At 36.3% G+C, this 69360-nt stretch overlaps 7 protein-coding genes across 13 annotated transcripts in view; 3 read left to right on the forward strand and 4 right to left on the reverse strand.

Annotated features, from left to right (window-relative positions):
* Nucleotides 1-10385: 10385 nt before the first annotated feature.
* LOC116131635 (caffeic acid 3-O-methyltransferase 1-like) lies at nt 10386-10829 on the reverse strand. The gene is made up of 2 exons (XM_031417299.1): nt 10438-10829; nt 10386-10389 (listed from the first exon to the last, which is right to left on the reverse strand). Exons 1-2 carry the CDS (start codon nt 10827-10829, stop codon nt 10386-10388), a joined length of 396 nt encoding a protein of 131 aa, XP_031273159.1.
* Nucleotides 10830-22244: 11415 nt separating this feature from the next.
* On the forward strand, nt 22245-27613 carry LOC116131600 (IAA-amino acid hydrolase ILR1-like 6). Of its 3 annotated transcripts, XR_004128265.1 has the most exons (6): nt 22245-22804; nt 23466-23591; nt 26273-26578; nt 26674-26802; nt 26893-27386; nt 27448-27613. XR_004128265.1 is itself a non-coding variant. In XM_031417255.1 (5 exons), the coding sequence occupies exons 1-5, from the start codon at nt 22313-22315 to the stop codon at nt 27295-27297; spliced, it is 1458 nt and encodes a 485-aa protein (XP_031273115.1). In that variant the 5' UTR covers nt 22245-22312; the 3' UTR covers nt 27298-27422. The 3 variants fall into 3 exon arrangements, 2 of the variants coding, with proteins under 2 accessions (XP_031273115.1, XP_031273116.1); XM_031417255.1 differs by lacking the exon at nt 27448-27613 and having other exon boundaries at nt 26893-27422; XM_031417256.1 differs by lacking the exons at nt 23466-23591; nt 27448-27613 and having other exon boundaries at nt 22246-22804; nt 26893-27422.
* A 307-nt stretch (nt 27614-27920) lies between these two features.
* On the reverse strand, nt 27921-33248 carry LOC116131601 (delta-aminolevulinic acid dehydratase, chloroplastic-like). Of its 3 annotated transcripts, none has more exons than XR_004128267.1 (14): nt 33107-33248; nt 32651-33025; nt 32413-32524; nt 32233-32306; nt 31899-31967; nt 31743-31826; nt 31582-31651; nt 31020-31075; nt 30446-30567; nt 29609-29680; nt 29435-29516; nt 29272-29349; nt 28475-28876; nt 27921-27983 (listed from the first exon to the last, which is right to left on the reverse strand). XR_004128267.1 is itself a non-coding variant. In XM_031417257.1 (13 exons), exons 2-13 carry the CDS (start codon nt 32969-32971, stop codon nt 28709-28711), a joined length of 1308 nt encoding a protein of 435 aa, XP_031273117.1. In that variant the 5' UTR covers nt 32972-33031; nt 33107-33248; the 3' UTR covers nt 28472-28708. The 3 variants fall into 3 exon arrangements, 1 of the variants encoding a protein (XP_031273117.1); XR_004128266.1 differs by having other exon boundaries at nt 27922-27983; nt 32651-33031; XM_031417257.1 differs by lacking the exon at nt 27921-27983 and having other exon boundaries at nt 28472-28876; nt 32651-33031.
* A 10038-nt stretch (nt 33249-43286) lies between these two features.
* LOC116131618 (two-component response regulator ORR9-like) lies at nt 43287-45622 on the forward strand. Its single transcript, XM_031417280.1, has 5 exons — nt 43287-43650; nt 43742-43857; nt 44709-44786; nt 45087-45154; nt 45309-45622. Exons 1-5 carry the CDS (start codon nt 43449-43451, stop codon nt 45589-45591), a joined length of 747 nt encoding a protein of 248 aa, XP_031273140.1. The 5' UTR covers nt 43287-43448; the 3' UTR covers nt 45592-45622.
* A 1385-nt stretch (nt 45623-47007) lies between these two features.
* On the reverse strand, nt 47008-51800 carry LOC116131594 (protein disulfide-isomerase-like). Its single transcript, XM_031417246.1, has 11 exons — nt 51552-51800; nt 51138-51168; nt 50748-51035; nt 50472-50660; nt 50223-50348; nt 49270-49407; nt 49056-49175; nt 48734-48851; nt 48158-48270; nt 47411-47628; nt 47008-47317 (listed from the first exon to the last, which is right to left on the reverse strand). Exons 1-10 carry the CDS (start codon nt 51731-51733, stop codon nt 47416-47418), a joined length of 1518 nt encoding a protein of 505 aa, XP_031273106.1. The 5' UTR covers nt 51734-51800; the 3' UTR covers nt 47008-47317; nt 47411-47415.
* A 1361-nt stretch (nt 51801-53161) lies between these two features.
* LOC116131593 (nitrate regulatory gene2 protein-like) lies at nt 53162-59174 on the reverse strand. 2 transcript variants are annotated; one of them, XM_031417245.1, is made up of 5 exons: nt 58874-59174; nt 56968-58670; nt 55613-55827; nt 54821-55044; nt 53162-54636 (listed from the first exon to the last, which is right to left on the reverse strand). In XM_031417245.1, the coding sequence occupies exons 2-5, from the start codon at nt 58571-58573 to the stop codon at nt 53844-53846; spliced, it is 2838 nt and encodes a 945-aa protein (XP_031273105.1). In that variant the 5' UTR covers nt 58574-58670; nt 58874-59174; the 3' UTR covers nt 53162-53843. The 2 variants fall into 2 exon arrangements, with proteins under 2 accessions (XP_031273105.1, XP_031273104.1); XM_031417244.1 differs by having other exon boundaries at nt 56968-59174.
* A 7807-nt stretch (nt 59175-66981) lies between these two features.
* Nucleotides 66982-69360, forward strand: part of LOC116131606 (metal transporter Nramp5-like) — a 2984-nt gene continuing 605 nt past the window's right edge. For both annotated transcript variants that reach the window (XM_031417263.1, XM_031417264.1), the window contains exons 1-12: nt 66982-67151; nt 67250-67328; nt 67412-67452; nt 67575-67653; nt 67736-67840; nt 67919-68028; nt 68134-68315; nt 68413-68482; nt 68558-68731; nt 68823-68927; nt 69026-69157; nt 69256-69351. In XM_031417263.1, coding sequence (XP_031273123.1) covers nt 67053-67151; nt 67250-67328; nt 67412-67452; nt 67575-67653; nt 67736-67840; nt 67919-68028; nt 68134-68315; nt 68413-68482; nt 68558-68731; nt 68823-68927; nt 69026-69157; nt 69256-69351 — 1272 coding nt within the window. In that variant the 5' untranslated portion in view covers nt 66982-67052. The remainder of the gene's footprint in view (nt 67152-67249; nt 67329-67411; nt 67453-67574; nt 67654-67735; nt 67841-67918; nt 68029-68133; nt 68316-68412; nt 68483-68557; nt 68732-68822; nt 68928-69025; nt 69158-69255; nt 69352-69360) is intronic.

Genomic DNA, 69360 nt, shown 5'->3' on the forward strand with positions numbered 1-69360 from the left:
TACGCTGATTAGCTTGCTCTGGCTCAGATTGACGAGCCATTTGTTGCTGTAGGAACAGCAGGTCAAAGATTCTCCTGATGAAGGGTAGACACTAAATCATAGCCCTCCTTCTAGCGCCAAACTATTGATGCGTGATTTAGGCACCAACCAATCGACACGTGCGCAACGTTGATTGGGCAAAGAACACACGTGCATATGAAATAAATGCTATGAGAGTTTTAAAGTGGTTCGGATGCTAAGGTAGCATATCCTACTTCCACTTATGTGTATTGATATGGTGGGTCAGGTCGCTAAAGCGGACTGACTTGTAAATGATTGAATAGTCTATACAATGCTTTGTTTAGAGAGAGAGAATACAAATGTAAAATTGTCGAATCCCCTTAATGAAGGGGTCTTCCTCTTCTTATACCCAGTTGAATGTGCGTAATCATCACTAAATCCTTGGGTTGGTGTGATTGTCAGGACCTAATCTGATTTTACGTCCCATTACTCATTTTCCAAGCCGATTTCATGCGATTTGGAGCAGGCTAGCAGACACGTGGAAGCACCAGGACATTTGGCAGGCCTGACGTGCACTTACCATTCTGACGGGAGCAGGCCACGTTTCGTCACGCGTCTCCACGTCAGCCTTTGATTTCTTAGCCATAACTGAAGCCCCCTAGTTTGTAAGGTTTGAGGGTCGAACCTTGGAAACTAAGTCATGCCGTGGTTGGAGGTTTTGGTCGTTCCGACCTGAATAGAAGAAGCTCAGGACACGATCTCGCACAATTCTCGCCCAAACGACTTGACAATCATCATTTTCACGACATGGATTCGTCGGGTGCTTTCTTACGTGCCTTGGAGAGATTCAATAAACCTGCATCCACGCTGTCAGGCACTCTGCACGGGCTGCAATGTCTGACAGAAGCATTAAATGCGTGTACTGACCAGACGTTGTTTTGACAGCCTTAACTGCGCGACGCATATGAAATAACGACCCCCATTACGGCATTTAATGCGAAGTGGGCGCATTAAATGCGGGGAGAGAGAGAAGGCTGTCATTTCGGTTCCGAGAAGTGGTAACCGTCGATTCGCAATCCATATAAAACCTCGCATTTTTCAGATGAGGCCACCAAAACCTCTTTCGTTTCCAATGACAAACATTAGCAAACCATAAATTATTCTTTTCCGATCGGCGCTTCTCAGGCAACTAAAACGAGTTTCGGCCTCGGTTACGCATCCCAGGAGGTTAGATTCTCTTCTTTTTCTTATTATTTTTTGCATTTGTATGGTTGGTGGGCAACGGCGTTGGATCTCCAGGTGTTCCACCAGAGACGCGCCACTGTTGCCGGACTCGAGCCGTGGGTGGCGGTTCGAGTTACTTTTAGGGTTTTAGGAATTTGTCCCCTGCCGCCACACAGGACAAAACACGAGGGCCTAAATGACCGTGTCTGTCGGTGTTGCAGACTCCGAAATGGAACCGTCAACATCCAGACCTGAGAAAGGAGCCAGCTCATCCTCGCGGGAAGTTCCCGAGGATCCATCCCTTGACATCTTCTCGGTTCTCACCCGAGAAGAGCTAGATAGGATTAAGAAACAGTTCAATGTCCGAGTAGAGGTGTTCCTCGACCACACCCGGTCATCACGGCATCCTGCTGACGGTCTTGCTGCGATCTCCGAGGAGATCTTCAAGGGTGGAGGGATGATTCCCTTCCATCCTTTCATCAGGTCGGTCCTGGATCACTTCAGGATCGCACCGATGTAGCTCACACCAAACGCGTATGTCATCACCGTTGCGATGTACGTCGCGTGCTACGAAAGTGGTTTGGGCGAGCCAACGGCGGTGGAGCTCGGCGTCGCCTATTACCTGAAAAAGAGTAGGGACAAGGATTCATATTACTTGTCCCGACGACCTACTATCGCCGAGGGGATACATAGCTATCCCAGCAACGCGGGGGCTTACGAGACGAAATTCTTCTTTTTCTGCTATGACGGCTACTGCCGCTTCCAGATACCAAGTAGGTTCTTCCTCGTTGGGTATATAACCTGCTCGCACGCTTTATGATAACGACCTGTATTCTTTTGCAGTTAACAAAACGACCAGCCAGGACTTACTTAAAGACCCGGACAGGCTCGTATCTTTTCGAGTGCTAGACGAAGAAAGCCGGGATGCGAGGAAGCTCGTGACAACCGCGAACTTGCGAAAGTATGGTTTTATCAACGACAAAGCGTCTTTAGAACCCTTGGAAGGTATGTTACATTGATTTCTGTCCTGGTCGCAAAGCAGTTTTGTTTACTAACGCACTTGCATGCAGAAACTGTGCCCCCGAAGGAATCCGAGCAGCCCCGTCAAGCACCGTTCGTCTTCCCTCGATCAAGGAGGAAGAGAGTGGCCGAAGCTGCTTGTCCCATTCCCGCACAACCAGTGCGAGCTGCTGCACCTTCGTAGCCCCCTGTGCATGAAGCGACCAGGGCAGAACAGGTTGCTCAAGCACCACCGGCACGCCCAAGGCGTAAGGCTCCGGCCCAAAGGTCGAAGAAGAGGAAACAGGTTCAGGCTGAAGAGTCTGAGACCGAATCCGAGGAAGAGCCCTTGAGGTCGCGAAGGGACTCAAGGAGGTCGGGCAAGGAACCTGCAAGCGAGGCGATCACCGTCGACAAGGCGAAGGACATACCAGTGCTGGACTCACTGGGGAGCCTGCCCGAGTACCTGTAGTCGATAGTCTATTCTCTGCTCGAGTGTGGACTATCGGAGTCTTACGATGAGTTCGCTGACATGGGCGACGACCTTATGACCACGTCATTCCAGTATCTGAGCAAGATAAACGAGCTGCTCTTAGAACTTTGTTCTGGTTCATTTCTAACCATTTCTTGCTCGCAGGCTTTACTTGCGATGAGAATGTCCATGGAGAGGACTCGGCTGGGAGCCGCGAAGGGATCCAGCGACCTAAAAGAGGAGGTCGCGAAGCTCAAGAAAAGCCTGGAGTCTGTCGAAGCTGAAAGAACGCAAGCATTCGAAGCGGCGAACAGGTATCTGAGCCAAAAGGATGCTGCTTTACGAACTGTGGACTTCCAGAAGGCAGAGCTTGAGCGGCGTGCAGAGGAAATGAAAGAACTCCAAAGGACAACCGCCAGGCTCTCCAAAGTGGTCGGGGAGAAGGACCAGGAGATCCAAGCGACCTCCGTATGGGCCCAGCGGGTCGAACAGGAAAGGGAGGTCTCCGAACAAGAGAAGCGAGCTCTTGAGGCTGAACTCCAGGAGAGTCGTGAAAGGATCGCTTCACTAACTGAAGAAATGCGGAATCAGTCAGAGGAGCTGGAGGAAAAGGCCGCCGACTGGGCGATCGAGTCCATTTATTCCCTCCGACTAAGGAACCCAAATATGGACATTTTCGATCTCCCAGAGGGGTGGCGAGAGACTTTGCGGATCATGACTGAGGAAGACGATCAGGCAGCCGCGGACACCCAACGACCCGACCAGGCAGGGGGTTCTGGTTCGAAGGATCCCCCCGACCAGCCGTAGTGTACTAAGTTGACTCCATTGTAATTAGGTCAAACTTTTGTTTGTATATAAATGAAGATACATTTTCTTTTCAATTGCAATTCGCTTTGTCATACATAAGCTCAATTTACAATTTACATAAGCAATATTTCATGCGAATTCTTACACGCGAACAGAACACATACGAACTGTTTTCAGCGAACAAAATTAAGCTTTACATTAAAAATGAAATTAACATAAACTGATTGAGAGCTGAGTTCGGGATTACTGATAGTATGGCCGTAGGTGTTTGGCATTCCAAGCTCGGGGAACCTTGGAACCGTTCAGTCTTTTGAGATGGTAAGTCCCCGGTCTGATCACCCTGTCGACCCGGTACGGCCCTTCCCAGTTATGTCCTAGTACCCCCGCACTCGACTCTCTGGTCCCAAGGAGAACTTCCTTTAGCACAAGGTCCCCAACCTGGAAGTCTCTTCGCTTGACCTTTGAATCGAAAAATCTCTTTGCTCACTGCTGATAGGCTGCTATCCTTAGCGAAGCCTTGCTGCGATGCTCTTCAACGAGATCCAAACTTGCCCTCATAAGTGCTTTGTTTTCAACCTCGTCGTACAAGTCCCTCCGAAGAGAACCAGTTCCCACTTCTACAGGGATCATTGCTTCGCAGCCATAGGCTAGCGAAAAAGGGGTCTCTGAGGTGGAAGTTCTTGGAGTTGTCCTGTACGCCCATAAGACTTCGGGGAGGTCGTCAGCCCAATTCCCCTTGGCTGCCCCAAGTTTGGCCTTTAGAGTGTGCTTGATGGTCTTGTTGACTGCCTCAACTTGGCCATTCGCTTGCGGTCTGGTGACCGAGGCAATTTTTTTTATGGATACCTAGCTCGTCGTAGAACTGCTTGAATTCCTCGTTATCGAATTGCTTTCCATTATCCGAGATGAGGGTGTGAGGAATTCCGTAGCAGCATACTATGTTCTTGAAAATGAAGTCTTTCAGCTTTCTGGTCGTGATTGCAGCTAGTGGTTCGACCTCCACCCATTTCGTGAAATAATCTACCGTGACCACGGCATACTTGACCCCTCCCTTTCTGACTGGCATGGGGCCGATAAGATCGATCCCCCAAATGGAAAACGGCCAGGGGCTACCCTAAACCCTAAACCGCTGGCATTTATCACATTTCTTGACAAAGTTGTGCGCATCTTCTTGAATCTGGGGCCAATAACATCCCTAACGAACAACCTTGTTCGCAAGAGATCGAGCAGCTGTGTGGTTACCACAGATCCCTTCATGGATTTCCCTTATGACGTAGTCTGCTTCTTCACTGGTTACACATCGGAGGAGAGGGGCACTGAATCCTCTCCTGTACAGCTGGTCCCCGATGAGTGTGAAGCGAGCAGATCTTACTCGTAGGACCCTTGCCTCGACCTTGTCGCTTGGCAAGGTCCCATCCTTGAGGTACTGGAAAATGGGAGTCATCCAGGAATCCGGTTGAGCCACATTTACGGCCTGTTCGATCGAGCTGATAGTTGGAGCACCGACGAAACGAACAGGAATGTTGCCTGGAGCCTCTGAATCCAACGAAGAGGCTATCTTTGCCAAGGCGTCCGCTATAGAATTGCTCTCTATGGGGATCTGAGCGATTTCAAAGTGCTTAAACGACCCCAGTGCGGTCTTAGCCTCTTTCAGGTAGCGGACCATGTTCTCTTCCTTGGCTTGGTATTCCCCTAGAATTTCGTTGACGACCAGCATAGAGTCGTTATAAATGCTGATCGCGGTTGCACCCATTTCTTTGGCAAGTCGCAACCCGGCGAGCAGAGCTTCGTACTCAGCCTCATTGTTGGTCGCTTTAAACCTGAACCGGAGAATACCATGAATTCGAGCCCCCTCGGGGCTCACAAGGAGAAGACCCACACCGGCTCTTTTCCTGTTTGATGACCCGTCGACGTAGAGGTTCCAAGTCGACAGGTTCTGAATACCTTCTTGCATGGCTTCTCTAGGCTGTTGCTCGCTTGAGAGATAGGAAAATTCCAAGATGAAGTAGACAACAGCCTACCCTTTAATGGTCGACCTGGGCTTGTACTTTAGGTCGAACTAGCTCAATTCTATGGCCCATTTGAGCAGTTTATCCGAGGCTTCTGGCTTCTGAAGGACCTATCTGAGGGGGTAATTTGTCATTACATTGATTGTATGGGCATGGATGTAAGGTCGCAGCTTTCTGGACGCGACCAGCAGAGCAAAAGCTAGTCGCTTCATTTTCGGATACCGCATCTCGACATCCGATAGCCGCTTACTTGCATAATATACTGGCCACTGAGCCTTTTCCTCTTCCCGTATTAAAGCTGCACTGACCGCGAACTGGGAGACGGACAGGTAGATGAGCAGGATTTCCTGTGGAAGAGGCTTAGAGAGGAGAGGTGGTTTCCCAATGTGTTCTTTTATACTCTGGAACGCCTGCTCGCATTCGGGAGTCCATTCGAATTTCTTATTGGCCTTCAGAACATTGAAGAATGGTAAACAGCGGTCTGTTAGCCTTGATATGAAGCGACTAAGTGCCGCTACCCGCCCGTTCAGACTCATGACCTGCTTTTTGCTGGTCGGGCTCTCTATATCGAGCAGAGCTTGAATCTTCTCGGGGTTTATTTCTATGCCTCGCTGATTGACCATATATCCCAGGAACTTTCCTGATGATACCCCGAATGAACATTTGAGAGGGTTCAGCTTCATTCTGTAGAGTCGGAGTATGTCAAACATCTCTATGAGGTGCGCAATATGTTCTGAGGCGACCTGGGATTTGACCAGCATGTCGTCCATATAGACCTCCATCGTCCTTCCAATCTGGTCAGAGAACATTCGATTGACCAACCTCTGATAGGTCGCACCCGCATTCTTGAGGCCGAAGGGCATGACTTTGTAACAGTATAGCCCCCGGTCCATAACGAAGGTCGTATGCTCCTCATCTGGTCTATACATCGGGATTTGATTGTATCCCGAGTATGCATCCATGAAGCTCAACAGCTTGTGCCCCGAGGTGGCATCAACGAGCTGGTCGATTCTCAGCAGGGGGAAGCTATCTTTCGGACAAGCTTTGTTGAGGTCGCTGAAGTCTACGCAGGTCCGCCACTTGCCATTCGGCTTCTTTACTAGGACCGGGTTGGCAACCCAGGTCAGGTAGAGAGCCTCATGAATGGATCCATTTCGGAGAAGGTTCTCCACTTCTGATTTTAGTGCGGCGTACCGCTCCGGATCCATCGCCCTTCTTTTTTGGCGAACTGGTTTGGCTTCACTACTGACGTTCAATGAATGGCAAATAATGTCCGGGCTGATCCCGACCATATCGGCGTGCGACCAGGCAAACACGTCAATGTTTTCCTTTAAGAAGCTTGTCAGTTCGGCAGCGAGCTGAGGGTTGAGACAGCTTCCAATCTTTAACACTCAGCTCGGCTCTTTCGGATCAACCGAAACTTCGGACAGATCCTCAGCCGGGCCGCTGCGGGGGATTTCCTGAATTTGCAGATCTATGTTATCCTCCACTGGGCCAGGCTGTGGCTCAATCCGGCTGATCGCCATAGCCTGGCAGGGCATGCATCGCGAGATGCCCTTTCCCTTGTCGGCCATTTGGACCGCTTTTACATAGCATTCGCGAGATGCGCTCTACGATCCGCTTACTTCGCCCATCCCCGTTGGAGTGGGGAACTTCATCTTGAGATGATAAATGGAAGTGACCGCCCTGAAGGTTCTCAGCAGAGGTCGCCCCAAGATTCCATTAAAGGCCGATGGGCATTCCACGACCAAAAATTTAGTAACCCTAGTCACCTCGTCGTAGTCACCGAGTGTGACTTGTAGCTGGATCGTTCCTTTGGGGATTAGGTGATCCCCTGTAAAACCGTACAGAGGCATTGAGGCTGGCTTCAAGTCGGCCTCGGCTAGGTTCACTCTATTGAAAGAGGACTTGAACAGGATGTTTATAGCACTTCCGTTGTCTACAAGCATTTTGCAGACATTATGACACCCTATCAGGGGCGTGATCACCAGAGCATCCTCATGAGGATGGTGCAAGCGAGCTGCCTCCTTCTCGCAGAAGGTAATCGGTTCCTCCTTTCTGGTTTTTTGAGGTCGCTGCGAAGTGTTCATTATCCTGATCGGGTCGTGATGCGCTTTGCGAGCATACCTTTCCTGCGCTCCTCGCGTGTTTCCTGCGAGGTGCGGACCTCCGAAAATTATGTTCACACTGCTGTACCCGTTGCGATTGTTCCTTTGGGGATCAGGTGATCCCCTGTACTCCTTGAAGTGCCCCTTCTTGATGAGCTATTCGATAGCCTGCTTTAGAGCTTGGCATTCATCAGTGTGATGCCCGTTATCCCGATGGTAACGGCAGTATTTTTTGTTGTTTCTGGCCGTAGCAGGGGTTTTCATGGGTTCGGGCTCACCGAGCAAGCTGGCCTCCTCGGATTTGTCGAGGATTGCAGATATGGACACATTCAGCGGAGTGTATTGAGTCATGTCGCGGTCGCGACGAGGAACAGGGGCATAGGACTTTTTCTGTTCATAGCGGGGTTTCTTCCCTTTTCGCTGATAGTCAATGTCTCCTTTGCGATCAGCTCTCCTATTATCTCCCCGACCATACATACTGCTGGAAGTGCCGTGATCGCGACGGCGGAGTGCCGCCAATGAATTCTCTATTCGGAGATACTTTTCTGCCAGGTTGTAGAATCTGGTGAGGGAAATATCGTCCTCAGCCTGCAGTTCTTTCCACAGGTCGGTTTGCGGGCGAACTCCAGCTATTATAAGTGTTCGGATGGACTCTTCTGGAGCGTGGGCCACCTTGTTGAGTTCCCTGTGGAAACGGTCAATGTAAGATTGCAGGGATTCGTCTCTTTCTTGCCTTATGTTGCTGAGGTAGCTCAAAGGCATCGAAAACTTCCGATTGGCTTGGAAATGCCGCAGGAACGTCGTGCTCATCTGAGGCCACGAACTAATCGATCCCGCCGGGAGCGACCTTAACCACCGCTTGGCGTGAGAAGTCAGCGTCACGGTCAAACAACGGCATTTTGCAAGGTCCGAAACCTGGTGGAGCTTCATCAGGTCGTTGAACTCATATAAGTGATCCTGTGGATCATAGTTCCCATCAAACGGCCGCATATCTGGCATTATGAACCCTGGTGGAAGTGGAGCAGCTAGCACTTCGGGAGAAAAAGGGGATGCAGAGGCGACCTGCGCCTGTTCATTTTGCTGCTCCCTTAACCTGTCCAGAGCTCGCTGTAGCTCCTCAATTTGTGGTAACGGAGCCAACTGGGGATTGCTTTCACCCGTGCGAGTCCGGCCTTCTCGATTTCGTTTTAGGAAGGTCCTGAGGTCGGATTCCTCCTCTCCTCGGCCTTTATTTTCGGCCGCACTCGACACACGCTGACTAGAGGCGTGTGAAGGCGGTGGATTGTGCGGGGCATTTTCACGACCCTCGCGGTGGTACGAACCGCCGTGCTAGGTGTGGGGGCCACCCGCATGATAACGATCGGGGTCGTTCTGCTGGTGGTGATAGGAATCATCGCGCCCAGCATTTTCGCTTGGGTTTGCCTGCGACGTGGCATGCGACAGCTCGGGATTCACTTTTTCGCCGAGTCTCAGCTTTGCCGATACCCTGCTCGGGGCACCTTTTGTGTTCGCTGGTCCTTGGGAGCCCGTATGCTTACTTTTTGCCACTTGCTTACCCTTGCGCCTATGCGCTGCAGTGCTCGCGGCACGGGCTATTGCCCTTTGTCTCGCTTTCGTGCGACCTGCAGGCGTCTTTGGCGGTTGTACCGCCCCGGCTGTCGTAGAAGACATGCCTTGGTCCAAACGGTCCAGCCTCTGGTTGACCGTCTGGAGAGTATTGTCGAACCTCTCCAGGTAGCTTCTGATGGCAGGGTCGAGTTGCGGAGCCGCCGGGATATCCCCCGCAGCATTTTGCGAAACTGGAGGTACGTTGGAAGGGGCATCCCTCTAGGCTTGGGGGACTCCTTCAGCACGCTGGTTGACTTGCTCAGGTTCAGATTGGCAGGCCATTTGTAGTTGTGGGACCAGTGGGTCGAAGATTCTCCTGATGAAGGGTAGACACTAAATCAGCCCTCCTTCTAGCGCCAAACTGTTGATGCTAGATTTTGGCACCAACTAATTATCACGTGCGCAGCGTTGATTGGTCAAAAAGCACACGCGATAATGAATATAGAAAGCGAAATAAATGCTATGAGAGCTTTTAAAGTGGTTCGGATGCTAAGGTAGCAAATCCTACGTCTACTGATTTGTATTGATATTGATAGTGTGGGTCAGGTCGCAACAGCGGACTGACTTACCAAAGATTTAGAAAAAAGTAAATGTGTTGTTTACAAGAGAGAGAGAGTTTTTTTGTGTAAAAATGGCCGAATCCCCTTAATGAAGGGGTCTTCTTCATTTTATATCAAGCTGAAGTGTGTAATCATCATTAAATCCATGGGTTGGTGTGATTGTCAGGATCTAATCTGATTTTACGTCCCATTACCCATTTTCCAAGCCGATTTCACGTGATTTGGAGCAGGTTAGCGGACACGTGGGAGCACCAGGGCGTTTGACAAGCCTGACGTGCGCTTACCGTTCTGACGGGAGCAGGCCACGTTTCGTCACGCAACTCCACGTCAGCCTTTGATTTCTTAGTCATAACAATATGCATAAATGCTAAAGCTTCATCCAAATGTGTAACTCTAGTTGGAATTGGTGACCACTTCATCAATAAGGAGTTAGTCTATAAGGGGCGGCACACATGAGGTCATAAACACATTATTCTTGTATGATTGATATAAGAATTCGTAGCATACATTCATTGTACCCGGAGATGTGAGAAAATATTGCAATAAAATTGACTTTGGACATAAACCCATTTTTTTTCCAAATACTTTCTAGATTGTTTCAGCTTTAACAATTTTGAACAAATAAATAATAATTTGAAAAAAGAATGTACCAGCTCTCATTGAAGATCTTGTCATGGTGTAACAAGAACAAAGGAGCAACAGAGCCTCCCTCTTGATTTTTAACAAGGAATTTGCAAATGGGTGCGGCACCGTAGACTCTCTCAACTTCTCCGTCCTCTCCCGTTCTGACGGAGCACTTTAGTATATCGTAGCTCGCCAAGAGCCGTAGCACACGGTCGACCAAGACGGGCGCGTCAGGGTTCTTGGTGACAATCCTGGTGGCGATCTCCGAAGTTGAGAGGAAGGCGTCGTCCGCAGAGGCAGAGATGATGTCTATGAGGTTGAGCTCGAGGGCTGATTTGAGGACCATCGGAAGAATCACGGCGTTGGCTAACCTGATGGCTAGCTTGCCCACTTCTTCTTCCTCTCGAGGTTGCGACATGTCGTTTTAGTGATAAGAGCGGAAGGGAATTTTATGAGTGAATAGTGATCATCAGTGAGCGAGCGAGCGAGCGCGAGTTTAGTAAAGGAATCGTGTCCTCGTTGGCAGTCTGCAGTCTGCACCAAAGAGTCTTTAGAAAATCACAAGCACACACACACGTAACAAGGTCAACATAATAGTACATTCCAATGCATTTTATTTTGTTTCCAACTTTAATATCCTTTTCTTATATACTACACTTCCATATAAATTTTACAAAGATATCTATATAAAGTAATATGACACACTTACATATAAATTTTACAAAGATATCTATATAAAGTAATATGACCAAAAAAAAAAGAGTAAATTTAATAAGTTTAACTTTTTGTTTCATTTTTTTATTCATTTTTTATTATCTCACTTTATATAAAAATCTTTATAAAATTTCTTTATAAGTATAGTATTATTGTTTCTTATTATATACCCCTCTCCTATTTTATCATTTAGTGAAAGACCTTGGGGTTGGGGAGGATCATGTTTGTTTTTACTTTTTACTCTTCTGAACTTGGAGTTACTGCTGTTACAAATTTCAGCTTCCAAATTCCAATGCATTTTATTTAGGCCGCTATGATACACTATTTTTTTTTTTAAAGTAGTAGGATTAGTAAAAGAGTAAACCACATCTACAACTTCTTCTTATAAATTTTTTCTTACAATATAACGTGATGGTTCATAATTAGTTTATTACAGTTTATCAAGTAGGATTCATTACAAATTAATTACAATCTATCACATCATGATTATAAAAAGAAATTTGTAAGAAGAAGTTATAGATGTAACATTTTTCTTTGTAAAATCATATTCTTAATATATTTTAGGATAAGATTCTAATAATGTGTTCGGTACATTATTAGAAAATATTTTCTGAAAATATGTAGATTATATTTTAACCTCTTATATTTATTAATTTAATTAAACAACCGCCTATAATAAAAGTTCACAATTAAATGATGTCAAACTTAGTTTCCATATAACTTTAATATCTTCTCACTAAGTTTAATATGGGCTTAAAGTTAAAGTATCTCAAAAATATGTTGGGCATAAATTTCTGAAGGCCTTAAAAATTGGACCGATCCTTGTAATGATACAACCACTCCCTTTAAGTATCGAAACTACCATCAATTACGTTATTGCATTTATTTGCAATATGTTTATTTATCGAAACTACCATCTCTATAATCCCAAGCGATTGGCATGATTGTAGACATCAAAATCTATCTATACGGAAAGAGGGACTGATCCCGTGAGGTTGAGGCCACTAGCGATCTGCTGTACCTGCACACATAGAGAAACAAACATGAAACGACGGAAAAAACCGGGGTGGTGTTTTCCGTAGGCACTCCGACGCTCAAGTCAATAAGACTGGAAGAGGTTGATTTAGTGAGGGCTAGGGAGTAGAGAGATTATCAGAAGTCTAGTCGGGAACTGTGACTACGGCTGTAATGTGAAGTTCTCAAGTTAGAACTCCAAGGTCTGAAGGTGTAATGTAATGTGCCTTGTGAGAGGGCTGACCTCTATTTAAATAGTGATTGTCTGGTCTCCCAATCCTGGGGGGATTGGGAGTTCTCGTAGCAATCTGTTTCCTCTAGGGATATATCCTTTGGCCCCCCTTATCCTGGCGTGAGAGGGAGTTCAAGTATGACTCTGACACAGACCTTGGAGGAGTTGGGATGGTAGTGGATTACTTTCAGTGTTTGAGTAGGAGTGTGATCCGTAGGTGACCGTGGGCTCTGAACTTTTCCATAGGCCCAGGAGATGTACTGGGGTTGGGAGGCTTGGGTCCAGATGGTTTGGGCCGACTGTACTTCGTGGGGCATGGGTCTCATCTGGGGAATTCTGGCTCGGGCCGCATCGGGACTAGGCCTAGGTTTTCCTCTTTGACTGAAGTGTTATCTTATTTGGGTCGAGAACAATTTTTGGCCCTAACAATGACGATCAAGAAGGTTTGCTCACTTCAATTCATTGAAGGCTTATAGGATGTTTAATAAACTCCGAAGATTAGTCAAAATGTATACAAACTGACCCAGCCATCCAAAAAAAAAGAAAAAAAAGACTATCATCTCCATTACTCTATGTCGGGTAGAAAATGGGCAAACTTTGCACCTATTTGGGGCCGTTTGGATGAGGTTAATATTAGATAACTGAGGTAATATTTTTTAAATTGAGTAGATAAAGATGTTTGGTTAGTTTGTAAAAAAATATTCTCAGAATATTTTTTGACAAACAGTAGAATTTGGGGGGTATATTATCAGGAATCTTAATACCTAGGGGGGAGGGGGGGTTGCTGTTATTAAAACTTATCCCTGGGAATACAATTTTGTTTCCCATGTTGCCCCTAGACAGTTGAGCATTTGGTCCAAATTAGCTTTATATTTGTTAACAGTTACAAAACACCAAATTCACTTATGCAGAAACTTTTGTCCTCGTTTTTTAAATTTTTCAAACAACATTGCCCTTATTATTGTCATTATTTACAAAAATGTCATTATACTTAGAACTAGTCACCACTGCCAGCCACCATAGACCGCCGCCGGAGGTCGCCACAAATGGCCATAATGGCATACGACAAGCCATGCACCGGTGAGGCTTTTCCCAACCATGGATCACAAATCCAAGGTCAAAAGAGGCCAGATTTGGCTGTTTCACGACCAAAGATGTAGCTGTGAAACAGCCATAGATCTGGCCATGAAAAATTGGGGGTTAAAAAAATATTCATAACAATAATAATAAAAAATATTGTCATATTAATATTAAAAATGTGGGCAATTTAGTAATCTATATAGTATATCAACGTATTTATCCTCCAATCAAACATATTATTCACTAATTTATTCGAACCAACCAAGTACATTTTCTAAATATTCTTAATAATCTTCAAGTTGATCTTTTATTCTGTTAATATAATATTTTTCTATAATAAAATATTATATGATCCATCTGTTCCTTTCAAGTAAATAATATAATATAGAGTGTCCACTAAGTTGTTGTTCTACTGAAGTCCATGTGCAATGTGTCCAGTGTCCTTGAATTATTGGTCAATAGTGGGCCAATGGCCCAATTTTGTTAAGAAAGTAAGAATCCACTTTCAAATCATCACCATCCTTTCTGTAAACATGTGGGATTCCCAAATGAAAAAGAGTAGTATTTCATTACTTTTTAATTCTTAATGGATATATCTTCACAATAACAAAGTCAAACACTAAACCAAGGTAAATAAACAGTCGAATGATGAGAGTTTGAGAGATAAAGATAACGCTTCATAGATACTGTTTTGGCAGTTGGATGTCAGGTTTTTAATAGTGAGAGTTGATGTGATGATACATAAATGAAATTCACATGTTTTCTAAATGGAGCCTTTGAATTTTCACGCTTTGGGATCCCTTTTCTCATCTTTATAACCTTCACCTTTGACCTTAGCATTAGATGTGAATATATTATATCATGATTAAAAATAATTTCAATATTTAGATTTAGAATCTTGACTTGACAATGTTTTCAATATCTATAACTATAAATAAAATTAAAAAAAAAATAAGTGATGAGGACTAAAATGAAATCAATGATTGATATTCCCACTTCACAATAATTAATAAGAAAGGAAAAATTTATCTGCCCGTCAGTATCAAAATCTTTAAGCAAATACTGTTTATTAGGACACCTTCCAGTTGTTACAGATATGGGCCAGGAACAGAATTGTTCAATCATTAATGTTGTGTCTAATTTCTTGTCGAGCAGATTTGTACCACGCGTCCTCAAGGTGTGTCAAAACTGATGGCTTGGATCCTCTCACGTATTGTCTCATCAATGCTTGTCTTCTATCAAGGTTATTACTGTAAAAGGGTGGGTTAAGTTACCATTCGCATGACCTGGCCTTCACAAATACGAAGATTACTTACTCAATGTACTAATTATGGCATAATACTCACTCCCAAATACTGCCAGTGGAGCCAAGTATAAAAGAATCTCACGACCTCTGTTTGAGGATTCCAATATTAGTAAAGTCCAGGAGAAAAATACAATGGTATGTTCTAGTGAGAGTTTAAAGAGAATAAGTCATGAGAGTTGAGTGCCCTTCATTTATCTCACGAGCTTGTTGGATATGATTCATATTTTGCATGGGCTTAAAGTCTCTTACGTAGACGCATTCAGATTAGATTCAGGTAAGTCTAAATGGGATAGGGTTTTTTATCGTATGATGTAATAGTGAGAAACTAACTGCATGTTTGGCTTAATATTTTTATCCCTATTCTGGATCCTATTCTCCAAATAATGTTTGGCACATTATTCCAGAAATATTATCCTATTTTTTTAATTACATTTAAACCCCATAAGGTTATTAATTTCACTAAATACCCCCTAAAAAAAAGTTTAAAAATTAACAAAAACACCCCCATGAACCCAACTTGTCAGATTCCGACAACCACCGTCGGTGATAGCCAGAATCTGTACAACGGCCTAACTTCCGACCAGAAATGGCCGGAAGTTCACCGCTGTGGCCTTTTCTGGCCAGATCCACCACGGATCTGGCCGGAAAAGGCCAGATCTGGCCGTCAGCGACGGCCAAAGAAATGGCCGTCATTGACCGAAAACACGGCCAAAGATGGCCCTCGTTTGGCCTTTTCCGGCCGTCGACGGCCATAACAGACCGTAGATCTGGCCTTTTCCGGAAAGATCCACCATAGATCTGACCGGAAAAGGCCATAACGACGTGTTACGGCACCGTAACAAAATTTTCCGGCCAGATTCCGGCGGTGGTGGCCGGAATCTGACACTGTAGGTGGTGGGGGTGTTTTTGTCATTTTATATGTTAGGGTCTTTAGTTAAATTAGTAAACCTAAGGGCTTTTTCACAAATTTTTAAAATTTACCTCGTAATACTCCCCTATCCAATAACCCAATACTATCCCTAAAATCCTATCCAAAATACTAAACCAAACGCACCCCAAGATTTTAAGATAAAACAGAAAAAGTGAGCTGCCGTCATTGAGATTGTAATTGCTTCAAAGTTATAAAACTTAATACAAAATCTATATTTAAATGTTGGATGTAATTCCTTAATCAGAACGGACTAGGCAATTAATCAAGTGTCCTATTTATTTTTCTGTTTTATTTTATTACGTGTGTTTGGCTGTGGTTTCAACAGAGCTTTCCTTTGAAACCTCATTCAACCCTGTAACAGCTCTCAATAACAACACGACAATGGATGTAAGTTTGGTTTCTATACTGTCAAAACACCATAAAATATCTTTTGTTCTTTACTTTATTACGTCGTTTTAGCGATCTTGCTAGTTACTAATAATCACGCATATATCTTACCTAGTCCCTTTCAAAGCCAATTGGATATCTTTGGTTGGTACAAATTATCGCATCAACAATTTACATGCACAAATTTTGGTAATAACATTATCTTGATAATTTATAAATCAAAGTATCATTTTCTTAATCCAATTCCAATACATGATGGAGATGATGCAAACTGCGTCAGGCTCTCAGCCTCTACATCCACCAATTCCTCTTATTCAAGTAGACTTCAGTTTCTTTCTAAAGAGCCGTACAGGTGCATTTAGTTTAATAAATTACTTATTAAGTCTTTATATAAGGCGTTTTAGATACTTTTTTAATCTAAAAACGTTTTCAAAAACATTTTCAATCAGTTACTTTTAAGAAAACAATTAAAATACTTTTTTTTAAAAGAAGCACAATATAAAAGAATAATTAAAATAAAAATCACTTAATAAATACATAATAAACAGTAACGTATACAAGATTTTGCATAGAATAAAAAGCTAAAAGAGACCATTGGGTGGTTTATACTTTATAATGAGTGTGACGAATCCCATCAACTTGTAATTGTTGTTTAGCGTTTTTAAAACATTCACACTATCCATGCCTCTTTCACATTTTATAAAAACAAACTCACTGTTTATTGCCTTCTTGTTCAATCACCAACTTACAAGTTTTTTGTGGTGTTCAATTGATCCAATTTTAAGCATGATCCATGATTTCATTCTTCTATTTTAAACCAAAATAAACTTTAACAATTTCACATTCTTCATGTAATTCCAACTCAAATATTAAGTTTATATTCATCCATAATTATTTAACGTGGTTTTAAATATCTAAAAGAAAATGAAATACATAAATGCATAATTAGGAGTGAAGACTAAGGGTGTAAACCGAGGGCTGGGCTCCGTAAAAGCTCGAGCTCGAGTGGCTCGGCTATAGTGTCGAGCCGAGTACGAACATGTCAGTACTCGACTCTACCAGCTCGCAAGCTTCAGCGAGCCTGAGGCTATAAATGATAGTTTTGCAACTAATAGGGGGTATTTGTAACTTAACGGTTTGTAAATATGACAAACACACCCATATATCCCAAATATGTTAAAAATCGAATTCTAATTTTTTTTTTTAAAAAAAAAAAAAAAAAAAACCCTGATTTCTGTGGCATCATACTCCGTTATGGGTTCCACTTAAGTTGAATGTTCGCCTGAGCCTTCTCCAATTGCTTAATTACTAGGGGATATTGTTACTTGAATCTTTGTCTGAGTCTTCTTCAATTGCTTAATTACCTTCTTCTGCCACCTGAGATACCTTTTTGCCCTCATTCTCAGCCATTAGGTCTAGTTGATGGTGGTTTTCAACGATGTTATGACTATAGCTTCCTTTCCGTCTAGGTGATGAATAAGCAAGTTTGACCAAAAATGGGGTTCTTGAAGCATATGGTTTTCCACAAAAGTTTCAATCTTGGAGAGTTTTGTTCAACTTTTGTTTACAAAATATGGGTTGGTTATGATGATTACGATAGGACTAATGCGACAACTCACCGGCACTTATTTCTACATCATTAGGTCGAGGCGGCGAGGCGGGATGAAGAACTTCTTCATTTTCCTCAAAAAAATATGATTTTGAAACAAAAAATGACATCTTTCAGTGGTTTGGGATTGGATCAAGCAGGTGTTGTTTGAGCTTGTGTCGAGCTCGAGCCCAAGCTTGAGCTTCCCTATTTGATGTCGAGCTCGAGCTCAATATTGTAGCAACAGAGCTGAGCTCGAGTAGCTAGATACTCGGTCCAGCTCGTTTACACCCCTAGTAAGTACTATTATTTCAAAGCATAATCATACTTTTCAGATCCAAAAGGGTGTTTGTATATTCATCATAACCCAGTCATACTATTATATAAATAATAATAAGTTAATTAAATTAAGCATTTTCCCTTTTTATTTTATAATATGGTTTACTTTTCTTGTAGTTTAAAATTTAATTATGTTAAAAAAAAAATTAAACAAATGAAATTGACATGTGAACGTAAGAAAAAAACCATGCTTTATAAGATTTTTGTCATAGACAGCAAGGACCATAACTTTAACAAGTGATAGACATTCATTATATTTCAATTGATTGATGATGCCGTCAATTACACTTTGCCTTGTGTTATAATCCTATAACTCAATTAGCAATAATGTGATAACTAATGAATGGACTTAATTAAAATCAACATGATGTTTAAGATAAAGTAAAAAATACGTTTAACTACAGTAATATTAACACATCACTTGGGTCGCTCTCCAACTCGATTTGAAATTGACCTCACTTATCATATATTTACTTTTCAACGATTCAATAATTGATTCACCTTCTGTATTACATTATCAAAATATTTTACATCGGAAATTTAAATAATTACTTAAAAACACCGTATTTTTAGAGTCAGATTTCAATTGGACGATCTTACTTCCACTATAAAACCCCATTTATTTTTCTTTTTTATTTATTTATTTTTCACTGGAGGTGTTCATATCAGTTTATGCGTATCTCAACTAATCATTGGAGCTGTAAAACTATCGACCGAATAAAAGTAATAGTGATTATCCCTATTAGCACTCGAGAAATGACTCAAACTCAAAACTTCTTGAATAATACACCAAAGAGTCTCTAATGAATCATTTTTCTCTCTTCTCTTCCCTTCTATTTCACAATTAAAATTTATATTTATAATCCATTTTTTAACCCAATGTAAAATAACCAGTTTTAAGTGAATATCATGTGATTGAAAAGGAGAATTTAATAATGAATAAACAAGATTTGACATAAGATTACACTATTTTTACCGTCTTTGATGGTATCCAAGGAAGTGACATAACTCATAACATTCTTAAAGCAAATAGAATCAAAATTATTTCAGACCATGTGATTGAACCATTTATAATACTAATTTATTGGACTATCATAAAATAACTAGTACCACTTAATGGTGATGATGATATTTTGTGCCCCACGATACTTGAAATTGCCCTTCCAATGGTTAAATATTATCCTTCGCTATAATCACCTTTAGGATTTTTTTTATTTTTATTAATTAATATAAGGAATAAAGAGATCATGGTTTCTGTTACTATAATTAAATAAAAGAATCAGTGGGTTGATAAAATCCAAATAAAATATATATAAACAGTGGATGTAATGACTGATGACTGTGATGGCTTAGCAATTTCACTGCTTGTCTTGTACTAGGTTCTTATTCCATTATCAATATCAAAAGCCGATTTTAAGGGGACCGACTTTCCATTAAGTTATTAATTAATTATTATATTATTACAACATCATAGATGATTATGTTCGTGTTAATTAATAATTATCTCATCTTAATGAATTATAAGATGATTAGTTCACAATTTTCTTAATTTTATCATCTTAAAGTCTAACAAAATTAATTATCTTTAAGTGATCGAATAGTTTGATATAAATTTTTGAGTGTATTATTCAAGAGATCCTGAGTTTAAATCCCTGTTCGATTATTAATAGGGATAGTCACTGTAACTCTTATTCGGTTGGTAATTATCGGATCTCAAGAGATTAGTTAAAGTGCACGTAAATTAACCTAAATACCATAAAACAAATAAAAAAAAAATTAATTCCATGAACATATTCCTTTATTATCTATCATGACAGCTCTGATGTAAAAAGAAAATTAAAAAATAGATGTCTTTCCTTTTGTTATTTGCGATATAAAGAAGACGAAATCTTTGCCATAACACGACAAGAAATTGCAGTGGAGAACACAGAATGAACTAATGCATACTCAGAGCAAGCACACAGCTTTGCAATTACAAATAGTTAATTACCTTTTCCTCCTATAAAAAAAAATAACAATAATAATAACTAAATGTTTCACATGCATTGAGATTGTAGCGGTGGCTTCTGTAATTTTGTTTCTTGATTCTGGCAACATGTTGCAGTTTTATTATCCGGAATTCATTTTTGTTTTCATTCACCTGATACGTTGTGCAGTGAGCGCGATCATATTCATGGGCCTACCCGTATATAATTTTACTTTTTAGTACAATTAAATATTATATTTAATTGAACCGACAAAGTATCTTAATTAGATTTTACTTTTTTTTAATACTTGTATCCATGCGTTAGTGCTTTCAGTGTAGGTTACACTTATACGTACTATATGTCCAAATATTAATTAAATGTAAAAAGGAATTATTGTGTATTGACTTTGGAATGACATAATTGTTACGCAATGGCTTATAATATTCAAGTTACATAAGAAAGCTAATTGGCACGTTTTAAATGCTTGCCGAGTCAAAAAGCCTTGAACTCATGCTTTCAATTGGAAAATTTTTTACACGTTATTCAATATCTCAACTTAAGTAACTGCCAAGAAAAAGCAATTTATGTGGCTAAAAACACTTTCTGACTATAAAAAAAAATATATATATATCAAGAGGTGGAAAAAAATAGTCCACCTCTACCCTAATAACCTTGTTTTAGGCTTTTAGCTAGTAACAATTTGTCAATGCGATTGGACGGCCACCGCTACCGCGTGCACCGTCAAAAAGCCTCCAATTCGAAGATTTTTCAAGGATTTTATTAAATTATTTTCAAACAGATATTACTTTTATCAAATTTTTTTTTTTTTAATTTTGTGATTCAATAATAATTAATAAAATATCTTAGTAAAATTCCGTACTTTTGGTCTTGTACTAATTCTGAGATTTGTGAGGTTGAGGCAATACGAACAAGTGTTTTTGGTCCTACTTTGAGTAAACAACTTCTCGCCACCCAAATAATAGTTTGGTGACACTTCTTTATCCTCAAACTTTTAAAATATCACATTTTCATTCTAAAAATATATATTTAATAACACTTTCCTGTCAATCTCATACCACCACTATTCTCTTCTACGATTATCATCCACCAAAACCCCTCAAACCTTGCTCCCTTCGACCTCATCAATCATCGACAATCGAGTGATTAGGGTTTACGCAATTGCCTATCTCAAGTCAAATTCTGACCAATCACAACCATCAAAATCAAATCTTCCATCTCCAAAAAACTTACCAACCTTCCATTTTCAAAAGTCCCAAAAGAATGGATCGAATTTGTTCTTTGTTCACCGCCAAATCGGAAAGCGTATTTTTTGGGTGAGAAAGTGGTATTTTAAAAATTTATGGATGAGAAAATGTCATTATTTAGGTGAGAAAAAGTCGTTAACTCCCCATACTTTTTAGAAACATATTTGGTCCACAAGACGAGACTGTTGAAGTACAAAATGAAATGCAAATAATATGTTTCTTTAATGGTAAATAATAAATTTAATTTGCTCATAATTCCAACAAAGACCTCAAATCTCATTTTAATATAATTTCATCCATGGTTTTTGTATCATCTCCTGCTTTTAACTCTCAATACACTTGTTTCTTTTAGATTTTTATGGTCAATAAAATAATAATACTTAAACATGATAAATGTGTAATGCATTAAAGGTTAATATTAGGGAGTCAAAAGGAATGATTATGTAAATATTGATAAGCATCCAAGGCTTCATTTCTTAATGCTTAATTGATTAATTGATTATATATGGTGAAAAGGTTTAAGTTACTTATTCTTATTGGTGATTTAAAAAATAGTAGCTTACGAAATCCCACTTGCTCACTCACTCACTTCACATAATTCGTTAAACTTATTTTTAAGGCCTAAACGTGGTTTACTGTATTGAGGTCAGATTCCGTAAAGTACCCTCATGCGAATAACTTTTTATTAAAAAGAAAAAAGCAGATTTTTTTTATAGTAAAATATTTCTAATCCCTTTTAATTTAAAAAATTAAGCAAAATATTCACTAAGAATAATCATGTGAAATGAATTATTTAAATAAAATAAAAACAAAGGAGGAGTATCAATCTGTCTAATTGAATACCGCAATTGCAAGTGGTGGGGCCCTCGTAACCGATGCGATTCGATGATTAATCAACTAGTCTTTCATCACTCTTCATTCATATTCTTCCACGTGACTATTTCCCCCGACCTCCTTTATCCCCACGTGTTCTAATTCTCTCCTCCTCTCCCCTCTATTTCTTTCGTTTTCTATTTCCTTCTCTCTACTTCGTCTTCACTCCTTTCTTTGAATTTTCTTTCTCACTTTCTCCCCAAACATGAATTTTCTAAACCTTTCCTTTACATTCTCCATCTCAATAATAATATTAACACTCTTTCAAAACAATATTTTCTTGCATGTCGAATCCTTAAGCATAACCCCCTCACAAAACCAATATACTTTCTTTGACATAAACACTCTCGCTTCAACGCCTTTGAAATCTGGCAACAACAAGAGCAAATCGTGCACTTCACGGCCGACGTTTTCGGTCTGCAAGGTATGGGGACGGGCCTGCTCAGAGGAGGTGCTGGGTCTGGCTCGCCGCCCCGAGAACGTTGACTGGTTGAAAAGTGTGAGGAGAAGAATTCATCAGCACCCGGAGCTTGCTTTTGAAGAATATGAAACAAGTAAGTTGGTTCGGGCCGAGTTGGATCGGATGGAGATTGGATATAAATATCCGTTGGCCAAAACGGGTATTCGGGCCTCGATTGGGACCGGAGGCCCGCCGTTTGTGGCCATCAGAGCTGATATGGATGCACTTCCTATTCAGGTTTATTTAATTAATTTTTAATTTTTTCTTATTGAATTAATTTCCATAAAGAACAGTTTATGATATACATACATAATCATCCATGTGCATGTGCATGTATAAATATAGATATGGGCATGCGTGTTGGTAAGTTGGTAGGGGATTAATTGTTTTTTCTTTTTTGGGATCTCATAATGTCTCAAGTTGTAATTTTTTTTTTTTCTTTTTGGTAAAGAGTGGAATTAGGTTTCTGTTTCTTATTATTTTTTACTTCATGCCTTCACACGTTTGCAATTTATACAAGGGAACAAACATAAACGAAAACTAATCTTTATGCATTGGAAGCATAAATCTAACTCGTGATTATTTTTCTAAATCCTTTTTTAACATTGACATGGAATTACGGATATGTCGTGTACTATTTATTTATTTTCATCTTTTTAAAGTAATATTAATCATTCAGGTGTCAGAAAGTAAGTTATTTCAGAATATACTTAAATTTGTATTTTATAGTTTGTACTTTCGTTAGCAGAAAATCTGATCCAAGTTGTCTTTTACACAATGACACAAAAAGGGATTAAAGTAAACTTTATTTCAATGATTTGCCTTCCAAGAATTTTAGGTCAAATATTAATTTGATAAGAGAGAGAGAGCCCCTAATGTTGAACTTGTACGTTTTTAGGAAGCTGTTGAGTGGGAATATAAGAGCAAAGTTGCGGGAAAAATGCATGCTTGTGGGCACGATGCACATGTAACAATGCTTCTTGGTGCTGCCAAGATCTTGAAGAGTCGCGAACATCTTTTGCAGGTTCGTTATTTACTCTGCAAATTTTGTGCAAAACCAGGCTTTCTACTAACTTCTGTTTCTGCAACTTTGGGCTATTTTTAACACCAATTACTACTAGTATTACCATAATGTTTTGAAGATTGAAGATAGGGTAAATGTAGATATATGAAATAATGAACATGGCCCATTGTTGGGAATCAATTAGGGCAGTTGATTAAACTAGATATATAGGTGGGTTGTGGAACATTAATGGCAGAGTCTTTAGGGTAAAGAAAATAGGAAGGTGGGAATCAATTTGTTTTGTGGGGACATTATTAGTTTATTACATTTACAAAATGTGGGTGGATGGGCCTCATCTCATCCATCATTTCTTGGTTTAGTTAAAAGGACTTCAAATGAGGGTCTCTCCTAAATGTAACTTTTTTACTTACCATTCCGACATATTTTGTTCCTATTACTAGGCTCGGTTGGCTCCACTTTTGCCGTCCAACCAAATTTGTTTTCATCTCATCTTCTGCCACTATTCTTTTGGGTTTTTAGAAAAAAGAATAAAGTTTTGAGGGTTAGGGTTTTTTTTTTTATATTTAAAATAGGTATTATCAGAAAAATACATTAAGTTGTGACCACCCTTTGAAAAATAATAATTTCATCAACTCTTGTGCATTTTATTAATCAAATAATCATCCGTATACATTCAATTTTCCTAGCATGAAATGGAGTATGTTAAATACGAATTGGTGCATGTAATAATACTATCTCTTAAAAGTGGTAGAAGCGTATATTCGGTAGTTTAAATGAATAGTTGGGTATTTTGTTGAAGAAAAAAATCCCAAGTGTCGGTTCTTGAATAGCAAGAAATTTTAACAAGTTCACCTGCATAGATGGACACCACAGAAAGAGTAGGGCGGTTCCAATTTCTAGTTGTTCATAGGGTGGATCTGTAGATGCCGACTTTCAAAATCTTTCAATTTGATTAAGACTTGGAAAAAAGGGAATCCCATGAATTTGGAAATGGAACCCACGCTAATCCTCCGGATAATGAAAGTTACTTTCATTTCACCCATGGATTCATTCCTCTACTTGCTTTGTTATTTTTTTTTATTTTTATTTTTTTAACATTTAGTCCAAAGTTCAGACCGTGTTTAGATGTTTGAATGGGGCATCACATTGTGTGGACTAGCTTAAATTTACCAAAGTTTGAAAGGGATGACCTCCAATTAGTCCAAGATTCCATTTTGTGTTAGAATGTGATGTTGCAATTTGTTTTATGGTTATTTTTTTAACTATTAAATTGACATTCCTACTTCCTATAATACGTGTATTGAAGCGAGATGATATAAATATCTTTTATATATACGCTGCAATGCATATTTGCTTGTGTTGTTTGTGTGGTTTAATAATTGTGTGATAAGGAATAAATTCACAGGAAAAATGGGGCCTAAATGAAAGTGTGATGTTAGCTGAAAATGAAATAGTTGTTGAACTAGTCTTCTTCTTTATCAACTTGCACATAATGCCACACCGCCCACACATGGTCTGTCTTAGAAATGGAAAAAAATAATAATAATATCTAAGCCCTCTCTAAATGTCTCTGAATACCAGAGAACTAATCTAGGCTTATAGAATATTATCTTGTTTAAACCATTTCTTATTTGGGTATAATAGATTTTTAAGTAAATGACATAAATGTAGTTCAAAAACAGGGGGCGTTTAGACAGGATTTAAGTAAGACAAGTTTTGGTGAGACTTAGTTCCGAGGTCCCGGAAGATTGATTGAGGTGCGCGTAAACTGACCCAGACAAAAAAAAAAGGAAAGGTTTTGTTGAGATATGCGATTGAACAAATTCAATTTAATGTATATAATATTAGCTAAACAAACTGATAATATAATTAGACCCTCTGTTTTGTCTTTCTCATTGACCAGAACAGACATGTGATTAAATTCAGATTTGTTCGCCTAGTTGAAGGAATCCTGAATTCTTGAAGAAAGCATAATCATCAAATGAAAATACAGCAATCTTTGATATTTAAAAGGTTGTGTGGTGTTAGAAATATGATAGAGACAACAATTTCAAACGTGGAAAAAATAAAATAATGCCTTGGGACCAAACCAATGTAATATTCTTTTTATGGAAAGGGTGACTAACATTTTAGGTGAGGAAAGAAGTAATGGAGGTCATAGCCAGCTGGTCCCCATTTTTTTTTTTTTTTTTTTTTTAATATTTTGGTCCAGTTCTGAGGATGAAAAAAACCAAACGTGTGTCAACTTCCATCACAATCGGTTAAATGCCTGAGTGGGTCGGAAAATTTTTATTGAAATTCAAACATGTTTATTTAAGGAGAAAGTTGTGTCACATATTTCTTAGTCATACTGCTCTTTTTTCATATGCATGAATCTTAAATTAATGAATGGAAAGTTAGGTGCTACTTCTTTTTATGTTAGTCGCTTTTAAGACTTTTTAATACAGATAGGGTTAGGTGGATCTAATTTTTATAATTCCAGTTTAATTCTTACATGATAAAACATCTTTGATGAATGAACATTTTAGGTTGAGTAATGGGTCTTCTTAAATTCTTACTTGCCCTGAAGATTTATACAGAAAAAAGTAAAAGAGAAAAACAGATTAGTTTTCTATGAAAGTACAGTTTTATGGCATAAGTAGACTCAATTAACTGATAAATTTTGGATTTTGTTATGATAGGGAACTGTAATTCTGATATTCCAACCAGCAGAGGAAGCTGGAAATGGTGCAAAACAGATGATCGGAGATGGGGCTCTGGAAGATGTAGAGGCCATATTTGCAGTTCATGTATCTCATGAGCATCCTACTGGTATCATTGGCTCAAGGCCAGGTCCTTTGTTGGCCGGTTGTGGTTTCTTCAGAGCCGTAATTAGTGTAAAAAAAGGCAACCCATACCGTTCGGTTGACCCCATCTTAGCAGCCTCTGCCGCTGTAATCAGCTTACAAGGCATTGTGTCTCGTGAATCAAATCCGCTGGACTCGCAGGTTTGCCTTTCTTAATGGTTACCCTCTATATATACTGCTGTGGACTCTTTTCTTTCAGGATTTACTTTACGTTTCTAACAATGATTAACTTACAGGTTGTGTCAGTAACTTCATTCAATGGAGGTAATAATCTGGACATGATTCCTGATACAGTTATAATTGGTGGAACCCTCAGGGCCTTTTCCAACACCAGCTTTTATCAACTTCTCCGCAGAATAGAAGAGGTTTATTCACAAAAACCATACTCAACGTCCTGCTCTGTCATACTTCATTATTAGATACTCGACTGATTCTAACAACATTATGTGAAATAGGTCATTGTGGAGCAAGCTAGTGTTTTCAGATGCTCGGCAACAGTTGATTTCTTCAAAAACGAATCCAAGATCTATCCCCCTACGGTGAACGACCAGGATATGTACAAGCATGTGAAGAAGGTTGCCACCGATTTGTTGGGTCCATCGAACTACAGGGTGGTTCCGCCCATGATGGGGGCTGAGGACTTCTCCTTTTACTCGGAGGTGATTCCAGCAGCTTTCTTCTACATCGGAATAAGGAACGAGTCATTGGGGTCGATACACACAGGCCATTCACCATATTTTATGATCGATGAAGATGTTCTACCAATAGGTGCAGCAGTTCATGCTACTATAGCAGAAAGATATCTGAATGAGCGTGGAAGTTATGCTGTAGCTTTTACCACTAATGCGGTAAGTTTTTAATCGACAAGCAAGAGAATACTTCAAAAGATGTGCTCTGTTTTTTACCGGTGCACTTGGCAATGTTAAGCTCCAAAATATTCCGCAGTCAGGCCTACGGCCTTGTTTTTCGGTGTACTTGGGTTAGGGGGATCCAAAATATTCCGCAGTCAGGCCTACGGCCTTGTTTTTCGGTGTACTTGGGTTAGGGGGATATGCTAGGGCAAGATTTTCCAGTGGAATTGTAAATGAAGTAGAGGATCTTCTGCTTGTGTCTATAATTTTAAATTGTAATACTAATACTTACCGCATGTTTTATATATTCTGCAGTTTGATTTTATTTGCTCTATTAAGAGGGTTTAATGATGCAAAATTCGACTGTGGTTGTTGCTGCATCGTTTCCCATTTCTGTTTGGGTAAAAAAAATTATACATACTTTACGCAAAGAATCAAGACAAAGGGACTCCCAAGAAGACAAACCTGGCCAACACAAAGGCAAATCCTATTAACTCGTTTTTCTTGATTCAAGTTCAACTACTAGAAAATAACTCATTTTATTGACTATATTAACCAAAGGTTTTATTACTCCTGGGTGAACGCAGCTGGCTAACAGACTACCAAATTCATCCTGTTCGTGACATTTTTATGTTAATACAACTAAATATATATTTCATCCCACCTTGCATTCAGTTGTGTGCAGAATAAACAGACTAAACTGTTATGCAACGGAAACATAAACTCTAACGCTAGCTTATTGAATATAATAATACAAGTAATAAAGCATAAATAAATTGCCAAAATTAAATGCAAAAATAAAGAATACCAGGAATTAACGAGGTTCGGTATTGAAACCTACGTCCTCGGGCGCTGCAAAAGAAAACTCCACTATCTCCAAACAATATTACAAATATTTGGGCAATACAACAAATACCCAAAACAAAGGGGAGATACAACAAAACTTACAAACTAAAGGGTCCTTAAAGAAAGAACCCTAAACAAAAGAAGTATAATGGAATTACATCTTGGGATACAATTAACATTGATTTAGGTCCTTATATATAGGCCCCAAAAGTTTCCCACTTTTCATTCCTTTTCAATGTGGGACAAACTAACTCATTTTGGCCTATTACATATAAGTCCCTAAACCTTTCTCCATTATCACTTCTACCCCATGTGATTTTGCTAAAAGCCATTTTTCAACATAAACTTACTAGCATGTTTATTTCATTTTGGAAGTTCAGTCATAAACTAATACTGCAAACACACAAAATGTAATAACATTCTCTACTTCAACTTTATGACACAGCATATCGCAAACCGACTTATTAATTTATTTCAGTCAAAACTCCCAACTTTTTCTAGTGTCAATTACCAAAAAAGATGCCGCTAGTACTATTTAATGACTAACAGCCGGTCCTTGTTGATCAGACCATTCTCACCTCTTCTCACCACATAAACTTTTAGCAGCTTGTAAAGCAAAATATGTGAGGATGATGTCAGCACCAGCCCTTCGGAGGCACATCAATGATTCCATCATAACCCTCTCTTCATCGATCATCTTGAGAACCCCACCAGCCTTGATCATTGAGTATTCACCAGAAACCTGGTATTATGAAATCAAAGATTAAAATAAATGGACTCGAAAAGAAAGGTGAGTAAAACAAAGAAGCAGGTATCGTAGAATGAGTTAATAGAAAAGGCTATTTATAAGGTTATTCCATTGGCGTACAACAAAGGAAGGATCACACCAAGAAATGTCTATACTGTCATTATATTATATGTTTCTTTTATCTTTTCATTTTGAACCTTAATCCTACAGGACAATTGGATATTTTCAATCATTTTACATGGTGGAGGGGTTGAAAGATGTATTTGCAGATCATGTCCAGTGAGTACTCCAATAATCATATCATAACTTGACAGGACAATACAAATTTTTTAGGTGATGCAACATTTAAATATAGTAGATTAAAAAAAAAAAAAAGTTTCTGACAATACCTGATATGCAGCAATCGGCAGAGGAGATTTATCCCTGAGAAGCCTTATGATATCCAAATAAGGAAGACCAGGTTTCACCTGTGACCAATGTGAAGTAACTTCAGCATAACGGAGGTCATGCCTTTAAAATATTCAAAAGATTCCAAAAGAAGCAAATACTAACCAAAAGGATGTCAGCTCCTTCAGATTCATCTTCACGGGCTTCTACTAGAGCCTCTCTGTAGTTTGCTGGATTCATCTGATAACTTATGATAACAAGCCAAATTAATGAACAAAAGTGAGTTCCATAAACACTAAATTAAAAAGTTAACCATGGAGTTTAATAATGAATACATACGTTTTCTTGTCTCCAAAACGTGGATTCGAGTCTAATGCCTCCCTAAATGGACCGTAGAAGGAACTTGCATACCTGTTTGCAAGACAAAATGAATGGAAGTGTTAGAAAAGATGACAAAGTTCGCACATTTTCGTCTCACCATGATGAAAAAAAAAAAAAAAACCAACATATCCACCTATACTATAGATTTTATCAGAAACTACTGGTCTTCTGCAATGGTTGGTCAAACAATTTGTCAAACAAAGAAATATGCCAGAAGCAGCTTATAGTATTTACTCCATCAACTACGAGATAGCATGAGGAAGAAGATAAATGATACAAAGGGGTGTTTGACCATCCCAATATTTGTGATCACAAATAGCTTCTGTAGTAATTACTGAAAATAAATATGGATAAAGTTGAACCAGAAACACAAGTATCCACACACACGAGATTTGCGCGCAAGTAATGAAGCATTACTGTGTTACTAAAAAACCAAATTAATTGTACAAACAATGGAATAATGCTCTCCAGATCAAACCGCTTCCTATGTGATAAAATAATGTCATATAATCCTGGAATTTGACACATTGAAAAACTCATCATGATAACTAGTTAAATTTCCAGATTTTGATGGTCAATAAAGTGTCCACTTAATACTCTCTGCACTCTCACTCTCAACCCCCAGCTCTTTCCTAAGCGTTCTTTCTTTCTTTCTTCCTTGATTTTGTATTTCTTTTCCAGGATTACTCAGATCAATGTTTGTGTATGTGTTTGAAAAGAAACACCCCTTCATTGCAACATGAATTGAAATACCAAAAATCATGATGATGAAGATAAATAAGACGATCAACTTACTTTGCTGTATACGACATAATGGAAACATGATGAAAGCCTTCAGCATCAAGAGCTGCCCGAATTGCTCCTACACGACCATCCATCATGTCACTAGGACTCACAACATCAGCTCCAGCACGAGCCTATGTACAGAAGTAACAACACGAGCATAATTGAGAACATATCAGGTCATAGAAATGCAGCACAAAGCATAAGTGAGAAAAAATTTATACATCATTGATATAGTGTATCGTCCTAAAAGGTTTCTCATCAATCAGAGGACCTCCTACAAGATTTTGAAATGAAATGATCAACTAACTATAGATGACCAGTAAGAATTTGCTTAATTAGAGCAGTTGAAACACCATACTGCAACTTAAGTAATAATGAACTCTAAGTCAAGAATAAAGTAGTTTTTCAAGCACAAAGAATAACCAATTTCAGACTGCAGAGGAATTTGGTCTTAATAGATGACTGCACCACCACCCAAAGAGGAGGCCAATAAATCTTCAAAAACCTCAAGGGAGTTCACAACTATTTCTAACTACATTAACACATTGTAAAATTCCAATAGCAGAAAATCTATCCAAATTACCTGGGAAACAGCTTGTTTACATAATTGATGCACTGTTTCATCATTCATTATAACACCTACATAGTATTACAGAAAATATAGCAATGAGTAATTTTGTTTGTGATCATAAAAATTACTTTATTTAATTTGCGATCTCCTCATCAAAAAATGGTAAAAGTAGAATTAGCCGCTCCATGAAAACTTTAATTAAGAAAATGAGTTTATCCTGACACAAATTTGACCAACAAAAAAAAAATGCAACCCATAGGCCACAGGCTTCTGCTCTTAGCTCTAGCAATTCATCTTCCAATCTCTGAAAAATTGAGATATTAGAATCTGTCAACACCTCTCTCACTCTCAAACACACAGACACAGAAGAAGGCGTAAAACCATGGCCTAAAAGACATCAAACAATCAGCCTAAACAGAGGAAGTGATCAAACTTTTGAAAGTAAAAAACCCATCATGAGTATTAATATCCTACAGTTTAGTACTAAAATGTGTTAGTTTTGTCATCTTTCTTCAGCCACAAAAAACGTGGGAGTTATCCTGCTAAAAATACAAAAATATAATTAAAAACTCACCATCTTCTCGGACAATACCATCATGTCCATCAGAGGAATATGGATCTAAAGCAACATCAGTGTAAATAACCTGATAAGAAATTAATTAGTCAAGCAGATCATCACAGTTTCAAAAACATAGTCTAGAAACCCTGTTACTTCTAAATTGACTTTTGACTTACAAGATCAGGGTATTTGTCCTTGAGAAGCCTTATTGTGCGAGGAACTAAACCATTGTCATTGTATGCTTCATCTCCTGTGGGAGTCTGAGATGCAAAAACCAATTAAGTTTATATACTCTAGATTGCAAAAGAGAAACCTAGAAGGAGAATAGACACCTTCAAAGCATCAGGAACTTTGGGGAAGAGCACAATGCTATTGACACCAACGTCCCGAGCTTTTGCTACCTGCATCAAACAATAATTTAAGTTCAAAATTCATCTGCCAATTCTTTAAGTAGGTGTATAAGTGAAATACTCATTCCAGTCTGCTCCACACATTTTGCCAGAAGCAGGCACTAAACTTTGCCCCAATGATAACAACAAATCAAAACAGTAATTTATAAAAATACCCAAAAGTTTAACATAGAACCAATGCTCAAGACCACAAATGCGAAATAATTTTTTCTTTCTACATGGAAATAATATGCAGGATTGTCAAAAGCTTAATCACCTCCTCCACAAGCCCATGTCGCCATCCAAGTCTATAGCATCCAGGCATAGCTCCAATAGGTGTGTCTTCCTCACCTGCAAACCTCGGAACATTAATCATGCAAACTAGCATACGGCCATGTTTCAAAATTTAATTAAAAACTTGAACTACAAAAGACATATCAACAATCATAATTAATACCTTCATGAATAAATAATGGATAAACAAAATTCGCAGGAGAGAGATCTGTTTCCTGAAACGATGCTCGCAATGCAGGGGACTTTCGGTTACGACGAGGGCGCCGATTAAGTGGCTAAGACTACACGAAGCAATATCAATCAACAAAACAAAATAACAATGCAATTCAAATCATATAACTGTCCTTCTGAATTAAACATTTTATCAAACAGAACATTATCACAATGACAAAGAAACTCACAAGCGAAGGAACCACCGGGGTGCCAGCTGGCGCGGCGGGCTTAGGTGGCACGGGAGGCGCTTCTGGAGCATTCCCCGCCACGACGGCAGCCTCGCATTCCGCATCACTCAGTCCAAGTTTCTTAATCTGTCCATCGTGCGTTTCGCCTGCTCTTACGATAAATAGACGTTGACTTTCACGCGCCTTGACAGTTGTTTTAACACAACTGAATTTGAACCTTAAATTAGCCGACGGCTTAAGGCCGACGTAGTTTTGGCCATCCAAAGACTTGATTGAAGGTGCACTACAAGCACACGGCGAGTGAAATACCGTCGAAGCCATGAATGCACTTCGGTTCTGTACAGCGAGCGTGTTGAGGTCGAACAACAGGTAGTTCTACAACTAAATTAAAAACAGAATTATGATATTCTGAATGGTTGACGATAAAATGAAGGAAAATCGGACAGAAAATCTTACCTTCAAAGGCTTATCTGATGGCGAGTCAGAAGGGAGCCAATAAGAAGCGAGACACGCACGAGATCGCTCCGCACTCGCCTACCTTTCTCTCACAGATTAGCGGTGGTTGGATTGAATTGTCGTTTTGCTCAATACTGGCGGAATATTTTATTTCTAATACGAGTAATCTCAATAAGAAAACATATATATTGATTAAAATAAAACATTCTTAATTTTTTATTAATTAATCATATGACTCAACAGGAAATTAACTAATTTCACAGAAATGGTTCTAAATCGCATACTTTCGTCATTTCCATTATTTGTATACTCGCTTTCTCAGCCTCCACTTTTCTGTACTGCACTTGGAACAGTTTAATTGACTTCTTCCGGTTAATTTGGACCGGTTTCAGCCCGTCTTTGTTTAAGGCCCAAGAGTTTTAGTTATTTGGGCCTATTTCAACCCGTCACTGTTTCAGGCCAGAGAGTTTTCGTTATTTGGGCCTATATATCGTACTGAGGTTTAAACTGGATATTTGTTTGAGCGGCGTTCTTTAAGCACCTTCCCAAGCTTTTCCTAAGCCCTTAAAATCAATTAGAAAAAAAATAAATTTAAATTTATTTGAAAATTGCCCTTTCTCTAATTTTTATTTATTTATCTTATTTCTTAATCTTTTTAACTTCTCTAATTTCCTAATCTTTATAAACTTCTTTTCTTTCTTAAAAATTCATGATTTAGAAACAGTTATGGGAAACCCATAAATTAAACAAAAACAAGATTGGAAAAATGAGAAAGGATTTGTTTTTAAACAAATATGTTGTTTATTTTGTTATTTATTAATCTTAAATAAATGAGAAGTTAAAAGGATCAAGAAAGAAGACAAAAAAAAAATTAGGAAAGTATAAAAGTTATAAAGGACTACGAAAAGGTTAATTTTTAAATAAATAAAATTTATTTAAATTTAATTGATTTTGGGGCTTGAAAGTTTAGATGGGGTTTAAATAACACCACTCTATTTGTATGTTTTTTTTCTTTTAATTTCATAATTATTTCTTGAGATTTTGATTAAATATAGACAAAATTTGTTAGTTTCTGATTGAATTTGAGGTGGGTTTGATTCTTCACCCAATAAGGTCTTGTTGAATGAGAGAATTGTTCTCTCTTATAAACAAGTAGACTTGAGCGTGCTTAATCAATATGGGACTCTGATACTCTCTCTCATAGTTAAGCTCATACGTTGAGTCATGTCTGTTGATGGAGTGTTATGGGACTCCAATACTTCACTTCACTGTCAAGCCCATATATTGGGTCATACTTGTTAACGGAGGTAATTGCTGGCTCTAACTCTTCACCCGCTGGTTAAGCACTCAACTCGACTGAACCTAACTCTAATACTATGATAGAATTTGAGGTAAGTCTGATTCTTTACTCGATAAGACTTTATTGGATAAGGAATCAAACTCATTTCAAATTCTATTATAAAATTAAAAAAAAAAAAGAACGTACCTTAAGATTTTATAAATGGTTATAAATAATAATGTTTTATTAAATCAGGAAGTATAAGCATTTGTGTTTTTTAACTTTAAAGCATGGCATGATACGTGTATGGAAATGTGAGGTTATATAAACATTGTTATTGTGTTTGGTTCTTGTCTCTTGACATGACAATTAAAAAGGAAAATAAACAAATAAAGAAAAAGTTAGAGAGTTGGGTCAATGTTTTCTGTAAAGGAATCTTTAAGATTTGCCTGAAAACAAAAGAAGAGTAAGAGTGAGAGAGAAGAGAACATTACCAGGCCTGAAAAATCCATGTGGGTTTGATTTGATGTTTCGTTGGAGTGGGGCCTATAGAAAGATTTAGTGATAATCATAATAATCATGGATCAAAGGGTGAGCGTGAGGGAGTTTTAAGTCATGCCACCAAATCTTTCATGTGTTCTTTCTTTCCTTTCCCTTTTTTCCCCTACTCTTTTTCTTTTTCCCATTTTACCACTTACGTTTATAACGTGTCGAGCGTGCCCTTCATATTTCGTGGTTCCCACTCCAAGATAGACTTTGACCACAATAAGTCTTTTGCCTTTTGATTCTTTCATCCAATTAAATTGCTTTTTTTTTTTTAAGTTAAATATTTGATTGAAATGTTTAAAATAAACATAGATGTTTGTATAAGCTTCTATGAAATATATAATTATTAATTAATAAGAAATATTTATTGCAAAGTTTTTAATAAAAATAAAATAATCTGATCCCAAATGATTCAAATTCCACTTTACGAGAGATTTAATTTAAGAATAAAGTATGTGTTGTATAAAGAGGAAACTGAATAATTTATAAATTTGTGCATTTGATGATCCCAATCAATTTGGGGATCATTTAATTTTAGGACCTTTTTATGGCTCCAAATCCAACTACTACAACCCTTGGATATATAATTTTATGATTTTGGGCATTTTTATTGCAAATGATTAAAGATTTTCCCAGATATAAACTAAGATAATATCTACTTATTTAATTTTCTTGCATAAATTTTGGGGCCGCGTATTGACTTATATAATATGAAAAGAGAAAATTGAATACAATAATACTACTCTTTTGAATAAAAGTAAAAAGAAACAAATAAATGCAATCTTAAGCTAAGTGATTAAGACATATTTTGTTATAATGTAACCGACATCACTAAATGATTTAAACAAACTGGAATATCAGATACAACTATTGCATTCACATGTATAGTTTGACAAATCAATTATGATGGAAATAAAGATTTTGTTTTAAGTGTGGTACACGAGGAATTGAAGAGTTAATAACCATTGGGTGATTGGATGTTAAAAGAATAAAATAAAATTTCATAAGTTTCTGAATTTGAGCATCTCTATACTAATATGATATTAATATAAGTGGTTATTAAAACTCTTATTCGTCTTATGGTTTTAAAATTTTAAAAAATTAGTTAAATTATATGTAAATTAATTTTAATATCTGAGATAAAATAAAAAATAAAAAGGAATTAAAAGCTGAGTGTTGAATGCTTCGATGAATAATAGTATAATATTGGCTTAAAAATCAACTCACATAGTAGAAGTCTCCCTCCGACTAGACATTAATGTTTTGACATAACTATTCTTAAACTTTTGACTCCAATCAATTTAATCATTTTGCCGAAATCAAAGCACTTCTTACTTTAACATTGTACCCATTTTATAATCACAGTTGGACTTGGATCAAAATATGAATTCACATTTGACATTTCACACCACCACTACGCTAATTTAGGCTCTTTTGGTGTCTATTGTCATGGGTAAGAATAGATTATCAAACGCTTTTTTCACTAAAAACAATCGGGGCTTGTACAAATCCATGATTAGCTAAGAAATGCACACTTAGATTAGTAATACTACCAAAAAAAAAAAAATACAAAAAATTGATGTCTTGCTACACAAGACATGCATCGAGAAATTATCCAATAACATTGTAGTAAATATGCAATATTGCAACAAAAAACAGCGAAAAAAGTAATTGTATCAAATTCGTTATATATATATATATATATATTTTTTTTGTGATTGGGGTGTCCAAAGGCCAGCTTACACATACTTTGATTAATCTCTTGAGGCCTTAAAATTAAGGGTCGAGTATACCTTCTAATGATCATCTTTATTAATAATTGAGCTGACTCGAACTCAAGACCAACTTGCACATACACTCGAAGAGTCATGTCCAATCATTTGACCACCTAGAGGCAATTATATACTAATATATAGTTTTGACACAATATTGAGATATGAAAAACTATCAGATTAAGAAATAATGTATCTCATACTCAAAAAACAGGTTTGCATATGGTCCAAGAGAAGTGCATATAATACGTTGATTGATGATAAATATAGTGAAAAAATCTTTAAGAGGAGATTTAGGGATCATAATTTTTGGAGGGAGCATGACTAAACAAAAGCATAATTTGTTCTTGTACAACAAGGAGATTCTGATGTTGATATAAAGCGGGTCATGCACGGCATTTAATCAAATTCATGTGCCCTTTTTTTTTTATTATTATATTATAAGTTTATAACTACCCTAACTAATGTCACGAATTCCGTTACATCCATCTTCTTGTTTTAATTAACACCCTAATCCACATTCCTACCTAATTAACCACTTTTTCCATCACTCTCTCAACTCTTAAAGCACTTGTCTCTTTTCTTTTTCTTTTTAATTTTTCCGCCATCATTTTCCCTAAAGCACCTTAACGTTGCATTACACATCAATTCTATAAAGGATTTGTGTTGCTACTTTGTAAGCAACACTAATCATAACATACCATTTCATTAAATTTATATTTCCTTAATTTTAGTTTTGCTACTATGTTTCGTATTTGTTATATATATATATATGTATATGTATATATATACATACCATGCGCATTGATTTGTGGGTTTTTTTTTTAATGATCAGGAGTGTTTGGGTCAGTTTGCGCATACCTCAACTAATCATTCGAGGCCCTGAAGTGAATGATCTGGTAAATCCTCTTAGTGGTCACTTATATTACTCTAGTAATGCCTGAGAAAACTCCAACTCAATAATTCATGTTAGACCCTTTTACTCTTTTACTATCAAGCCACCTAGTGGTGATTTCAAGTTCAATGTTTCAGTAAGTCACAAATATAGTAAGTTGCCATAAGGTGATTCGAATCTAGAAGATCAATGAAAGGAGCAAACGTTTTTTACCGTTAGACAAAACCCTTGGGGTTTATTGATTTGTGGTATTACTCATGTGACCGATAGTGCTATATATTATTTTAACACATAAATAACGTAATACACCTTAACACCAATTAGTGTGAACGAGAGACTTAGAAGAAGCTTTCAATCTAAGTCTTGATTTTATATTGACCAAAGAGGGAAGCCAAATTGTAGGTGAAAATGGACCAAGTGTAGCTAAGATTGATTGTGTAAAAGCAAAGACTAAAAGAGTGGTGGAGCCATGAGATAGATCTCTTGAAATCTCATTTGATTTTGGGAGAGACCTGACCTGATTAAGGTAGAAGAATGGGTCAATAAAATCCTGATTTTTGTGTAAACAAAAGACCCCACATTACCTCTCCCCAAGTCAAACTAACTAAAAACAGTTAAACTTTTTCTTTATACGAATCAATAGGCATAATAAATCTTAATTAATTAAGGAAAAAAAAATAAAAAAGGAAGAAATGGCCAACAAACACGCTTTGCTTTAGGTTAAAAGAAAGATTTTATAATAAAGATTGCAAGATTTGGGATGATTTCTTTTCTTATGTTTGCATGACATTTTCTGTTTATCACTTTAAGGTCAAATTTTTAAGGCTGTGTTTCTTTTCTTATTTGTTTTATTATTTAATATGAGTTCCGGGTGCGGGTTATTGTAATTTAAACTTTAAATTATAGTATCTTAATTTTTATATAAATTATAAATATTAAATGAGTTTAAAATGTTTTATATGGCTTTTCACATGAAGAATGTGTTTTTTTTTTTTTTTAATCATTGGAGGTGTCTAAGCTAGTTTGCGAGCTCCTCAACTAATCCTCTGGAGTCTTAGAACTGTCCAACGACCACTCTTATTAGTGCATGGGGGACTCGAACTCATGAACTCATTGAACATTCTTTTGTTCTTTTACCATCAAATCACCCAATAGTAGTTCACATGAATAATGTATTATTTGAATTAAATAAAATGTGGGCATGAAAAGTCTATTACAATGACTTGTTTTATATTAATAATTAAGTTTGTGTTTGATAAAGTATGGTGAACAATTTAAGCAGATTAATTTTTTTTGGTTTGGTCAAAAGATTTGGCAATTTTTTAGTCTATAAGAAACACTTTTTGAATTTCCTTAATTAAATTTTGATCGAGTAAAAGAAACAGGGAAAATGATTGTAGTTGAAGAAGGAAATGTTTGATCAGACGGCGCATGTGCGACCCAGTAAAATCCAGTGGTAAAAAACTGTGAGGCGTATGACAAATGGAGTAAGCAACACGTGGTGGAGAAGAGAGTGTGGGGCCAAAACTCAAGTGTGAAAAAATTGAAACAAATAGGACCCCATAATTTTCTACTTTGAACAACGGACACCCCCCTCGATGTGGACAGATTCGCAAAAATTGAAGATTTAGAGCAGAAGGGAAGTGAGCCCCACAAAAGATTTATATTTCATAATGGTCCCACAAAGATTTCAAATTTTGCTGAGTGGGTCCCTACCTATTTATTTCATGTCCCCTTCACAATTATTACAATTGCAAGAAGGAGCAAGAGCAAAAAGTTGATTCCGTTCCTTGGTCTTCTTCATCTTCTATTTCCCTCTGTTCTGTGTCTGTGCATGTTTGTGGTCCTTTTTTTGTAATTTCGCCTTTTCAATTCCTCTAAATTTTCATTATTATGTTTCCTTTTATTTGTTTACCCAAAACCAACAAGGCCCATCTTTTTATATATTATTTCAGATTTGACTCATAAAAAATTACGTCTTATTTCTTATCTTATTGCGAAATAAATCAACACTGCTTTTTGGAAACACTTTTGAAAACTATAGCATTGTATTTCAGTTATAATATCTTTACACATGATATGGTCCAAGAGAAGTGCATATAATACGTTGATTGATGATAAATTTAGTAAAAAAATCTTTAAGAGGAGATTTAGGGATCATAATTTTTGGAGGGAGCATGACTAAACAAAAGCATAATTTGTTCTTGTACAACAAGGAGATTCTGATGTTGATATAAAGCGGGTCATGCACGGCATTTAATCAAATTCATGTGCCCTTTTTTTTTTATTATTATATTATAAGTTTATAACTACCCTAACTAATGTCACGAATTCCGTTACATCCATCTTCTTGTTTTAATTAACACCCTAATCCACATTCCTACCTAATTAACCACTTTTTCCATCACTCTCTCAACTCTTAAAGCACTTGTCTCTTTTCTTTTTCTTTTTCTTTTTCTTTTTAATTTTTCCGCCATCATTTTCCCTAAAGCACCTTAACGTTGCATTACACATCAATTCTATAAAGGATTTGTGTTGCTACTTTGTAAGCAACACTAATCATAACATACCATTTCATTAAATTTATATTTCCTTAATTTTAGTTTTGCTACTATGTTTCGTATTTGTTATATATATATATATGTATATGTATATATATACATACCATGCGCATTGATTTGTGGGTTTTTTTTTTAATGATCAGGAGTGTTTGGGTCAGTTTGCGCATACCTCAACTAATCATTCGAGGCCCTGAAGTGAATGATCTGGTAAATCCTCTTAGTGGTCACTTATATTACTCTAGTAATGCCTGAGAAAACTCCAACTCAATAATTCATGTTAGACCCTTTTACTCTTTTACTATCAAGCCACCTAGTGGTGATTTCAAGTTCAATGTTTCAGTAAGTCACAAATATAGTAAGTTGCCATAAGGTGATTCGAATCTAGAAGATCAATGAAAGGAGCAAACGTTTTTTACCGTTAGACAAAACCCTTGGGGTTTATTGATTTGTAGTATTACTCATGTGACCGATAGTGCTATATATTATTTTAACACATAAATAACGTAATACACCTTAACACCAATTAGTGTGAATGAAAGACTTAGAAGAAGCTTTCAATCAAGTCTTGATTTTATATTGACCAAAGAGGGAAGCTAAATTGTAGGTGAAAATGGGCCAAGTGTAGCTAAGATTGATTGTGTAAAAGCAAAGACTAAAAGAGTGGTGGAGCCATGAGTTAGATCTCTTGAAATCTCATTTGATTTTGGGAGAGACCTGACCTGATTAAGGTAGAAGAATGGGTCAATAAAATCCTGATTTTTGTGTAAACAAAAGACCCCACGTTACCTCTCCCCAAGTCAAACTAACTAAAAACAGTTAAACTTTTTCTTTATACGAATCAATAGCCATAATAAATCTTAATTAATTAAGGAAAAAAAAATAAAAAAGGAAGAAATGGCCAACAAACACGCTTTGCTTTAGGTTAAAAGAAAGATTTTATAATAAAGATTGCAAGATTTGGGATGATTTCTTTTCTTATGTTTGCATGACATTTTCTGTTTATCACTTTAAGGTCAAATTTTTAAGGCTGTGTTTCTTTTCTTATTTGTTTTATTATTTAATATGAGTTCCGGGTGCGGGTTATTGTAATTTAAACTTTAAATTATAGTATCTTAATTTATATATAAATTATAAATATTAAATGAGTTTAAAATGTTTTATATGGCTTTTCACATGAAGAATGTGTTTTTTTTTTTTTTTTCATTGGGGTGTCTAAGCTAGTTTGCGAGCTCCTCAACTAATCCTCTGGAGTCTTAGAACTGTCCAACGACCACTCTTATTAGTGCATGGGGGACTCGAACTCATGAACTCATTGAACATTCTTTTGTTCTTTTACCATCAAATCACCCAATAGTAGTTCACATGAATAATGTATTATTTGAATTAAATAAAATGTGGGCATGAAAAGACTATTACAATGACTTGTTTTATATTAATATTAAGTTTGTGTTTGATAAGTTTGATAAAGTATGGAGCAATTTAAGCAGTTAATTTTTTTGGTTTGGTCAAAAGATTTGGCAATTTTTTAGTCTATAAGAAACACTTTTTGAATTTCCTTAATAAATTTTGATTGAGAAAGAGGGAAAATGGTTGTAGTTGAAGAAGGAAATGTTTGATCAGACGGCGCATGTGCGCAAGTAAAATCCAGTGGTAAAAAACTGTGAGGCGATGACAAATGGAGTAAGCAACACGTGGTGGAGAAGAGAGTGTGGGCCAAAACTCAAGTGTAAAAATTGAAACAAATAGGACCCCATAATTTTCTACTTTGAACAACGGACACCCCCCGATGACAGATTCGCAAAATTGAAGATTAGCAGAAGGGAATGAGCCACAAAAGATTTATATTTCATAATGGTCCCCAAAGATTTCAAATTTTGCTGATGTTCCCTACTATTTATTTCATGTCCCTTCACAATTATTACAATTGCAAGAAGGAGCAAGAGCAAAAGTTGATTCCTTCCTTGGTCTTCTTCATCTTCTATTTCCTCTGTTCTGTGTCTGTGCATGTTTGTGGTCCTTTTTTTGTAATTTCGCCTTTTCAATTCCTCTAAATTTTCATTATATGTTTCCTTTTATTGTTTACCCAAAACCAACAAGGCCCATCTTTTTATATTTATTCAGATTTGACTCATAAAAAATTACGTCTTATTCTTATTTATTGCGAAATAAATCAACACTGCTTTTTGAAACACTTTTGAAAACTATAGCATTGTATTTCAGTTATAATATCTTTACACATGAGTTAAAAAAAAAAAAAAAAAAATACTACAATTGGAAAGTGATTAAAGTGAGTAAGCAAATGCGACAAATTAAGATTGTCTAACGGTTAAAGATGTTGTTTTTTCATTGACTTTTTTTTTATTCAACTTAAAATCATCTACTATATACTTCCTCTGTTTTTTTTTAAATATTGTTTTAAGGGGTAATTTTTTCCAAATTAAATGTTCTTGTCTTGTCTATATAATAGGAGAGAGAAAATGTATATTATATTATATATAATTATTTAAATAATTCAATGTGTGCAGCGGAAAAGTTTTTCCACCTGTAAAATCAGAGGAAAAAATCAGGTGGGAGTAGTATATTAAAAAGTGTGCAATTGGCTAAAAGTCATTTATTGGAAACGGAGGGAGTATGATTTACTTAGTTTTTTCGTTTGTAAGTATTCAATGGATCTCAATGATTATTGATGTATCACAAATTGGTCTAGGTACATAATTATAAAAAAAAAAAAAAAAAAGTTGAGAAATTAAGTAGACGCATTAAAGTTAACGCGTATAAGACTAATAGGAAAGGGAAATTGTGTGGGGGACTTAATTGATTAAGTGATAATAGTAGTTTAATTAGTTAAACACCTTATTTTATATAGAAATGAGAATAAATAAATAAAACTAATGATACCAATGGGAACAAAGATCTCCGGATTTTCCTTAGTAATCAAACAAAATCCAATCAAAAGGACACCGTAAAGATAGAGAAATATGAGTGGTTGTACCAACAAGGTATGGAGAATCTAGTGAGAGATTTTGGCAACACAAAAAACCATATTTACTTCCCATTTTTTTTTTTTTTTTTTTTTCTTGCTGCTAAAAAACACTTCCTTCTCTCTCACCTACCTCATAATAAGAACCTACGAAACAAGCCACACCTCACCACTCTCTTCATATTCATTCATTCATTCATTCCATAAATCATACCCACCAACGCACGCTACCTTCTCTCTTTTTTACCTCTTCTTCTCTTTATATAATCAAACACTCTGAATTTTTTTAACACATAATTCATTTGTTTAATGGAGTTGAAATCAGAAACTGTTGAGGTTGAAGATACCCAGAAAGTTATACTACTTGAAGAAGAACAACCGCAACATGAAGAAGAAGAAGAGGAGAAACAGCAACAAGAATTGCAGGAAAGTTTTCATGTTTTGGCAGTTGATGATAGTGTCATTGACAGGAAGCTTTTGGAGAAGCTCCTTAAAATTTCTTCCTATCAAGGTAATAATCTATATATTAACATGGGGATTGATTATTAAAATTAATATTGACTCTTATATGCATTTTTTATGTTTTGTTCTTGTTGTTGTAGTGACTTGTGTGGACTCTGGAGATAAAGCCTTGGAATTTCTAGGTCTGATTGATAAGCTAGACACACCTACTGATTCTACTTCTTCTTCATCTCCTCCTCAGTCATTACAACAAGAGGTAAAATCTCTTCTCTATTGTTCATTTTTTATTTCTCAACTTTTCCCTCGTTGATCCACTTAGGGAACTGTCAACATAAATATATTCTTCTTTTTTAGAATACTCTTGAGTACTGGGTATTCAAGAGTTTAGTTTCAACTTGTGTCAGGAAGGAGTTATTATACAAGGGAAAGGGATACTGCTACTCATAATGATTGAGAAAATTAGGCAAAATTTTGGTTTTAATTAACATAATGGATGATTGGTTTGCTCTATATTCAATGTAGAAATTAGTTCCTTGTTTTTCTCATTCATCACTGACATATTAATCAGTCGATGCTAGAAATATTATTCTATGAAGTTTTAAACAGTTATCAAATGTGAAAACATGAAAAGGCAGGCAAAGGTAAAGTAGCTAGAAAGCCTTTTGATCTACTGTAATTAATTAGCCAATTAGCCTGCTTTTATAGTAATATAATCTGATACAAATTATCCAGAATAAAAAAGGGACCACAGAAATGCAGAAATTTAGCTGATATGGTTAAGGATATCTGTCTGTCTGTCGACATTAACAATATACACGAAGGGGGGACAGGGCCAAACCTTGGAGATGCAATGCCATTTTTTGCTTCTCAATTTCTGTGCCAATTCAATATTTTGCCTGTGGACCTCTCATTGATTAATTGCATGTTCCATAATCTGTTAGGTTTAGCCTTCAATCTTTTAACGTCCCACATTAATGAGAATCAAGCCAAAAAAAACTGTTTTCACTTCAATGTCCCTTGCCTACATGAGTACATTCATTTTACTCTTTATTCTATGATTAAATGGAAAAAAAATAATAACATTATGTTTATGATCAAATATTGCAGGGATCAAAGGTCAACTTAATCATGACTGACTTCTGTATGCCCGGAATGAGCGGCTATGATTTACTTAAACGAGTCAAGGTGAAGTCCATGATCTTATATTCCGTACTCCTTTCATCACTTAATCTAATTTAAAGCTTAAAATGTTTGAACTATTTGTGGAAACAACATGATATCTATTAGTTGGTTAAGAGATAGCTGATTTTTTTTTTTTTTCTATATATATAGAAATTTGGTAGGATGCTTCTCTGATAAGCTTGAAAACGTCTGAATTTTATAATTGTTGCTTCAAAATGACACAAAAAAGTTGGTTAGAAAATAGAATTCTTTACTTTAGTTTATTATTTGTTTAATATTCTTAAGTTTTGCTTAAACTTGCAGGGATCTTCGTGGAAAGATGTACCAGTTGTGGTCATGTCATCAGAAAATGTACCTTCGAGAATCAGCATGTAAGTTGTTTCTTTAATTGTCTTCAACTTTCTCCAAATAAAAATGACAGTAAGAAATTTAAACCGGATTAAAACAAAATGAAACCCGTGATTGAAAGAGATAAAAATTTAAGACTTGAGTGAGGTGACATTATGTTTTATTTCGAATCGACAGGTGCCTGGAAGAAGGAGCTGAGGAGTTTCTGTTGAAGCCGCTTCAGTTATCAGACTTGGAGAAGCTTCAGCCTCATCTATTAAAATCCCTGAATATGAATAACCAAACTTGTACAGAAATGGAGAAGGAGTTGACGAAGGACAACAATGAAAGCACGGACAAGAACAATTACAACGACTCTAACAACTATGTAAACAACAATAATAGTTTTAGCAAGAGGAAGGCTTTGTCAGCTGAGCCCCCAGAGAGGAGGCCTAAAATGAAAGAATTGGCAGTAGTATAATCTTTTTAAATTTTGATGGGAGATTGTGGTATAATTAGTCTACATTAGAGAGTGCATTAATTTTCCTAATACTTGGGTTACGTGATCATGTATCTACTTAATTAATTGGTAAATGTTGCTAATGTCAGGGTGACGGCCTTTTCTATAAACATATTATTATTGAAAATATTATATGCTAGTTTGGTGGGCAAAAAGCCATATATAAATAAATAACATAATTAATTAGATAAGAGAGAAGTAAACAAAAACGTATTTGGTCTGTAGGGCTAAAATTATGGGAATTACCCATGGCCATGAGCAGAGAACACAGACACTGATTACAAGTGGCGCAAGTCTATGAAATTTGTAGAATAAAGAATGAGTTGATATTGATATTAGCTGGAGGTGAACCTGATTTAGGATCAAAAGTCCCCATCGTCAGTCAATCGTATTTATTGTAGATGAAGATAGGATCCAGAACTACCTTTCAGCTGTTTGATTGAAAGGTACTTGAAACTTATCCAGTGACCCAGACTTCAAGAAGAAGCCCTACATCATAACACGGGCGATGTGGAATCTTGTGATAGAATCATAGATTAGAACAAGGTTTGAAAACCCGGGCCGGCCTGGCCCAGTTGGTAGAATCGGTTCAACCAGGATCCAAGTTATCAATTTCCACTGTTTATGAAAAACTCTAAAGAGGACAACGACCAACGAGCAATTGGTGGTTGGAATGTTGAGGGTTTGAAGAGGAGAGGCTAATGAGTGTAAAAGTGGTAACGGAGACAATTTTCAATGGGTGAAACGACTAGAAATTACAAAAATGTGTTGCAGCTTGTCGACAATTGAGGACGACAATCGATGAGTAATTGACGATTGGGGTGTTGGGAGTTTTAAAGAGAAAGGGTTGGTGAGTTTAAAGGTGGCGATGGAGACGATTTTCGACGAGTGAAACAATCGAAAATCATAAAAATTGCATAGTGGCAACGACTCTTGTTGTCGATGATGAGGTGAATTGGGGTGAGGTAAAATGGGTTTTGATAAGGAGGCTGAGGAGAGTATTTTCATAGTGATGAAAAGTGTTGTCGACACTGGGTGATTTTGAATGATTTCAAACCTGTAAAAACTTACACAATTTTTAAGAGTGTTTTTGCTAAATTTTAAACTTTTTTATATGCTAATATCACATCACTGGTCAAACCGGTTCAACCAGGTCCGACCACTTTGCCAGGTTGCACCAGGCCGGGTTTTTAAACCTTGGTTTAGAAGTGGCAATAATGTCTTCCTCTATTACAATAATTTACGTGGAGGCTGATAATTTTTTAAACAAATGATATTATACGATAGCACCAAGTCTATCATCAACATAAAAATAAAATGGTGGCAATTGCTCCAAAAGAAAATTTTTCTGGATATTAACGCCAACACAAACGAGAATAAACTATAGAAATATGCCAAACCACCGACATTAAATTAAAAATATCTCTTCTACATAATTAACTTACTATCTTGTTCCTTACGCCAAACACTGTTACAACTATGCTATTCCAAAAAGTAAATACCTGCTAAAACTGCCGAAAATGCCTCCTATTTATTCATGCAAACGGCAAACCTAAAAAGAAACTGAGAGGAAGGACATCAGGCTTCTTTGTTTTTGTTGTTGATATTATTGTTTGGTATAACAGCCGCCAAGCACAATACAACATGCGCATGTCTGTATACTCTCTACAGAGAGAAGCTGCCATTCCTGAAGATTCAAGAAATTTCAAACTTTTAGTAATAATTCCATATGACTAGCATTCAATTTTTTGCATGAAAGATTTTGAACAGAAATATGTACCTTCTTTAGAGTTCATCTTTTGCAGATGATTCATCTTTAACAGATTCTTCAACATCTTGAACAGATTTATCCCTGTTCTTCTCAATGAATTTGATAATGTCTTCCTTGGTCCTATCCCCCTCATAAGCTACTATCTTTCCACTAGCTGACCTGAAGTACACGCTTGGGAAACCTTGAACATCAAAAGTGTCGCCAGGGATATCATTTGCAGTTGCATCCTAGACAAACACAGGATCAAATCATGTCAAAAAGAATTTTTTCAACCACAAATATATTTATATTAAAGACTCTGCGCAGAGGAGATGAACATATTGAAACACGAAGATAAGGAAAATGATGAAATATCAAATGGTAACAAAGAAAATTTGAGTAAGGTCGAGTCTTAACAAATTAAATTAATGAGCAAAAACTAGCTGTTAATATATTGGACAAGGCATCATGTCAATGGGCCAAATATAGCTGTAAGCTCTTCCTAGTTCTTCTAAGCAACTGTTTTCATTAGATTTAAGGAGCTTTTTGGTTTTTCTTCATGTGAATAGTTAAAAATCCTGCCCAATCATTATAATAGACAATACAAGTTTCAGACATAAAACAATAAATTTGATTATTGATGTCAAGGAGAAGAAGGATCCACGCCAGTGGATGCAATAATCAATTAAATTACATTTCCAGCTGATGACTGCAATGAAATATTAGTTAAAGCCATAGGAGGATCTTCTTAGAGGTAGAAAAGTTGAAAAATCTTACAAATTTTGCAATAACAACATCGGCATCATTTTGATAAGAGACCGCAACTTCATCCAAGATTGGAGCCAATTTTTTGCAATGTCCACACCAAGGAGCATAAAACTCTAGCAGAACTGCATAGAGCAAAATGTCAACAAATATTAAATTTCAACACTCACAAGAGATATCCAAAAGAACAAAACTAATGAGTAATAAAATAAGACACAAAGTTTCAAAAAGCAGGAAATGGCAGTTATACTTGCAATTATTAAGCAGCTTCATTTATACAAATTACTTTATTACAAATTTCCATTTTTAACTGTAAAATTAGCTGGCTATTGATGTTTCAAATAAAAGAATTAGAAAATAAATGCATGCCATCAGTGATCACGAGAATCACGCCTACAACAAAAAGCATATAGCATAAACTGACACAAAACATTTCATGATTTCTTATTAGAAAGTGACACAAATCCTACAACGAAAAAGCATTTCCAGTATAATAACAACCTAACACAAACTACCAGAAAAGACACAAAATTTCAAACACAGTAAACAAACATAAAAAATGATAAGAGGGAGGTATTTAAAACACACCATTTTTTCCAGACTTGAAAACCATATCCTGAAAGCTTTCAGCAACAACCACCTTCACAGGCTCATTGTTCTCTTCAGGGATAGGCTCAGATTTTTTGAATGGTTGGATTTTACCTTCCTGCAAGTATAAACTTTCATAAAAAGATGCTTTCTGTGGAAGGTCTTAGTATAACACACCTTATTCTACAATAGCATCAATAAAGTTACATTTAACAAGTAAAACATTAACTTGGCAACTCCATCTCACCTATCATATAAGGACATCATGAAATTCTCTATTCTCATTTGAGGAAAAAGCACAATAAATACAAGAAGCAGATACCTTGTATTCCTTCATCCAAGGAGCAATCTGATCAGCCTCCAAATTAGGTTTCAAATACTTCTGCCCATCAGTTGTCTGTATAATGATGAGAGGCACTTGGCTTTCTTTGAGTCCAAAGTACTATTGTTCAATCCATGAGAAATAATTGACATGTCAGAAAACGATATCAAATTTGAAACACTAAATAGAAACTAGCAGATCAATGCATACTAACCTGGAAGGCACCTTGACTAGCGTCAAGATCTCCCATCAGAAAACTGATGCCCTGTCCTTTGTATTGATCAGCAACTTCACGATATTTCGATTTGAAAGAATCAGCACCTTCGCTGTTGAAGTTCATAAACAACATTGCCTATATTTGCAATTTAACAAAAAATTAGACAATGATCCATTAAGAGTTAGTTTGATAAACAGAATCAACTATTTTGCTGCCATATATCATTAATAATACCAGACAAATCAAATTTAGGAAATAAAAAAAAAAGGAAAAAGGAAACAGAAGATGAGAGACACAAGACATTAGTGTCTATATGAAAGGATCAACATATTCCATCCTAATTATATAAAAAACATGACAATCAATTTTTTTTTTTTTTTTTTTTTTTTTTTTGGGGGAAGGAAGTTGGAGAAAATGGCAATCCAAGACAACTGCACTTTCCTGTGACATAAAAGCCTATCTACAAAAAGAAGAGAAAATCTAAAAATGGTTTGAGAGACTAAAGGTTGTGAGATCACAAAATAGCAGTTGATCCTATTCTAAAAAAAGTATTTGTTTCAAAGAAATTACCATGCTCGCAACCTATAATCTATTGCTCTGATGCCAGATATGGAGTGTTCATTTTGAAGCCACCTAGACCTTTTCTATTTCTTATTTCATTTTCCCTGTAACCAGGTACCATGAACCCACATGGAATTCCAGCCTTGCTTTTCAGAATGATAATTTTATTACATAAGAAAAATATCAAATGTAGTATTTTAACAAAATATAGAACACATATTTTATGAAAGTCTGCTTCAGCAAGTGCCATAAACAGAAAGGTCATATATGTCCCAACCTACTCTTCACTTACTTACAACAAACGGAAATAAGATGATTTCCATATGTAATGGTACAAAATTTTTAACTAAATTGAAAAGGACAGAGTAACTTTATATACTGGTGCATACCTTTGCATTCGGACTGTTAAAGAATTTTATGACGAAAGGGTGCAAGCTTGGGTCACTGCTAAACAGAGTCACAAGGGGAATGCTAGATTCTTCAACAAACTTCTCAAGAGCATCCACCTTAAAATCCTGCAAGCATGAAACTTTGGTAAATTAGCTGCTTGAGCATAGCTTGACAAAACCATTTACACATGTATATATGATAATGATACTGAAAACACAACCCAAAAATCAGAGAATAGTCTCCTATACCTTAGAGTCAACAAATAGTTCATCAAAAGGCTTGAACAACCTTACTGCAGGCCCGGTCACTGATGACTCCCCACGTGGAAGGAGTTTGGCATTTTGTGTATGACCAAATTCGTAATCTGATCGCAATTTCTCAGCAACAGCCATGAAGTTCTCAAACTCCTCTCCAGATAATTTCGGGAAAACGCCAACCTACAAAATACATGCATAAATGTTTAAATACAAGTTTAAATTTCCTCCAACCAAACAAATAAACCAAAGTATTCATGTCACACTTACAACAACTATCTTCTTCTCATCAATAAAACCACTAGCATCTTCTGTAGTCTTTATTTCAGTTGAAGCAGGACCGCTCTGTTTCTTTAAATATGCAACAATACCCTCAGCATCCCGGGGTCCTTTGTATTCTTGAACTGACTTCCCTCCATCCCTCAAAATCTTAAGTGTGGGGAACCCCTTAATCTCAAATTTGGTTGCGAGATCTTTGTTTGCTTCCTCATTAGCATCAACTTTGGCAAGAACAATAGGCGGATCATGACTACTCAAAATAGATGCAGCTTTCTCATACTACAAATAATAACAGACACCTTGTTAATTTGTTATCAGCAAATTGAACGAACATTATATTCGATCATAAAAATATAAAATAAAACAAGGGTAGATCAGTACCTCTGGAGCAAGACTTTTACAGTGGCCACACCTGAAAAATAATACAGAAATTAGCAACATGCAATTGATAAATGTTACGATTTCGGGTTGTTGTTGGCTCAGAAAATTACAAAATTATAAACATGGCATGCATTAAACTAAATCTTAGTATGAATGGTCAACCTAATACAAAATTAAACAATTAATTAATAATTTATATAAAAAAAAAAATCCGCCGAATTAACAGTTAAAATAAACAAATTAACCAAACAAAGAATGTCTAGACTGCAGCTCAAACATTTAAAAATTGCCTTAAGCCAGGGAATGAAATTAAAATCTCATGAAAAACAAGGAGCAAAATCTAAGATGTGCAGAGAACGAAACACGATTAACTAGATCTATACAAGTAAGAATTAAAGGAAGTGAAAATTATACCAAGGCGCGTAGAATTCAACGACGATGAACTTGTGTTTACCGACAGTGTCATCGAAGTTGGAGTGATCCAAAGTTACGACGAACTCCTTGGATTCGGTGCTCTTACTCTCTTCAGCAAAGACCGGCGTGAGTCCACAGGCGATCACCACCACCAGAGGAAATATCAACCATTTGATCGCCATTATCACAGCTATTTTTCTGAAAAATATCTTCAGATACACTTTTCTTTTATTCAAGTGAGGAGAGTAATGGGGGTTTTATGGAGATGCGAGTTAGAGATCCAACGCGACAAACATGGTACTCACACGTGACTCAGTGGAAAGTGCTCACGTGAATGAACAGCGCGAGTACTGTTGAAACAAACGTACTCGCGCTGTATGTGGATGAAAATCCACGTGGAGAAATTTGATTGGGGATTTTTCGTCATAGGAACTGCTAATAGTAATTTGGAGTGTGGAAGTCGTATAAGGCAAATATATATATATTTTAATTACAACAATAATAATATTTGATTTTAGCATAGTCTTAAGTCCCATATCCAATCGAAGGGATTTAGTTTAATTACAACACTAATTTTGGGATTTGCATAGTTTAATAAATAGTTATACAAGTTGCAACAATCATCAATCTAAATTTTATTATTATGTTTAAATCTAAATTGCTTTGGTACAATTGAGATACATTACATTTTATTCAGTTTTGGATCCAAAATCTATAAATTTCGTATACGAGAATAATCCTAAAAACACAGTATTGAAGTTTAGTCAAAGAATTAGGTTCCTCTCCTTTTAAGGATTGCCGTGAGCTTTCAACTACATAATTAAAGTATAAGTCAAAAACCCTAAAAATCTAGCCATAATAATCTTCTACTCTCTACAAACCTCTTTCATTCATTTATTTGCTATCTTTTTTTTTAACCGGAGTTGGAAAAAGAAAATGCATGTTAAATATTATATCAGGAATTACTCCACGTATTGTTTGACAATGATTTGATAGAATCCTTTTCAAGATTTGATAGATAATTTGACAAGTCAATGATTTTTTTTTGTGTGTTTCAAAGACCAACATGTTAACTGATCGAATTCGATAAATTAGATCAGATTTTGCAGTTTTTTCTTTTGTAGTACCTTAACATGGCACGAGCGCAAACGGGGTTCAAGAATCCGTTTTCTTCTTAATCAGGTTGCGCTATCAATTTAACGCGGATTTTGCAAAACTTTCAGTTTTAAACTTTCAGTCTTATTTATAACCGCTTATCTTGTAATCATTTTCCCTAATCTTATTTGATAATTTTGTTTTAACGTTTGTAGCCAAACTTCCTGTTCCTGGGTTCTTATTTATGATTTAAGTTAGATATAAACTTCCTTCTGTCACAAAACAGTATAAAAAGGATGTTTTTTTTTTTTTCCCTTTCAAGAAGAACTTTTGTCTGTTAAAAGGCAACTTCTGCCTCATTTAGAAGATAAGGGTTAGACTTAGATTCCCAAATGAGTAGAGACTAAAATCACATCATTCATAAACTATACGCTATTTCCTTATTTTGACCCCATAATTTTTTACTTTATAGATTAGATGTAATTAGTTAGCAACTTTAACCTCCAGGACCATAACAACTCAGTTGCAAACTGCTGAAAAATTCAATACTGCTTGAAAAGTAAGATAAAACCTCTGAGTAGATTGTTTCAGTAACAATCTCAAAACATCAGACTTATAAAACTACAAACATGATGTGCATGCAAAATGCTTGTGCAACACTTTCATATACTTCAGTTGACACGAAACAAATTCCCGGTTAAAAGCAGGGCCGGAAGAAATAGCTTTCCATTCATTATCAGATTGATAATCAAAATTTTGAAGTTTCAACACTACACATCTACTCCTGACTACAATCTTCCCAAACAATTCCAGCGACAACCGGTACATCTACCCACAACCCATCAACCAATAAATGAATTTCTGTACAAAATTCCTACCTATCTAATTAAAGGGGTTAAACATTACCAAAATTTTGAAACGAGCAATTTCAACTCTTGAGCTCCCCAAAGGATGCGCTGCGTGAACTTCTTGCAACTCTACATTCTCTAAATGATTCTACAATCCCCTTTCTTCACATCTTCAGTTAGTTGCTCCTTGTAATGCCTAATATTCACTTCCTATAGATCTTTTTTTTCTCAGCCAATCTAACATTATACATAACTGATCTCACTGCAACTGTACATATTCAGGCAGGCTTCTTCCCCAAAATAAGCCACCACGGTCAGATTGAAGCCAAAATACTAATTTATGCATTCCCTATGAGTTTCCGGTATGCTCAAGTCTGACTTCCTCGTGAACTTTCACTACCTCTGCAGTGAACTTGTTTAATGCCTCAAAAATGGGGACAAAACCTGCCTGCAAACTACTTGAAGCTGCATTGTGAACTAGTTTAATGGCTTCCTTATGCCTGGCTTTCTCTTCTTCCAATTTCTTTTTCATTGAATCCAAATCCACCTTCAAATCATCAAGAGGTGAAACTCCACTTCCCGAGACCTTGGACACAGCTGTTTTGTCAGACAACGCATCTTGGTCATGTTCTATTTTCCCCCTCTCCATGCGTAATGTCCTAAGCTGTTGCTCAAAATCCTTTGAGGTATATTCTGCTTTGATCCTTTGACGTTGCTCCTCATCTTGCCTTTCCCATAACTGATGTAAAGTTGAAGCAAATCCACTCATAGCACCCGTCACCTCCTTCTCAGAAATTCTATCAATTGCTTGGTACCAATCATTGCAAATTACAAAAATTGGAGGAGCTCCAATCCGACTAGGAGAGAAAGGAACTTGTCCATCAGGGGTTTCTTCAGGTTCATAAAGAAGGCACCTCAAAAGCCACCCATTTAAGGATTCAACGTAGGATTTTTGGGTCTTAACCCAATTATTAAATCGGGAACACCAATTCATAAGCTCCATCTCAAGATCAAGTGTAGCTTTTAGACCAGAATCTCTTCGGAAGCTTGTGTTTGCTTTAAGAGAGCGAACTTTGCTTTCCATGATAGCTTGGAACTGTTTCTGGTGGCATTTTAGCATGGACCTCCACATTCTTATCAATCTGCAAATGGAAAGGTTGATTTTCTCAGATAAACAAATAAAGAAATGAAAAGGTTAATCAAAGCCTTTAGGCAAGAGGAGACGGACCAGAATAATAAGATATTCCTATAGGCTATAGACATTTGATTATTAAACACCAAAAATAAAATAAAATAAACTACTCCAAAAATAAAATCACTATATACCCATGAATTAGTTCAGTGAGTTGTGGCCGCAGTTCTTCATCCCTCAACTTATGCATCCGGCTTGATATAGAATCAACTGCTCTGATACAAACATTAATTTTGGTCAGCAACTTTCTGATTGAAGCCTGTGTAGCATCAATCTTGCTGGACTCTGCTCCTCGGTCATCTAACATTCTTAGTCTCTTGCACTGCTTTTCATATATAACTCTTAACTTTTCTTCATCCTAAAATCAGCAGAAATACCTATAAATGTTAAACCAAATTCCATAACAACTAGATATCAAACAACTTGAATGCAAACAATTAAGAAGTTAAAGAGTAAAGAAGCTGATAATTGACATCCAAGTCACATTTGATATACACAACAGGATTGTATTATGTTTTAAAAAGTATAAAGATTTTTTAGAATCAGAATTTCACATAGAACAAATTTCGCATGGCAGAAGAGACATCTAAAAACCCACAAATCTGGAGCCTAACAGCAAGGAAAATTAAAGGACAGTTTCAACTAGTGAATTCAGCAAGCAAAAGAGACTACACGTAAGCCTGAACAATGATTAACCAAGAAAAATGGCTATGCATGACCATAGACATGAGGTATAGAAAAAGAATCTGTATCAACCACAATTTTCAATTTCAAAATTATTTAATGTTCCAAATGAGTAAGTTTTTTGCATGGCAGCTTCAAGCATGATAATGCAGTAATAAGAATTCTAAAGGTCCATTAAGAAAACAATAATCAAAACAGTAAGATATATTGAAAAATTTTCAAAATCATATATGCTCCCTTACCTTAACTTCCTTGTATAATTTCTTCTCCCAGGCGTAAAGTTTCTCCAAAGTTGATGAAAGGTTTGCAGAATTCATGTCAAAGTCTTTCCCGGGATCCCCACAGTATGCTTTTGCCATCTTCATTGTCCTAGAACTTAACCGAACTGAACGCCTATGTGGAGGATGTGAAGATAACATGGATGGTGCAACTAGGTACATGATCCTGGAAAAGATAACTGCATATGGACATGTAAGTCAATAGAGAGTCATGGTAAATGCTAGCGTACAGGGATTGAATTTAATGTTAATCAACCATAAAATTGATCAAGCTACATGAGATAGATCAGCAAAGGGGATTTTTTTTCTAATCTAAAGAAACAGATAAAAGTGAATAACATCTTAAAGGTTCCATCTGTAAGCTGACTTGTTTTAAATTGTAGTGTAATCAGCTGTGTAAAAATAATCTGTTTCCAGGTACAAACTGGACAAATCCCCACCAGGTTATTCATACAGGTTACAGCCAATACCAAGCATATGAATGTTATCCTGTTAGCAACTCCAATAAAAACTCATTTTACCAAGAAAATGTAGAAATCTTTTTTCCAAAAATTGTTCCACAAGAAAATCCCTAGCAACTCATTCACTTATCTTTGGTGCCCAACACCATCAAATTCACAGTAAAGTTAATGCATCCAGGGGGGCCCTATAGTAGGTATATCAGAAGAGTTGTCTAAAAAAAATGATGAAACTGCAAGCAAACACCAGAGCGAAATACAAGAAAGCTGCATATATAATTGGAAATACTGAGCTATTAAATGAAATATGTATAACTAAAAAAAATTAAACAAAATGCAGCTCTTCAAGGCAGATGGACGCAAAACAGCATCACAAAACAAGAAAGCAGAATATGTGTGGACTGACTTGAGCAAAATTGACAAATAGTTTGGTCCAAACAAAAAAAGAAGGCCTAGAAATAAGACCAAGTGACCATTAATTGTTTAAGTCAAGCTTTCAGAAAAGCATTTTTTCCTGTTTGGACAACTGAAAGATTGTGGCTTTTACCAAAAGGTGGTCCTGAGGCATCACAACCCAGATCTTCCAAGAGCAAACCACATATGTTACAACTCGACTAAGCTGGGTCAACTAATATAATGCACTCAACTAGCAATTCACAGAAGTAACTCCCCACCAACAAAGAGCTGCTGCGACTTAAATAATCACACAAATGATAAACCTATATGCAAATATTATCTGAAAAGGTGGTAAAGAGCATTCAAAATGCACAAAAATATATCCCAACCACAGAAACAAAACTGTAAAGTAAATACGTTCACAGAAAGCAAAAATCAAATAAACACAAAAGGCTTAAATCGTACCCTTAAGAAATGGAGTGGTTCTACGCTGATAAGGCAACTTTCCGACCTCAAGCAACACGGCAACCTCTTTCCCATAACTAGAAGCAATCTCAAACTCATCTCTGATCTCCTTTACCACCTCCTGAAGGTCCCTTGTTCCATGAACTGACAATGTAGTTAAACTACTGGGCTTGGAAGATTCAGTTTCAACAGTAGTAATTGGTGAGTCCTCAACCTCAAAACTCACCCCCTTTTTTCTCACACTGTCCTCTTCAGAACTCTTTGACACAATACTTTCAAGACTACTACCACTACTGCCCTTAACCTCCTTAGGCTCTGTTTTCTCAAGTTTTGGTGACTCACTACTAGCGTTTCGCATTGGCACTGACCTAGACGTTCCCTCTCCAAAGTTCACATTCTTGTTTTTATTATTACTACCACTTTTCACGTTTACATTCATTTCATCGTTTATTTTATTTTTCTTTTTTTCATTTTTATAAACTTCTGGCTCTGTCTCATCTTCCAAAGGTGGAATACCTTCTCTCTCCCTCACCACAGTCGAATCCGGACTACTCGAATTCGACCTGTACCCGTATCTAAATGAACCCGGGTACATACCATAGTTGTTACTACTGCCATCATAAGTGTCGAACACATTCAGATAATCCCACGTGGACACCCTCGGCGGCGAGGGAGGTGGCCGCGGCTTAGCTGGTGGACTCGTCCGCTGATCATTTCCTGAAGGTGAACCCATTGAGAACCCGAAAAACCCACCACTCTGATACATAGGCGGATAACCCGGCCCACCGTAGCCGTATCCATAACCCGACCCAGCATACTGTCGCTCGGGCTCCTCGTAAACAACAGACTTCGCCGGTGCAGCAGATTTTTTCATATAATACATGTTGTAGTTCCGATTTGGAGGATATGCCCAGTCTTGTTGATCTGGAGGGTATGCCCAGGTCTGTTGATTTGGGGGATAAGCAAAGTCTTGTTGATTTGGAGGGTAAGAGTAGTTTTGTTGGTTTGGAGGGTAAGCGTAGTCTTGCTGGTTTGGAGGGTAAGAAAAGTCTTGTTGATTTGGAGGGTAAGCAAAGTTTTGTTGTGCATGATAATATGGATAATTGAAACCATTGTACGAAGAGGACGATGGCTCATCTCGTTCATGGTGTTCGTGCTCGTGTTCATGTTCATGTCCATCTTCGTCGCTATCCTCTATATGGATATGACCTGAATCCGAGTCCGTATCCAAATCCGACCCGGAAGACAAATGCAAGTGCGAATCTTCGTGTATTTCTTCCTCTTTTAACTTATCATCAACGGAATGAGAAATCGACGTGGACGAAGAAGTGTTCCGGATTTTCCTTTGCTTGGACGAGGATTTGCCTTCGTCGGACGGCAAGGTGAGAACCGGAGAGTCTGGGGAAGATCCAGAACCTCCGATCACGAGCTCTTCCTCCACGAATTTTCGGAACGCGTCACCAACTTCCTTCAACGAATAAAAGTAGGACACGTGTGCGGCAGCGAATGCGTAGCGGTGTTCGGACGCCTCTTTCAGAAGCTGCTTGCGTTCTCGGCAGAGCGTCACGAGCGGTAAGTCATCGATTTTGGATCCTCCACACCCCATGTCGAAGAAGAAGAAGAAGAAGGAATTTGCATAAACAAGTCACGTGACGGAGGAGTGATGATGATGATAGGACGAAGAAGAACACTACTCATGGTGCCTGTTGTTGTTCGTAGAAAGGATAACCAGAAGAAGGCATTGTGCAGGGGCAAGTCAGTAAATAACAGTAGATCCAAGGCTAATTTCAAATTCTCACCTCAACAGTCAACACACAAAGTTCATCATCAAAAACAAAATAAAAACAAAACCCTACGACACAGAGAGAAATAGAAACGGAAAGAAAAGAAGAGGAATGAATCTGACCGTTGAGATGAATGAAAGAGAAACACAACCGTCCATGCAATTGAAAAATTGAAACTGAGATACGCTGAAGAGAGGTTTTTGTATTCTTGTGATTATAGCTTCTTCTTTGTTTATTTATTGATAAAAGAGACGACGTTACCTGGAGATTTTAAAAGTGGTGGGGATATGTAATGAAAAGAAAATTAATTAATGAGAGAGAAGGAGTGGTGGAAAAAAAGGAGAGAGAAGAAGAAGAAAAGAGTTTGTCTCTCTTGTTCAGTGAAACAGAGATGGTTTCAGAAACTGCAGCGGGAGAAGAAGGCTCGTGGAACCCGCCATTGGCTACGGACCCTGTCACAGTCATTATTATTACCACACCAATTTTAATTTTAATTTTAATTTTGTGTTTTTTGGTGTTTCCTTTTTCTCGTTTGGTTACTTGCTCTTGCTCTTGGTGGCCTGCACTGCGGAGTAATTACACCTATACGCCTACGTTTTCCTAGTCATTCATTCCACGTTCTGTAGCTTTTTGTTTTATCGCAGTAAATATGCGCGTACGAATACAGGATAAAACAAAGTATTTATTAAATAAGGATAAGAGTATAAATACATTGTTGACAAAAATAGATAAAAATGCAGAATCACATGAAAGCAGAAACCTAACACATTTTCTTTGCTCTTTTTTCAGAGAATATAATAATTTAATTAATTATAATATTTAGTGAATCACCTTGGATACCCTTTAGAATTGCTAAACCTAAACCTAGAGATGGTGATCATATAACATTGCTATTACATATGGATCATTTCTAGACATTGATAATTGAATATGTGTTGGCATTTTAGCTGACACATTTAATGCCCTTTGATTGGGATTTCTTATCTCATATTCAAATTACTAGTAAATCAGCAACTTTAATATATTACTCAAGAATAAGTTTTTTTTTTATTTATTTATACATTAAAAAAAAAAAAAAAAAAAACCGAAAGAGACTTGTTAGCATGATGACGATGCCTTTAACTGCTTTCATCAATCATCACCATAAGTAAATAATGCCAAAGTAGTATCCCATGCACTTTATGTTAAAAAATAAAACGGTGATAGCAGCAAGCCTTTTCCGTTTTTTTATTATTAAAAAAATGTTGATATTATCAAAAGTATTTTTTTAATTATTATTTATTACTTTTTTTTTAATAACGCTGATAATAATGAAAAGCATGCTTTGATGTTAAACATCTGAGGATTTTTAGGAGTACTTTTCTCAAAGGAAAAAACTTTCATAAAAATATTCCTAAGTAGGTTTTTTTTTTTTTTTTTATATGACTAAATGTTGCGTCTATTTATAAGTATTTCAACTAATTTCTCGAGAATTTAAAATTACTGATGACATAAAATTCTAGTAATTAACTCTATTAGTACTCAAAGAGGAACTCAAATTCAGATCTCTTAAATAATCTTTACTATTAAGAAATAGTTTTGGTAAAAAAAAAAAAAGTTCCAAAGGTTTTGGTTTAAAAAAGTATTTCACCAAATAACATCATAAAAATTAATAAATTACATGTGCTAATTGTGAAGATGATAATATATAAGTTGATGGCTACGGTGCGGATGTGGTAGGGTAGTTTGAAACTTAGCGCAAGGTATAGCCGTAAAGGTAGTGTTTATGACGTGAAGTAAATAAACTAATAAAGGTGGTGTTTGGTGGGCGGAAAGAGAATATTGGTAAGATGGAGTGCGTGTATCAGCAGGACCAGAAAAATGCACGCTCCTGCATCCAGAATCAACAAAGAGTAAGACTCAAGTTACCATTTTAATCTTCCCAATTCACTCTATATTTATTTATTTATTTTAAATCGTACATTACATTTATTTTATTGTATCGGATATCATATCACGCTTCTTCCTTTCCGTAATTACATTAACTTCGTCTCAATTTACAATATCGCCGTGCATGTCCTATCTGCATTTATGATTTACCTGCCCACTTCTGTTGGACTAATATTACAACTAAAATCTCTTCTCATGCATTTTCTCCGACAAATCCAACATCTACCTCACAAAATTAGTTAGTTGGTAAGTCATAATTTATCATGTGATAACCAAGTTAAACTCATTATAAATTAATTAATTACCGTTATATCAAAATTATAAAAAATTATTTATAAAAAAAATAATAAGTGTAGTATTACTTTTATTTTATTATCACAAAATAATAATAACACTTTTTTTAAAAAAAAAATTTTGAATATACATTTTAAATAACTGATTTATACACATACTGAGAGTGATTAATTTGATTGAGAAAGAGAGACAAACTTTGGTAAGGGGAAGTTGTTTAGCGAAAGGAACAAGAAGAAAAATGATAAAAGGGAGTTGTTGTTGTTAAGTAGAGATTTGATAGAAGCATTAGATTCTTTTGTGGCCCATCCCCGATTTCATTTATTTTGTTCCTCCTAAATTTATATACATTTACATATTGGTGGATGGATGGAATAGTGTGTTTGTCTCTCTCTTTTTCTTTTAACTTTTTCCCTTTTTCATTTACTTTCAAATAAACAAAAAACATGACCATGCCTAATTCTCTATTGTAACCCACTTGGATTTCGGGTCCACCGTTGCTAACGCCAGCACACAACATGCCTTTCAGGCACGAGGCGTCCACACTCTTCTTCTCTTTAATATTCTTTCTCGGGTCGGGCTACATTTGACCACACCATACAATAATAACTTGACCCATTTAACCTCAATATTATTAGTTGGACGGTGAGATGACAATAAAACTCAATCTAAAATTAAAAATATTTGTAATAATCAAGAATTTGAACGATATAAAAGTGAAGAGCAGGTATTGAAGCGTAGAGTGTAGAGCAGGGGAACAATTCTCGTAAAGTGAAATAGGGTTTGACTTGATAGGTTACTGCGCTGAAAATCATGGTGCGTGGTCGTGTCGTGATAATAGATCGTTTGACCCACCTAACCTTAAGCTAAATCCCTCCAACACAGATACCTTTTATCACGTGGGCTCCATTGTCACTGAATATTATTATTTAAATTTAGATTCCTTGCTGTTCCACCCTGATCTACTGTAACGTTATCGATGCCTAATCAATAACCAGATTGTCGATCATAATATAGTACCGTTCGATTCAAGTTACCGGATTAGATTTGGATCCAATATTTATATTTGTTTCCTTTAAACAATCGGATCGGGCTTCTTCCGCTGTCTGAGATTAGGTAGAATATTCCTTANTTCTCTCGGGTCGGGCTACATTTGACCACACCATACAATAATAACTTGACCCATTTAACCTCAATATTATTAGTTGGACGGTGAGATGACAATAAAACTCAATCTAAAATTAAAAATATTTGTAATAATCAAGAATTTGAACGATATAAAAGTGAAGAGCAGGTATTGAAGCGTAGAGTGTAGAGCAGGGGAACAATTCTCGTAAAGTGAAATGGGGTTTGACTTGATAGGCTACTGCGCTGAAAATCATGGTGCGTGGTCGTGTCGTGATAATAGATCGTTTGACCCACCGAACCTTAAGCTAAATCCCTCCAACACAGATCCCTTTTATCACGTAGGCTCCATTGTCACTGAATATTATTATTTAAATTTAGATTCCTTACTGTTCCACCGTGATCTACTGTAACGTTATCTATACCTAATCAACAACCAGATTGTCGATCATAATATAGTATCGTTTGATTCAAGTTACCGGATTAGATTTGGATCCAATATTTATATTTGTTTCCTTTAAACAATCGGATCGGGCTTCTTTCGCTGTCTGAGATTAGGTAGAATATTCCTTAAGAGTGATAATATTTAATCAGGTAACATTATTGATTCCATAATTAGACACATGTTAATTGAAAGTTATTAATTTTAATGATTATTATTATTTTATATATAAATAACATTTATATAATTATAAAAAATTATAGTTCAAATTAGATAATTATAAATAAAAATAAACTTTATATTTTAATAAATTATAATTTTTCTATTTCTCGTCTTATAGAAAGTTATCCTTGCATAATGTGTGTGTATATATATATATATATATATAACACTAAATATTTAAGATTAAAAAAAAATATTTATTTAAAGTTATTTGGGATAATAATTCATACTTTAAAGTTGTTACCATTTTTTTCAACTTACAGGTACATAATAACTCACTAGTATAACCATAGACATCTTTTTGATAAAACCAAAATATTTTTAACTTCTTAAACATGTTTAGAGTTTCTTGACGCGAAACTTTTTATATTTTTATATTATCATTTTTGGGATTATTTCATTTATCTTCTTACTTAATTACAATAACAACTACTAAAATAATGAATTAAAATCCTTATACATACTACTAAAACGTGAATTATAAAATAAGAAATTAAAACAGTAATTTTTGTAACTACAACTCTACTCAATTATAATCAGATTTGATTGTATATATAAAATGAATAAATGTAATGTCAATTTATAAAACTTGACATAAAATAAAAAAGTTTAATATATAAAAAATTGATTTAATAAATATTCAAATAAATATAGATGAATTATGTAATATGCGTATCAATCAAGCGTTAAACTATTAAAACAAATCCCATAAATAACAATAAGAAAATGGTATGACGTAACTTGTTCATTCCTTTATGAAAAAGATAAAGGAAAATAATAGAGTTATCGAAAAGTTTACACTGAATTTGTGTATCGAATGACGTGATAAAATCTTTACTATTTATTAATATTAACTGATAATAAATAAATAGTCAGAATTTTGTTATGTTATTTGATACGTAAATTTGGTGCACACTCGAACTGTAGGATTACTCAAAAATAAATTACCTAGTAGTGACTAATTAAACTTGGTTATTTCGAGATTTTACTTTTAATTTTTTTATCTGTGGACCACTGTCATAGGAGACGTACAAGCCAAGTCATGAAGACCTTGATGCGACGTCGAATTTATAAAAAACCAGACCTGACCTTAGGCGTTTACCTAATCTGAACAAGAATCCATCAACTTGTGCTCCAAGCAACGAAAATCAAAATTTTCAACTATTTGAACCTTTCACATGGAATTGGAATTCATTCAAATTCTCCAACTCCTGATTCTTGGCTGCTCTGTCAACATTAATCAATTCAAAGAGGATTGTTAATTGGAATTACAACTGAATGGTCTAGAAAGTTTTGAACGGATTATTTTCTTGTACTTAAATAGTTTAAGGATTAATTTTTAAGAATAGATGATAACTTGGTGATAATTTCTTTTTATAGGAAAAGAACATTGAGATATAATAACTATTTATAGGTAATTTAACGATTCATTTGAGATTTTTGGATTTATTATTTAAAAGGTATTGAGTTTGAATCCTCTAATTATTAATAATGGGTAGTCATTAGAGATTTATCCGACCAATAACTTTAAAACTCGGGAACAATAGTCGAGATACATATAAACTAGTCTGGACACCCTCGAATATCCAAAAAAAATAAAAATAAAGATATAATTATACCGAATAAAAACATGAGATGAAAGGCCAAAAGTGGCAAGGTAATTTGTTGAAATGTCTCACTTTTAATCGATTACTTTAGGTAAAAATTCAAAAGTTACAATATAATTAACTGCTGATGATCCCATTTTGATATCAAATAAATAGCCAATTTATTAGTTAATATACAAAACTTTAGTAGAGATTAAAGAATAGACAGCTAACACCGCCAACTTTTGTGAAAGGGCATTTCTCAGTGTTTCGAGCTATTGGTAGTTGCCACCATCAAAGAAAATCTTTATTAGTGGAAACACTGATCTTCGACGTAAAAGTTAATATTCTTCCTCAACCCATCTTTTAATCTGTTGTTGAACGCTTCTATTTCTTTGAAGCCGCGTTGAATTATTCTACAACAACTGTTCAATTACTCTACACAAGTTTTCAATATTTGAATTCCACATGTCGGCTCCATTCTATTTAACCTATTAATATTTGATTAATCCTAAGAATACGTAAGCATTAAACATATCATAACTATTATTTCTCTCTTTTTCACGCCAACAATGACTTCGGTCTCATTTTCTCATCAGTTTTTTCTGAGGGGAATAGTAACCCTTTCGTGTTGATATTTAGAAAGTAACATTCTTTTTTGTAATATAACATCCATTGGTTTAGAAATCTAACTGTAATCCTCATTTTTTATAGGTTCTTAGGTTATACTATTTAAATTTGAAGGAAATGACATTTTATTATTTACTCAATTCAATATCTAACATGCAAAATCTGTAACAATATTAAGAGGTGATATATTTCTGAGGTTAAATGATGAAATATGAAGATTGATGAATTGATGATATTCTAAAACTAACGGATATTACTTAAAAAAAACCTTTTTATCTCGAGTGATAAAATACGGTGTTTAATGAATAATTAAAATATGGAAGGGACCCTCCTCAGAAGTTAAGGACAAGGATCTTCCTGTTCCTAATAATAAAAGAACAAAAAGCTGGGAAAAGAAAAAGCAATTTACCAATTAATAAATAAATATAAAGGAAAACATGATGGATTTGGAAGAGTTATTATTAACCTAACAGGATACGCCACATGTGCTTCCTCAATGGGAGCAGAGGCAGAGAGTTTTCATCATCTCTCTATCCGTCTATCGCTCCTACTTTATGAATAAAAAGCTGGAGAGAAAGTTGAAAACTTTTGGTTTAAGCTGTCTCTGGTCAAACCCAACTTTCACCTATGAAAATAAAACATAAAACAGCTCCTCAAATCACTTTTTCAAACCTCCCAATTACGAAAACGTGGTGTCATTTGAGTTTGATTATTATTGACCAATTTTTCTAGATTCGAGTTTTGGCGTATAGGGTAAAAACTAAACTAAATAACTGTTATTATGCAATTTTGCCATTAAGTTAGGAGAAGTCAGAAGCCCGCACAGATATAGTTCGATCATAATTGGTTCGACTCAGTATTGGTTCGGCATTGTATAAGTTCGTTGATAGGGACAATTAGCACAAGTTAGTCGCAACAACCTTGATAGTGTCGACAAACCAGGGATGAACTCAAATCTCGAAATATTTGGAAGGGATAGGATTGACACCGGTGGTAGTGCGATCTTCATGTCCAATCATGACAATATCAGAACTACAATTTGAATTTGATTACAACCGTATTCTCTCTCTTTCCTTACTCTAAACTTGTATAATACCCTCTCCAATTATGAGAAAGGGGTTAACAATTTGTTTAAGCATTATATATATTTCTCCTGTAAGCTATTTAACGCAATAAGAGAAACGTGGCTTAACTGTAACCACTTTAAAATGTTTGTGTTTTTTACCTTACTGCACTATACTGTATCAAATAACTAAAAAAAAAAAAAATTCTGTTAAAAAATGATTTTAGAACTCTAAAAAATGACTTACGATAAGAATGAATACACCCTAACGTGGTTCCCGCAATAAGGTTGGGCCAGTCCAGAAATTTGAATTGGGCCGCCCAAGAGCAAGCCTTTCTCTTTACTAGATTGACCCTAAACCCATAATATGTTTTAAATATGGGTGTCACCCTCAACTATCATTCTTAAAAAATTATACGAAGATGAGGGTAAATTTAGGGAGAACAAAAATAAATTATGAAGATGAATTGATATGAAGATTTCTACTAAATATCAATTTTATTATCCTTTAATTAATTAATTATAGTTATTAACATGTATTAGGATTCTGTTGTTATCTGTTTTGCCGGGTTTCCGTATTTGTAGCAACTAGTCCTAGGTTGTCGTCCTCCTGCGCTAGCTTGTTGTCTCATGTGACCCCCTACACTCTGGCACGTGCTGCCCCCACGCCTCTTCATAAATTTCTCTCCTCGGAAACACAAAAAGTGTGTTTCGTACACTTTATATTTATAAATACCACGTAAGAAAATAAAATAATAAATATTTGTAAACATTATTTACTTATTTTATATTTTAAATATAATTATATTGATTTATAGTATTGCTGACATGTATTTTCCTCGTATTCCAGATACAGATGGACTGTACTGTAGGCGTTGAAGCCAAGGCAGTGAGTAATCCCATGGAGAGTCAACAAGTATTTATAAAGGAGTAGACTGTAGAGACGTTGATTGAAAGTGGCATCGCATGTGAGATAACTCCATAATAATTACAGAGAAAGACAAATATCTGAAATGGCATGCTTTCAACTTACAGAATCATGGGATATTGCGAGTAATGGGAGAGGAAAGAACCCATCATCCAACGTCACCGATAACACCAGTCACAATCAGGTATTTTCTTTATTGGTTTAGTTTGTTTGAGAGCACAATCACTATCACAATCAGCATTCCTGTACATATTTTTTTATATTGTTTTTGATGATGATCAGGAACCCGGTTGGAGAAAGTTCCTGCAATTTATAGGGCCTGGTTTCCTCGTCTCATTGGCTTATCTTGACCCTGGAAACTGTAAGCCCCTCTCTCTCTCTCCATGTGTGTTTCTGAGGGACTGTGTGTGTACTTACAAATATTTCTGTGTTGACATGATACAGTGGAAACTGATTTGCAAGCGGGAGCTAATCACGGATATAAGGTACGAGAAACATAAATTTATAAAAATATTATGGATGTATAGAAAAGAGAATGAACATTTTATCTTCTTCAAATAGAAATGCAAGAAGAAAACTAATAAGCGTCCGTGTTTGTCATTTTCAGCTATTATGGGTGGTTCTTATGGGATTGATCTTCGCACTTATAATCCAGTCCCTTGCTGCAAATCTTGGTGTAAGCACTGGTAAGTCATAAATTCACCTGCTCATAGTTGAAGAAATGTTAATAAATTATACTTGTTAATGCTTTTTTCATTGGATTTTCAGGCAAACACTTATCAGAGTTATGCAGGATTGAGTACCCAAATTATGTCAAGTATTGCCTGTGGTTGCTAGCCGAAATAGCTGTAATTGCTGCTGATGTACCCGAAGGCATGTATAAATTTTAAATTTATTCGTTCACAATATATTTGAAATATCGATAATTTTTATTACTTTTCTTTTGTTCAGTGATTGGGACGGCCTTTGCATTGAATATACTATTTCACATCCCGGTATGGATTGGAGTTCTCTTCACTGGCTTTAGCACTCTCCTGCTTCTTGGCCTCGAGAGATATGGGGTAATTTAATTACTGAAATTTATAATACTTCAATAATCTAAAACCAACTTTATTTTACTGGTCATAGCATCAAAATCAACACCTTTTGTATGGTTAAAATGATAGGTGAGGAAGGTGGAAATGCTGATAGCAACCCTTGTATTCGTAATGGCTGGTTGTTTCTTTGCGGAAATGAGTTACGCAAAGCCTTCTACAGTTGATGTGCTGAAGGGCATGTTTATTCCCAAGCTCAAAGACCAAGGGGCAACCGGCGATGCCGTTGCCCTGTTCGGTGCCCTTGTCATGCCGTATGATTCATCAATATCTCATATATCACCGTTCTTAACTACATTTTTAACTTATTTTCAAAGTCTGAGAACTTCCAATTTTTTTTGTTAAATGCAGGCACAATCTATACCTGCACTCGGCTCTTGTGCTCTCCAGAAAAGTGCCCTCTTCTGTCCGGGGCATTAATGTGAGTCAGTTTATTGATATTGAATAGCTTCTATATTTGATTGTTTTGGTGCTGATATTCTAATTTAAATTACAGGATGCATGTAGATATTTCCTCATAGAAAGTGGATTGGCCCTCTTTTTAGCATTTTTAATCAATGTAGCAGTAATCTCAGTCTCAGGCACTGTTTGCTCCGCCGCAAACCTCTCCGCTTATAGCAAGGATCAATGCAGTGCTATGACTCTAAACTCGGCTTCTTTTCTTCTAAAGGTCTGACTCATTCGATTTTGGCTACTTTTATTGACTCTTGACAAATGAAACTTGATCTCTATATTAAAGAAAACTTGAATACTATGTACAGAATGTGCTGGGAAAATCGAGTTCGATTGTTTATGCCATTGCACTACTAGCCTCAGGGCAAAGTTCCTCAATCACAGGCACATATGCTGGACAATTCATCATGCAGGTTGTAAAAAAGAATTAAAAAACTTGAACAATATTCAGACTCCATTAGTCACAATTTTCTTCCCTACATTATTTGGCTTATGGGTTATTTAATTTCAGGGCTTCTTGGATTTAAAGATGAAGCAATGGATGAGAAACTTGATGACAAGGAGCATTGCCATTTTACCAAGTCTTATTGTTTCAATTATTGGTGGACCTCAGGGAGCAGGCAAACTAATTATAATTGCATCGGTTAGAAAAATAATCATTAAATTCGGATTATTAATTAAAGTTAAACCCATGATTAAGTTAAACCAGTTGTAATATTTTTATAAGTTTTGTTTGCACAGATGATACTGTCGTTTGAACTGCCATTTTCTCTGATCCCTCTTCTTAAATTCAGTAGCAGTAGCACCAAGATGGGACCTCACAAGAATTCTATTTATGTAAGTTTG

Source organism: Pistacia vera, unplaced genomic scaffold, assembly GCF_008641045.1.
Source record: "Pistacia vera cultivar Batoury unplaced genomic scaffold, PisVer_v2 Contig235, whole genome shotgun sequence".
In the NCBI taxonomy this organism is placed as follows: Eukaryota; Viridiplantae; Streptophyta; class Magnoliopsida; order Sapindales; family Anacardiaceae; genus Pistacia; species Pistacia vera.

Bases quoted from the DNA above. Each gene is read 5' to 3' on its own strand.
- LOC116131600 (XM_031417255.1), top strand. From the start codon at position 22,313: ATGAATTTTCTAAACCTTTCCTTTACATTCTCCATCTCAATAATAATA. The intron at 23,592-26,272 runs GTTCGTTATTTA...TTGTTATGATAG, and splicing joins GTCGCGAACATCTTTTGCAG to GGAACTGTAATTCTGATATT. The intron at 26,579-26,673 runs GTTTGCCTTTCT...ATTAACTTACAG, and splicing joins CAAATCCGCTGGACTCGCAG to GTTGTGTCAGTAACTTCATT.
- LOC116131635 (XM_031417299.1), bottom strand. From the start codon at position 10,829: ATGTCGCAACCTCGAGAGGAAGAAGAAGTGGGCAAGCTAGCCATCAGG.
- LOC116131601 (XM_031417257.1), bottom strand. From the start codon at position 32,971: ATGGCTTCGACGGTATTTCACTCGCCGTGTGCTTGTAGTGCACCTTCA. The intron at 32,525-32,650 runs GTGAGTTTCTTT...GTGTAGTCTTAG, and splicing joins CCCCGGTGGTTCCTTCGCTT to CCACTTAATCGGCGCCCTCG. The intron at 31,827-31,898 runs GTGTCTATTCTC...TTTGCATCTCAG, and splicing joins AAGTTCCTGATGCTTTGAAG to ACTCCCACAGGAGATGAAGC.
- LOC116131593 (XM_031417245.1), bottom strand. From the start codon at position 58,573: ATGGGGTGTGGAGGATCCAAAATCGATGACTTACCGCTCGTGACGCTC. The intron at 55,045-55,612 runs GTAAGGGAGCAT...TGCTGATTTTAG, and splicing joins AATTATACAAGGAAGTTAAG to GATGAAGAAAAGTTAAGAGT. The intron at 54,637-54,820 runs GTATATAGTGAT...TTCCATTTGCAG, and splicing joins CTCACTGAACTAATTCATGG to ATTGATAAGAATGTGGAGGT.
- LOC116131618 (XM_031417280.1), top strand. From the start codon at position 43,449: ATGGAGTTGAAATCAGAAACTGTTGAGGTTGAAGATACCCAGAAAGTT. The intron at 43,651-43,741 runs GTAATAATCTAT...TTGTTGTTGTAG, and splicing joins TAAAATTTCTTCCTATCAAG to TGACTTGTGTGGACTCTGGA. The intron at 45,155-45,308 runs GTAAGTTGTTTC...TCGAATCGACAG, and splicing joins GTACCTTCGAGAATCAGCAT to GTGCCTGGAAGAAGGAGCTG.
- LOC116131594 (XM_031417246.1), bottom strand. From the start codon at position 51,733: ATGGCGATCAAATGGTTGATATTTCCTCTGGTGGTGGTGATCGCCTGT. The intron at 51,036-51,137 runs GTACTGATCTAC...TATTATTTGTAG, and splicing joins GTAAAAGTCTTGCTCCAGAG to TATGAGAAAGCTGCATCTAT. The intron at 48,271-48,733 runs GTGTGTTTTAAA...TGCTCTATGCAG, and splicing joins TTTCAAGTCTGGAAAAAATG to TTCTGCTAGAGTTTTATGCT.